The sequence below is a fragment of the Momordica charantia genome (assembly GCF_013281855.1).
Source record: "Momordica charantia cultivar OHB3-1 chromosome 5 unlocalized genomic scaffold, Mcharantia_2.0 BLBB01000005.1, whole genome shotgun sequence".
In the NCBI taxonomy this organism is placed as follows: domain Eukaryota; kingdom Viridiplantae; phylum Streptophyta; class Magnoliopsida; order Cucurbitales; family Cucurbitaceae; genus Momordica; species Momordica charantia.
This window is the reverse complement of record NW_028275163.1, coordinates 12,798,795-12,870,883: the sequence shown is the minus strand read 5'-3', so window position 1 is coordinate 12,870,883 and position 72,089 is coordinate 12,798,795. Positions and strand designations below refer to the sequence as shown.

At 38.7% G+C, this 72,089-nt stretch overlaps 3 protein-coding genes, 1 long non-coding RNA gene and 1 other non-coding gene across 20 annotated transcripts in view; 2 read left to right on the top strand and 3 right to left on the bottom strand.

The window, feature by feature from the left end:
- The first annotated feature begins 5,264 nt into the window (after positions 1-5,264).
- LOC148211349 (small nucleolar RNA R71) lies at positions 5,265-5,371 on the top strand. Its single transcript, XR_015791100.1, has one exon. It is a non-coding gene; the product is annotated as a small nucleolar RNA R71 (small nucleolar RNA).
- A 24,608-nt stretch (positions 5,372-29,979) lies between these two features.
- LOC148211348 (uncharacterized) lies at positions 29,980-31,772 on the bottom strand. Its single transcript, XR_015791051.1, has 3 exons — positions 31,339-31,772; positions 31,212-31,256; positions 29,980-30,281 (listed from the first exon to the last, which is right to left on the bottom strand). It is a non-coding gene; the product is annotated as an uncharacterized LOC148211348 (long non-coding RNA).
- A 5,309-nt stretch (positions 31,773-37,081) lies between these two features.
- LOC111022482 (uncharacterized) lies at positions 37,082-40,823 on the bottom strand. The gene is made up of 10 exons (XM_022299653.2): positions 40,727-40,823; positions 40,302-40,531; positions 39,853-40,057; positions 39,493-39,583; positions 39,240-39,385; positions 38,660-38,903; positions 38,463-38,567; positions 38,178-38,360; positions 37,889-38,093; positions 37,082-37,740 (listed from the first exon to the last, which is right to left on the bottom strand). The coding sequence occupies exons 2-10, from the start codon at positions 40,519-40,521 to the stop codon at positions 37,259-37,261; spliced, it is 1,881 nt and encodes a 626-aa protein (XP_022155345.2). The 5' UTR covers positions 40,522-40,531; positions 40,727-40,823; the 3' UTR covers positions 37,082-37,258.
- Positions 40,824-43,141: 2,318 nt separating this feature from the next.
- On the bottom strand, positions 43,142-66,777 carry LOC111022494 (uncharacterized). Of its 16 annotated transcripts, none has more exons than XR_015790789.1 (4): positions 66,369-66,776; positions 66,220-66,278; positions 47,624-49,517; positions 43,142-43,476 (listed from the first exon to the last, which is right to left on the bottom strand). XR_015790789.1 is itself a non-coding variant. In XM_088123870.1 (4 exons), the coding sequence occupies exon 4, from the start codon at positions 55,460-55,462 to the stop codon at positions 54,257-54,259; it is 1,206 nt and encodes a 401-aa protein (XP_087979996.1). In that variant the 5' UTR covers positions 55,463-58,499; positions 66,220-66,278; positions 66,369-66,473; positions 66,605-66,777; the 3' UTR covers positions 52,124-54,256. The 16 variants fall into 16 exon arrangements, 11 of the variants coding, with proteins under 11 accessions (XP_087979996.1, XP_087979995.1, XP_087979992.1 ...); XR_015790788.1 differs by having other exon boundaries at positions 66,374-66,775; XM_088123870.1 differs by lacking the exons at positions 43,142-43,476; positions 47,624-49,517 and adding an exon at positions 52,124-58,499 and having other exon boundaries at positions 66,369-66,473; positions 66,605-66,777.
- Positions 66,778-71,847: 5,070 nt separating this feature from the next.
- LOC111022483 (uncharacterized) overlaps positions 71,848-72,089 on the top strand; it is a 15,180-nt gene continuing 14,938 nt past the window's right edge. The window contains exon 1 of the mRNA XM_022299654.2: positions 71,848-72,006. The gene's annotated coding sequence lies outside the window, so the exon portion shown is untranslated. The remainder of the gene's footprint in view (positions 72,007-72,089) is intronic.

Sequence of the window (72,089 nt, the reverse complement as noted above, 5' to 3'; positions counted from 1 at the left end):
GGTTAAGGTCCTATGTCTAGGCTACTTAAGCGGAACCCTTATGTCTAAGGCGCTCCTCTCCTCGGTTTAACCACTCAACAATGCAAATAAGCAACCTTTTCAGTATTGACTTGTTAAGACTTACAGTGGCCTTCTCTAAATCCTAACTTTTTGGGAAAACATGTTGGGCAATGAATAGAAAGCAAAAACACTACTTCTTAGCAACTCTTTTTAGACATAAAAGGCTAACTATCCATAACCGGGCTAGAGACGGGAATTTAGAAAGACATATTGAAGAAAATACAGCAAGTAAAATGGTTGAATGTGGAATGCATGTGTGAAAAACAAAAGTTAACTAACGGAGAGTTTTTATCGGGATTGAGAGCTTCGCCCTTCTCTTTCAAGCAAGGGGGAGTGTCACGTGCTCTTTCCTCCAAAAACACAACTCTCTTAACTAAAAATAAAGTAAAGGCAAAGAGAAGATAAGCAAAGTGCTAGATTTTTATATATTTGAATAAGTAGAAAATAACTAAGTACAAATGGAAACAAAACAAAGCTCAATAAAGGAATGTAAAGTACTTGGGATTTAAAAACCAAAAGCAACTAATGAAAGCAACTCAAAAGTACTTAGAAAGCAACAAAGAAACACTAAAAATGATCAAGAGAAGGAAGCAAGGCTTGATGAATTTGGTGAAGAAGTTGCTGGAATTTATAGCTGTGCAGAATTGGTTAGGTAGGTCCTAAAACGATGGTGAATCACCCATTTCCAACTCTTTTGACTGACCAAATCGTGCTCAAACTGATAGTGCAACACTTCTTCTACACGTATGCATCGGTTGGAACCACCAAAACGCATTGGAAGACGCGTTTCATTAAGGGCAAAGTTGGAAGAAAACCAGTTTTTCTGCAGGCTTCCCAGGCGCCTGGCGCCTCCCATGTAGGTTTTTCCGTCTTTTTGCTTTTTTTGATTAATTTGCACTCCCAAATGGTCCTAAAATGTCATAAATACAATATAAGCCAACCACAAACCATAATATATGAATTTTGCATGAATTGGAACTCAAACGACCGAGAAAAATCCGAAACAAAGCTGAAACATAGTAAAAACAGCATCTAAAACCTTCTTTTTACGCATGTAAACAAGCGTAATCACACCCCCAAACTTAACTTTTTGCTTGTCCTCAAGCAAAACTTAGCAACTTTAATCAGCTTTCTAACACATGGACAAGGAAAAGCAAAAGCAACCGCGATGTTCAATCATAAATTGTCTCAGGGAAAAGATGTCAAAGCCTACCATTCTATTGCCTTTGTAAACTTAGTCACTATAAACCAAGTTTGAAATGATAAAAACTTTCTCTTTCAAAATTCTTTTTCCTTTCAAAAACAGAAAACGTTTTCAAGTACCCCTAAGGAATCTGCACACTCCCTCCTTACACTAAGACTTTTACATCTGAAAGACCGGCTACTAGCCCTTGAGGTTTCCATACACTAACATCGGTTTCAACCATAGCTACTCGTAGAAAGACTTTGAACTAACAGCTAGGTCATAAAACGACGACAATGAGAAACACGAAGTCACTTATCACCATCCTTACTGCTATTTTCAAAGTCAACACCCAACCTAAAACTAAATGGGTGTCTACAGTAGGACTCGGGAATCATAAATACATTTTCTTTAACTCTCATTGTTTTTACCACTCTTTTCTTTCTAACACAAGTCTTTTCCCCACTCTTATTTTCTCTCAACAATACTTTTTTTTTTTTACTCTTTTGCAACTTTTTTTTTCTTTCTTTCTTTCGTTTTTATTTTTTTAGCTAAGTGCTTTTTCAACATTTTCTTTCTTTCCAACTGACTCTTTTTCAAAAGAAAATAGCATGATTTTTTAAATATAAATAACACCTTATCTTTCTGAAACAACGACTGACACAACGACTGTCCCCCCCCAAACTTAAGAGAGACAGTGTCCTCACTGGGAAAAGACTTTTGCATCGGATGAAAAAGGCTTAACAGTAAAAAGGACAAGAACTTCCTATATAGGGGCAAAGAAAAAGCTTAAAGTCTGTAAAGATCAAAAAGACATAAAAGAAAATGAGTTTATCACATAAACAAAGGAAATAGCTCAAAGCTTAGTCAGGCATAGAACAGAAAACTCAACAATCTCTTATAATCATCATCGACATGAAATCACATGTACAGCACAGATGCTTCAAAATAGGCATGTGAAAAGCTAAACTAAGGTTAAGTGAAGGCATACTTTAAGTGATCAGAAGATAAACGATACTAATTTATTCATGCTTCAACTAAGCTCAAAACATAATCAATAAAAAAAAAGGCGTAGTAATGCTAGAATATGCAAACTACGTCATTAACCAAAAGAATAAAACACAAAAAATAGCAAAGAAAGAACCTCCCCTTCATGAAGTCGGAGGTTGTGGACTAGGATCAGTGTCGGTAGTGGAAGATGGATGACCAAGGATAGCAGCTAGCGCTGGAGGCCATGAAGGTAAAACCGCAAAATCCAATGAAGCCCTCAAGTTGTAGATATGTTGCACGACTTCTCGAACCTGAGAGTTTTCGAAATGCTGGAAAAACAGGGCAGGCGCCAGGCGCCTGCGTGATTTTTATTTTTCGCAAAGGGCAGGGGCCAGGCGCCTGCGTAAAATTTTTTCAATGTTTTTTTTTTCTTTCTTTCTTTTTGTTTTTCAACGTTTTCCCAAAACATTCTTAATAAGCAAAACTTTTTATAATTAAACAAAAAGAATGTAAGATACAAAAATTTCCTTCCTTTACTTTTGTTCTTTCCAAACGGATAAGAAGGAAAAACATTTTTCGCGAACATTTATTGACCTGAAAGTTGAATAGAGGTTTTTCCTATATCCACTGGTTCTCCAAAATACAACTTAAGTCTCTGCCTATTTACTTTAAAAATACTTCCCTTAGAGTCAACTAGATCTACTGCCCCATATGGGTAAACTTTAAAAATTTTAAAGGGACCAGACCATCTAGACTTAAGTTTCCCAGGAAAAAGTTTCAACCTAGAATTGAATAACAGAACCAGATCACCTTCTTGAAGATTGTTCGGTCGAAGACGCCTATCATGCCACTGTTTAGTTTTTTCCTTAAACAGCTTAGCATTCTCATAAGAAAATTGCCTTTGACTCTCGATAAAGTTCTTAGCATCTTCTTCCAATAAGATTTTGTGCATGCAAAAGGCCGGGCTTATCCCTCGGATTTCTGCTATCGTCCATCCAATGGCCTTTTTGTGCTTCTCCAAAATCTGCAATAAAGAATATTCATTAGTAGGTGATAAATTGGAAGTTATAATAACCGGTACAGTGTCGTTATCCCTTAGATACACATATTTCAAATGCGACGACAATGGCTTCTGCTCCAAAGTGGGTGGTTACACTATGGACGGAAGTAACGACTTGCATTCTTCTTTTTGTATTTTTTCAATAGGATTAGCCACATCTTCTGGTCCTTCTGCTATCTTATCAAGCTCTTCTTCAATCTCTGTAACTAATAAGTCATAAAACTCATCAAACATAACAGGATTCAAGCTATTTATAGTAGAGCACTCTTCAAAGTCTCCTGGTAATTTCATGGCGTCTAGAACGTTAAATTTAACTTCTTCATTATTTACCCTAATTGTAATTTCTCCCTTCCTCACATTAAAAACTGTATCCCCAGTGGCTAGAAATGGTCTTCCCAAAATAATGGGAACGTCTAAGTCCGCCTCGCAATCTAGAATGATAAAGTCTGCAGGGAAAATGAATTTGTCCACCTGGACTAAAACATCTTCTATCTTTCCCTCAGGTCTTATGATAGATCTATCTGCTAGTTGGAGGGTAACCGTAGTAGGTCTAGCTTCTCCTATGCTTAAAGATTTGAAAACTGATAATGGCATAAGATTAATGCTAGCGCCTAGATCACATAATGCCCTGCCTAAGTTTTTTCCTCCTATGGAACATGGAATGGTAAAACTGCCAGGATCGTTACACTTCATGGGTAGCGGGCTGCCTACAGCTTCACTACTACATTTTGTCATGGCTACCAGTTCATGCTCTCCTATCTTTTTCTTCCTAGAAACTATATCTTTCAAAAACTTAGCATAATTTGGCATCTGTTCTAGAGCATCCACTAATGGTATATTTATATGCAATTGTTTTAAAATATCTAAAAATTTTCTAAACTGGGAATCATTATTTTTCTTAACTAATCTTTGTGGAAACGGGGGAGTAGGGGTAAAAGAAGGCTGTACCTGTGGAGGAACATTCGGGGTGTCCTCATTACCTTTTCTAATATATTCTTTTTCTAGTGTTGTTGGATTTTCTGGTATCTTTACAGTTGGTTCAGTGGACGGAATCTGTACATCTGTTGTTGGCATTGTTGGTCCATCATATGCCAGTCCACTCCTAAGGGTGACAGCTTTGCACTGTTCTTTCCCTTCTCGTTTTGGTAATTCAATATGGCCCGGAAAAGAACCTTGTGGTCTATTCTTCAATTCATTGGCGAGCTGTCCCAATGGGGTCTCGAAATTCCTCATTGATGCCGCTTGGGATTGTATCACTGTGTCGATTCGGGCCATGTACTCCTTCATCATATTCTCAAGATTTGAGTTGTTATTTTGAACTGGTGGATTTTGTGTTCTCTGATTGTACTGCTGTTGCGGTGGCGGGATGTATTGCTGTGTAGGTGGAACATAGGGCCGCTTGTTCTGCTGGCTCTGCCCTTGATTAAAACCGCTCGAACCTCCTTGACCTCCCCATGAGAAATTAGGGTGGTGCCTCCAACCTGGGTTGTAGGTGTTCGAATATGGTTAAAGTTCCTATTGTTCCCATGTCCTACATAAAAAACAGAAGCAGGGTTATGTGGACAATTATCATAAATATGGTTTTCACTGCAAAATGAACAAATGAGATCGTTGACTTGGCAAACAGGGGCAGGAGTGCAATAATCCGACTGCACAGGTTGTATCGGTGTGGCTAATGGATTTTTTATTCCCAATGCCATCTCTTTCAGCCTCTGGTTCATTGTAACCATCTCTTTTTGCATCGAGGTCGCAATGTCCAGAGCCAAAACTCCAGCTGGATCTTGCTTCTTTGGTGCTGCCCTAGATCTTTGCGAACACCATAGTTCGTTGTGTGAAGCTAAGTCATTTAGGATGTCAACTATCTCGTTGAATGTCTTCTTTGTAAAGGCTCCATTGGCAACATTGTTTAGCATCATCTTAGTAGGATGATCTAAACCTCTAAAGAAATGTTCTATCTGGATGCATGCCGGCAAGCCATGGTTCGGACATTTCCTGATTAGTTCTTTAAATCTTTCCCACGCCTCGTGAACAGGTTCACGATCATACTGTCTAAAGGAGATGATCTCCTCTCTGATATCAGCGTGGCGAGTAGGTGGGAAGAATTTTGTTAAGAACTTCTCCACTAACGACCCCCATGTGGTGATGGATCCCGGTGGAAATGAATTGAGCCATGCTCTAGCTTGGTCCTTCAAAGAAAATGGAAAAAGTGTTAGTCTCAGAGCATCGTCTGTTATACCAGGTAATCGAAATGCATTTGCAATTTGAATGAATGATTTCAAATGATCATGTGGATCCTCATGTTCCTGCCCTCCAAAATGTCCAATTGTCTGCAACATTTGGAACATCATTGGTTTAAGCTCAAAGTTTGCGTGGGCTGGAATAGGGTTGACTATCCCTGAATCATAGTTCTGAAAAGCCGTGGCGGCATATTCTCGCATTGCCACGTCTCTGTTGTCCGCCATCTGGATATGGTTGAATTCATCATTTCTTGCATGATCCCTCATATTACCGTTAACAGCATGTGGATCAACCGGATCACTGGTGGAATATCTGCCATTGATGTGCTCGTACTCTCTACCTCACTTTCAGGACTGATTTCACCTTCTCTCTCTTTTTGCTTTTCTAGTTGTTTTCGAAGTCTTTGCTCCTTTCGAGTTTTTCGAAGGGTCCGCTCAATCTCAGGATCAAGGGGTAGAAGAAAAGATCTTGTGCTCATGCACTTTAACCTACCCTTGTGAGATAAACGACCAAAAATATAGAACAAAAACGGTGGATGGAAATTACACCCAGCAACAATTCACAAAAAAACTAAAAGAATTTGAAAATAATTTTAAAACTAAAGTCCCCGGCAACGGCGCCGAAAACTTGACTGGGCGTTTATGCTGAACGCACGCACTAAGCGTCGTAACAATTATATAGATGCAAGCGCACACCCGTCAGAGAAATATAAAATGGATGGAGTATCCAAGTATCGATCCTCAAGGACTTCTAAACAATTTCCAAACTCTAAAGTTTTAAAGAATAGTGAATGTTGGAATGAGTGATTCTTGTAAAATGGGAAGTGATCACAAATAATGGTTTTGGATTTGGGATTTAGACTTATAATGATAAAACCTAGCCCGAATTACTTCAAGTTAGCCAACAAAGAATCAAGGACATGCGAAGGACAATATGCATTTTTCTTTAGAAACCAACGACTACGCTTCTCACTTGACTTATGTCTAAGCAAGTTCAAAGTCCTAAGACATTCCCTACTATGTCTATTATGAGATATATCTTAGTTTTAGGATGGAAATAGTCGCAACCTCGGGTTAAGGTCCTATGTCTAGGCTACTTAAGCGGAACCCTTATGTCTAAGGCGCTCCTCTCCTCGGTTTAACCACTCAACAATGCAAATAAGCAACCTTTTCAGTATTGACTTGTTAAGACTTACAGTGGCCTTCTCTAAATCCTAACTTTTTGGGAAAACATGTTGAGCAATGAATAGAAAGCAAAAACACTACTTCTTAGCAACCCTGTTTAGACATAAAAGGCTAACTATCCATAACCGGGCTAAAGACGGGAATATAGAAAGACATATTGAAGAAAATACAGCAAGTAAAATGGTTGAATGTGGAATGCATGTGTGAAAAACAAAAGTTAACTAACGGAGAGTTTTTATCGGGATTGAGAGCTTCGCCCTTCTCTTTCAAGCAAGGGGGAGTGTCACGTGCTCTTTCCTCCAAAAACACAACTCTCTTAACTAAAAATAAAGTAAAGGCAAAGAGAAGATAAGCAAAGTGCTAGATTTTTATATATTTGAATAAGTAGAAAATAACTAAGTACAAATGGAAACAAAACAAAGCTCAATAAAGGAATGTAAAGTACTCGGGATTTAAAAACCAAAAGCAACTAATGAAAGCAACTCAAAAGTACTTAGAAAGCAACAAAGAAACACTAAAAATGATCAAGAGAAGGAAGCAAGGCTTGATGAATTTGGTGGAGAAGTTGCTGGAATTTATAGCTGTGCAGAATTGGTTAGGTAGGTCCTAAAACGATGGTGAATGACCCATTTCCAACTCTTTTGACTGACCAAATCGTGCTCAAACTGATAGTGGAACACTTCTTCTACACGTATGCATCGGTTGGAACCACCAAAACGCATTGGAAGACGTGTTTCATTAAGGGCAAAGTTGGAAGACAAACAGTTTTCTGCAGCCTTCCCAGGCGCCTGGCGCCTCCCATGAGGATATTTCCGACTTTTTGCTTCTTTTGATTAATTTGCACTCCCAAATGGTCCTAAAATATCATAAATACAATATAAGCCAACCACAAACCATCATATATGAATATTGCATGAATTGGAACTCAAACGACCGAGAAAAAGTCTGGAACAAAGTTAAAACATAGTAAAAACAGCATCTAAAACCTTCTTTTTACGCATGTAAACAAGCGTAATCACACCCACAAACTTAACTTTTTTGCTTGTCCTCAAGCAAAACTCAGCAACTTTAATCAGCTTTTGTAACGCCCCAGGCCCAGGATTCAGAATTCGGTTTCGGCACCTCTCTGCCCCGGCATTCCCCTGCGACCTGGCTGCGCCACCGTCAATTTCTAAGCCACTTAGAAGAGCATAGACTGCCCCTACAGACCAACACGAGTCCTTCTAGCATGCTTTGTCCTCACTCACATGCTTCCTAGTAAAGCAACTAGGAGGTCACCCAACCTAATATTGCTCCAAGCCAAGCACACTTAACTGTAGAGTTCTTACGATTGAGCCACCGAAAAGGAAGATGCACCTTGTTGGTATAGGTAGTGACTATCAATTCTTTTTAATCCTTTTATTGACCATTCTTCAATAATCTCAGGATCCCTCTCATTCGGATGTGGTATCGATTCATTCATGTACCCCTCCCTCCTCTCGGGCGTCACATGCCCACCAGCTTCTGCCTTGGTTCGTCCTCGAACCACATCTTACTAGGAGAGGTTCCTCTCTGATACCATCTGTAACGCCCGAGGCCCAGGATTCGAAATCCGGTTTCGGCACCTCTCTGCCCCGACATTCCCCTGCGACCTAGCTGCGCCACCTTCAAGTTCTAAACAACTTAGAAGAGCATAGACTGCCTCTACAGACCAACACGAGTCCTTCCAGCATGCTTTGTCCTCACTCACATGCTTCCTAGTAAATCAACTAGGAGGTCACCCAACCTAATATTGCTCCAAGCCAAGCACACTTAACTGCAGAGTTCTTACGATTGAGCCACCGAAAAGAAAGATGCACCTTGTTGGTATAGGTAGTGACTATCAATTCTTTTTAACCCTTTTATTGACCATTCTTCAATAATCTCAGGATCCCTCTCATTCGGATTTGGTATCGGTTCATTCATGTACTCCTCCTCTCGGGCGTCACAAACTCACCACTAAAACTGTAACAATACACACCAGTCGAGATGTCACACTTAAATTAAATAAGATCACTGATGAATCAATTAAAAAAATAACAATGAAATAAATCAATGAAACAATAAATAAAAATCCATTTTGTTATAAAATTTTCCGGAACTCGGGGCAAGCTAACCTGAGTAACGCGGGGCGTTACAGACTAATCGTACCCAACTACCCTTCCCCCTATCCTCACTAACTAAGCTAGTGATCCTTCCTCGGTCAAGCCCTCTTCACATCATCACCGCGGTCGACCTCGTTCACACCTGAAACATATAAAGGTACAAAAAGAAAAAGGGGGTGAGTACATAAGGTACTCCGTAAGTAGCACTTCCTAACTAGCACAAAATAAATTATGCTCACAGTCCCAACATAAAGAACAAAACAATAGCGGGGCAATCAAATAAGCAGCGAGAGATAGCGAGCAATTAATTTGACATTTAGAACAAAACAAGAGCAAGGCAAACAAATAAGCAGAGAGAGATAGCGAACTAATAGTTTGACATTTATTCCCAAGTCACTGTACCTCCTGCTTCTCCGGTACTTGATGTCCGACCTTGCCATTTATTCCCAAGGCCAAACACCACTACTTCGCAAGCTCCACTCTTCTTTAATCCCTCAAGCCTAACTCCTCGAGTCGTATTGACCCTTGACATTTATCCCTAAGGCCTCAATACTCCTCTCCAGAAACTTGACGTTCGGCCTTGCCATTTATTCCCAAGGCCTGAACTGTGCACCGGTCCTTGCCGTTTATCCCCAAGGTACCGATGACTTCCCAGCGTATTGGTCCTTGACATTTATCCCCAAGTCCCCAATACACGTTTACAGAAAATTTAACGTCTGGCCTTGTCATTTATCCCCAAGGCCACTACTCAAGGCTTGAACCTCCAAGCGATTTATATGCATTTTCCAGGTCAGAATACTCAGGGTTAACGGTCCATCACCCCGTCCCTTTACCCTTCACCCTCCACCACTTCACTAACCCTTCCGTGACCACCTACAAATAAACCCTCATTCCAAGTCACAACAAAATTTTCCAGCATACATTTAATCGTACCAAACAAAACACTACCCAACAGCTCCCAACTAAACGACATAAAACTAAGTAACATACGATCAGTATATGCATTTCATCTCAACATGTTTTCAAACGTCAAAGATCAACCTCTTCCAACCACAATAATCAGAATTGCCCAGCCACATTCAACGACGAGAAACCATGCATGCTCATAATGTCCAAGAATAGAATTAACAACATGTAACTCAACAGCGATCACTAGGCGTTCACAAAACCGCGACTAACGATTACTATATGCACGAAATGAATTATTCTAACTAAAAATCAGCACAAAACCAATCAGAACTGCCCAGCCACAATCAACGACGAGAAACCATGCATGCCCATAATGTCTAACAATAGAATTAACAACATGTAACTCAACAGAAATCACTAGGCATTCACGAAACCAAGACTAACAATTACTATATGCACGAAACGAATTATTCTAAGTAAAAATCAGCACAAAAACCATTCCAGTAACAATTTGCAACTCACGCACTCGCCTCCTGGTGCTACTTACACACAACCGCACTCTTATGTTTGGCGTCGATCTCACACCTAGGCACTAAAACAGAAAAACGGCAAGTTACATATAATATTCAGCCTTCAAACTCAATTCTAAGAGGGTTCAAACGACTCATTACCCCAAAATCGACTTCGTATAGGTGTGGGTAACCTAGATCGGGCTTCGAACGGGTGTGGGTAAGCCCGAATGCCACTGTAACGCTGCTGTCCACGAGTTGCAGCAGGGGCAACGCACCAAATCAGCAACTACCGAAGAACGTCGCTGCTGTAGGCCACCGGAGTGAGGTGGGGATGCTGCTGCTGTTTCTCGAGACACCACACCGCCATGAAATCGTGGATCTGGGCTGGCCGTAGCTGCTGTGGAACACCCGAGGATGGAGACGTGCCGCTGCTGCTATGGAACTGCCGGAACCGCCGTGAAATCGCGTCGGAGCCTCCGCTAGAGTTCAAAGGAACGCCGCTGTTCGTGGGTCTCCGCCGGAAGGCGCCGCGCCGCCGTTCGCTGCTGCGCCGACGTCCGTGGGTCCCCGCCAGAAATCGCCGCACCGCCGTGAAGCTACTGTAGGTATGGTCGAGGGAGGCGCGGCTGCTCGGTGTCTCGCCGGAGAACAAGAAGGAGGAAGGTGGAGGTGGCTGAACCGAAAAAGAAGAAGAAATTGAGGGAGGGGGCTGTCGGCTTCACAAGAGAGGAAAAAGGGAAAAGGAGAACAAGTGGCTAGGGTTCCCTTTTCTTGTTTCAAAATTTTAACTCCTTTGGGCTTGGGTTGTTTTCCCTATGTTTAAGGCCCACTTACCCAACCCTTCCTTGTTAAAACAAACCAATAATAGAGTTTCGTAATTGGCCCAATGATCCATAACATGTGTCGCATAATGGAATTCCGTGCTATATGTAACTTGATAAATAACTACACGCTACTAACTCACCACTAAAACTGTAACAATACACACCAGTCGAGATGTCACACTTAAATTAAATAAGATCACTGATGAATCAATTAAAAAAAATAACAATGAAACAATAAATAAAAATCCATTTTGTTATAAAATTTTCCGGAACTCGGGGCAAGCTAACCTGAGTAACGCGGGGCGTTACAGCTTTCTAACACATGGACAAGGTAAAGCAAAAGCAACCGAGATGTTCAATCATAAATTGTCTCAGGGAAAAGATGTCAAAGCCTACCATTCTATTGCCTTTGTAAGCTTAGTCACTATAAACCAAGTTTGAAATGATAAAAACTCTCTTTCAAAATCTTTTTTCCTTTCAAAAACAGAAAACGTTTTCAAATACCGCTAAGGAATCTGCACACTCCCTTTTTACATTGAGACTTTTACATCTGAAAGACTGGCTACTAGCCCCTGAGGTTTCTACACACTAACATCGGTTTCAACAACAGCTACTTGTAGAAAGACTTTGAAACTAACAGCTAGGTCATAAGACGACGACAATGAAAAACACGAAGTCACTTATCACCGTCCTTACTGCTATTTTCAAAGTCAACACCCAACCTAGAACTAAATGGGTGTCTACAGTAGGACTCGAAAATCATAAATACATTTTCTTTAACTCTCATTGTTTTTACCACTCTTTTCTTTCTAACACAAGTATTTTCCCCACTCTTATTTTCTCTCAACAAGACTCTTTTTACTCTTTTGCAACTTTTTTCTTTTTTTTTCTTTTTTTTCTTTTTAAGCTAAGTGCTTTTCAACACTTTCTTTCTTTCCAACTGACTCTTTTTCAAAAGAAAATAGCATGATTTTTCAAATATAAATAACACTTTATCTTTCTGAAACAATGACTTACACAACGACTGTCCCCCCCAAACTTAAGAGAGACAGTGTCCTCACTGGGAAAAGACTTTTGCATCTGATGCAAAAGGCTTAACAGTAAAAAGGACAAGGACGTCCTATATAGGGGCAAAGAAAAAGCTTAAAGTCTATAAAGATCAAAAAGGCATAAAAGAAAATGAGTTTATCACATAAACGAAGGAAATAGCTCAAAGCTTAGTCAGGCATAGAACAGAAAACTCAACAATCTCTTAGAATCATCATTGACATGAAATCTCATGCACAACACAGATGCTTCAAAGTAGGCATGTGAAAAGCTAAACTAAGGTTAAGTGAAGGAATACTTTAAGTGATCAGAAGATAAACAATACTAATTTATGCATGCTTCAACTGAGCTCGAAACATAATCAATACAAAAAACATGCGTAGTAAGGCTAGAATATGCAAACGACGTCATTAACCAAAAGAATAAAACACAAAAAATAGCAAAGAAGGAACCTCCCCTTCATGAAGTTGGAGGTTGTGGACTAGGATCAGTGTCGGTACTGGAAGATGGATGACCAAGGATAGCAGCTAGGGCTGGAGGCGATGAAGGTAAAACCGCAAAATCCAATGAAGCCCTCAAGTTGTAGATATGTTGCACGACTTCTCGAACCTGATCTCGCAGCTGTTGGTTCTCCTCTCAGAGACGACGGATCTCCGATGTAGGAGACGTCTCAGTACCTGCCCTTCTATGTAGCGCATGGGCGATAATTCTCCGAATATTCTTCTCTTCCACAACTGAGGCATCTCTCTTAATTTGATCCGCAGGGAGCTGCACACCTTGTCGCAAGCATAAAGAAGTGACCAAGCATGGGTGATAAAGCTTACCACGTATCCGGTGGGCAGTTAGTGAAACATCCTCGGGTTTTAGTCGTACCTTGCCATGAGTAGTCAAATCCCAAGTGGCAGAAGGCTTCCCAACACATTCTAGAGCCTCACCGAGCTGTTCTAGAGTCAGAGTCACTAACATCTTATTTCCCACAGCATCTCTGATATTCTCAATGTTAGGGGTGTAGTTGATCTGAGTGGCATCAAACCTTATTTCCTTCCCACGCACTATGGCTATATGGAACCGGGTTAAACATAAACGGTTGGTACATAGCCGGATTGATCATTGGAGGAAGTTGTTGAGGATTTGCAGCCCTAAACTCACTGTTTTGAGGTATATTAAGGGTGGGTAGCTACTGAAAATTTACATAACCATGTGGGCCCATCATAGGAGGTTGTGTATGAGTTTGGGAAGGAGAAGTAGGGAGTGAAGTGTGTTGAGAAGAAAAAACCATAGAAATAAACAAAGGCTGGAAATGTCTTTTTCTTCTAGGTTGTGGCTGAAAATCGACAACAAAGGTGGTGAGGGAGTATTTTTTTCGAAAAACAAAGGGGAGGAAGAGAGTTGTGTGGGTTTTTGTTGAGGTGTAAGGCTTAGGCAATGGGTCTATTTAAAGCTTTCCCCAAACTAAATCCTAAATGGAAAGAGATTGAGTTTTAATTTCAAACTAGGTTTCCTAAACCTAAAAGGAAAAAATAAGTTTGAATTCCAAATAGGATTAGGGAAACAAAATTAGAAGTATTTTTGAGTTTAAGGAGAGATGTGAAACTTAAATCACAAAGGATTAATGTTTGACCCAAAATAAAACCCATAAAATTCGAAAATGAAACCCAAACCACGAAGGAAAAAGATTTTTCGAAATTCTGGAAAAAAACAAGGCAGGCGCCAGCGCCTGCGCAATTTTCTTTTTTTCTTTTTTTTTTCAATGTTTTCAAGAACATTCTCTTAATAAGCAGAACTTTTTATGATTAAACAAAAAGAATGTAAGATACAAAAACTTCCTTCTTTTACTTTTGTTCTTTCAAAACGGATAAGAAGGAAACACATTTTTCGCAAAAATTTATTGGTTTTTCCTCTATCCACTGGTTCTCCAAAATGTGGTTTAAGTCTCTGCCCATTTACTTTACAAATACTTCCCTTAGAGTCAACTAGATCCACTGCCCCACATAGGTAGACTTTAAAAATTTTAAAGGGACCAGACCATCTAGACTTAAGTTTCCCAGGAAAAAGTTTCAACCTAGAATTGAATAACAGAACTAGATCACCTTCTTGAAGATTTTTTTTTTTGAAACGTGCCCTCTTTGAGTTGTTTGAAATTTGGGGGCGTTACAATATTTCTACCGTACTTTCTACCATGTCAGAAAAAAATAGCAGTCATGCTTATCTGTAAGGTGGCAGGAGCATAACAAGGACTGAACGGCGTCCTCCGAAATGAAAATGTCCCGTAGGGACACATGAAAGTGATCATTTCTTAGTCCTCTAGAGCTATTGTAATCTGGTTGTAACCAGAATACTCGTCAAGGAAACAATAGCACTCCTTCCCTACAAGGCGATTAAACATTTGGTCAATAAAGGGAAGTAGAAAATGGTATTTTATAGTGACCTTGTTTAGGCGACGGTAGTTCATGCACACTCTCCCACCAGTTACCGTCCTCGTCGAGATCAACTTGTTGTTATCGTTGGTAATCACCGTCATACCGCCCTTCTTAGGAACACATTGGACCGGGCTAACCCAATTGCCATATATCACTCTAGCGTCTAACCATTTTATTATCTCCCTTTTTACCACCTCTTTCATTTTGGGGTTGAGTCTCGTTTGGCTCTCGATAGAATTGGTGCTCCTTTTAGAATGATTTTGTGCATGCGAAAAGTAGGGCTAATTCCTCTTATGTCTGCTATGGTTCATCCAATAGCTTTCTTATACATAGATAACACTTGTAGAAGTAAATATTCATGTTCATTGGTCAAATACGAAGAAATGATAACCGGCAAAGTATCGTTTAAACCCAAATATGCGTATTTTAAATGAGAGGGTAGGTGTTTCTTCTCCAGTTCTAGAGGTTCACTGATGGAAGGTTGCAAGGCTTTCAAATCAGCTACTGTTGGCTGCAGAAACTAAAAATGCTCGAAATGTGTCAAAATTGCGCCAGGCGTAATTTTCGCCTCTTCTTCTGCGGCCTCCAAATCTACTTCTAAGTCTTCCACAATCATTTACTAGAGTTCCTCAATGGTTGCCCTACTGCAGAGCACTCCTCGACTTCATATGGGAGCCGCATCACATCAAGGACGTTGAAGGTAACTTACTTATCATTGAACTTCATAGTGATCTCTCCTTTCCGGACGTTAAATACCGTGTCTCCAATTACTAAAAACGGCCTCCTAAGAATGATCGACACCTCGAGATCTGCTTCACAATCCAAAATTATGAAATCAACGGGAAAGATAAATTTATCATCCTTAACAAGCACATATTATATTTTTCCTTCCGGTTTCTCTATGGACCTATCAGCTAGTTGCAAAGTCACAATAGTGGGACGAGATTCTCCTATATTTAACTATTTAAAGACTGAAAGAGGCATAAGATTAATGCTTGCCCCTAAGTCACACAATACTCTTCCTAAGTTCTTACCTGCTATTGAGCAAGGGATAGTAAAACTACCTGGGTCTTTACACTTAACAGGCAATGGATTCCCTAGAGCATCACTGCTGTACTTTGTTCGGGCTATCGTTTCATGCTCTCATAACTTCTTACGTCTATAAATAATATCTTTCAGAAACATGGCGTAGTTAGGCATTTGCTCTAACGCATCTATGAGACGTATATTTATATGCAACTATTTTAGGATCTCAAAGAACTTAAAATGACTATCGTCATTCTTCTTAACTAATCATTGGGGGAAAGGTGGAGGGAACTTAACGTTACCAACATGCGGAGTAGTGCAAGGCACTACTTGCTTATCTTTGTCGGCCTTTTTACCTTTCTCTTCTTAACTTATGGGTTCTGCTTTCTCTTCTTAATGTGGATTAGAGGCTGATGTGGCAACAAGTGTAGCCACATCAGTTCATCCATTTGGAAGTGCGTGTCCTTCGTAACTCAATCTGTTTCTTGTGATGACCGCGTTATACTGCTCCTTACCTTCACGATCTCGCTTCGGATTCTCTATGTGTCCTGGCAATGTAAATTGTGGTCTAGATTTTAGGTCATTCATTAACTGCCCCATTTTAATTTCCCGGTTCATCATCACAACGTCATTCCTTGTCATGTATTCTTTCATCATGGCCTCCAAACTTGCATTGTTACAACTTTACTGAGTGTTATTTTGATCTCTTTGTTGATTGTATTATTGTGCCAGCAACACAGGTTGAGTGGGGAAACGGGGAGGAGTGTAGTTTTGCTTGTATTGTTGAGCGGGTACTTGCGCACTGCTACTTGCTCCTGCTTGGTTACTACAAGAGAAGTTTGGATGGTGCCTCCATCCAGGGTTGTAGGTATTTGAATATGGATTGAAGTTCCACTGGACACCTTGACCTACATAGAAAATATACGCTGGATTAGCCGGATAGTTTTCATACAAGTGGTTATCACCACAATAAACATAAGATATGTCAGAAATTTGTAAAATAGAAGATGGTTTAAGAATCGCCGCTAAAGTGACGGTTTTGGTTTCCTTCTCCATTGTCAGTTGTTTCAGCATCTGGTTCATAGCCACCGTTTGGGATTGCATTTAGGCTACTGTGTCTAACTCAAAGATTACGGTTGATGCTTGCTTCTTTGGTAATTACCTTCCCACTTATCCGTGGTCGTTAATGTCTGTCATCGTGTTCAAAATATCAACGATCTCATTAACTGGCTTTTTTAACAATGTGCCACTAGCAGCAATGTTTAACATCATTCTCGATGAACGATCCAATCCCTTATAAAACTGCTCAATTTGCACACATGCGATCAATTCGTGACTCGGACATCTTCTTAGTAACTCCTTGAAATGCTCTCAATCTTCTTGAACTGATTCGTTCTCCTTTTATCGAAAAGACACAATGTTTTCTCAAAGGCCTGCGTTCCTGGTCAAAGTATGGTACTTTGCAAAAAATTTATCCGTCAGTTCTACCCACATGGTGATAGAATTTGATTCTAGCACGTTTAGCCAAGTTCTTGCACTGTCTCTGAGAGAAGAAGTAAACATTTTTAGTCTTAGTGCATCTTCAAAGACACCAGGAAGTTGAAATGCATTAGCTATTTCAGTAAAAGATTTGAGATGGGAATAAGGATCTCCATTAGTTAATCCTCCAAACTGGCTATCGTCTGCTAAATCTGGAACATGACTGGCTTAAGCTCGAACTGCGCGGCTTCGGGTAAAGGATTAGTTATCCCTTAATTTAAGTTGTGGGGCACATGAGTGACATAGTTATGCATGGCTACATCTCAATTATCAGCTAATAGGACCGGACCAGGCATTTCTCCGGCCCGGTTTGGTGCTCCTTCACCTGCTCTATCTCCGTTCACAAGTGGATTTTGTGAAGGTGGAGGATCTTGTGGATTTTGATTCATCTCGATGGTCTATTCTTCAACTTCAGCTTTTTCAACTTCTTTCTCTTATTGATTTTCTCTTTCTTTCCTCAACATCTGCTCACGCCTTATCATTTTAAGAGTTCTTTCAATCTCTGAAGGAAAACCTACCTCCACCATCTACTTCTTCATCTCCTTAAATCGATTCCAACCGCCTAGCCCCCGTGCAAATCATCACCATAAAATGCCCTATTCCTGAGTGTTTCTCTCCGGTGACACCACCCAGGGCGGTGGAACCCGTGAAGCAGTGACGACTTCGTGTCTGCACGGACCCGACATCTTCCAGCAACATCGACTGCTACGGGACCTTTTTCTGCTAGTGTTCACAGCAAATCTGACGGGACAAGGTGGAGTAGCTTATTTTCGTCGTCAATTGTTAGCAGGAGTGGCGGTGGTTGGTGCGCGACAACTTCGACAGTTCGTGGCGATTTTCGACAGCTCGGTGCGACAGTAACGACCTTCTCGTGGCGAGTTTTACGTCAAACACCAGATCTTGCGCGGTCTTAAAGCACCGATGACTTCGTGTTTATGCTATCAGATTTCGTGGTCCTTAGATAGCTACATCGATTTAGATTCGTGGCAGCCGACTGGATCCCAACACCTTGCACCCAAACGTAATAGAGACGGCAACCAGCAACCTTTTTGTGGCGTTTTCTATATTTTGGTGACATTCGATGTTTACCGACTTGTGTTCGGAGCTAGATTAGTGTTACCTACCCCGTTCTGATGTCGGACCAGCAAGCCCGAGGCCATAAGACATCAATTCCATGATACCCACACCTTATCGATGTCAGATCTAGAAGCCTCAACACTTGCACCATCGTTTCAGCAAGGTTCAGTGGGTTTCGAACCAATGCAATGGTTATAAGCTTTTAGGGGTGTGTAAGTACTTTTTTACTTGAGGGATTGTTTGTTGTGTGTTGCTATGAACGGATTGTTTGCTTGTGTGCCTATGAGTGTTGTTGCATGATTGCTTGCGGTTGGTACTACTTTATACATATTACGGGTTGGTTTTGTTCTGACTATTATGAAAATTTTGTTGAAGTATTGGTTGTGTTTCTTGATTATTGTTAATTTATATTGTTATATTGTTGTCTTCGCAAAAACATACTGAGTTTTTGTGAGAATGGCTATACTGTAAAAGCATGTTGACATATTGTTTTTCGTTTTTAGCATGTTGCGTATGTTATTTGATCATGCTGGCTCTTTTGAGTTGATTGGTATTTAAGTATGTTTTATGTATATCGCATACTAGATTGTTATGAGATGACTGGTGCATGGGTCATGACTTAGTAGCATGTAGGACTCTAGTGAGAGCGTAAGTTTTGTTATGAAGTGAATGGGTGAGCGGTCAAGGGGCTTGTAACGCCCCAAGATGTTATATACCATCCTAGGCAACGGTAAATAATTCACCTGGCTAGCCTTAACTCTAAACACGAGATAAGCAACTCCCTGGGAAATAATTTAAATGAAATAAAGCTTCGACTTCTATACGTTCTACCAGAAATATCAATTTTATAAACTGTCCAAAACTTCGCTCTCCGTGGGCAATTTAGAAACAAAGACAACTCATATCCGCCTCAGTGGCTAAAATTCTTAAATAAATAAGACAACCGTACACCTAAACTTCACCGACAACAGTGACGCGTTTACCAGCAACATCCATAACAAATAAAGTAGTTCTAAAGAATACAAAATTTCTCCTCGGTCCACACCTAGCAATAACATAAATCCCAACGCTACTCGTACCAAACGACCCTTCCTTCTATCCTCACTAACTAGACTAGTGATCTCTCCTCGGTCAAGCCCTTTCCACGTCATCACCGCGGTCGACCCTGTTCACACCTGAAAACAAATAAGGATAAAAAGGGGGGTGAGTACGTAAGGTACTCCGTAAGTAGCACTTCCTAACTAACACAAAAATCATGCTCAGAGTCACGGCATATAAAATAAAACGATAGCAAGGCAATTAAATAAACAACGAGAGATGGCGAACAATAACTTGACATTTACATACAACAACCATGCGTCAGAACTACCAAGACTACAACTAATGATTCACTAGCCCTTGTCCCATAGTACTAAACCTTCCTCTACACCCCCCCCTGTGTTACTCCCCGCTTAACTTCTCGAGGCATGACGGCTCTTGACATTTATTCCCAAGATACCGCCCCCCCTCCTTTTACAGTACTTGATGTTCGACCTTGCCATTTATTCCCATGGCCTAGCACCACTACTTTGCAAGCATCACCCTACTTTAATCCCTCAAGCCTAACTCCTCGAGTCGCATTGACCCTTGACATTTATCCCCAAGGCCTCAATACTCCTCTACAGAAACTTAACGTTCGGCCTTGCCTTTTATTCCCAAGGCCTGAGCTGTGCACCGGTCCTTGCCGTTTATCCTCAAGGTACAGATAACTTCCCAGCGTATTGGTCCTTGACATTTATCCACAAGACCCCAATACTCATTTACAGAAATTTGACGTTCGGCCTTGTCATTTATTCCCCAGGCCACTACTCAAGGCTTTGAACCTCCAAGCGATTTATATGCATTTTCAGGTCAGAACACCCATAGTTAACGGACTACCAACCCGTCCCTTCACCCTTCACTCTTCACGACCTCACTAACCCTCCCATGACCACCTACAGGTAAATTTCCCACATTCTAATTCACTGCACAGTTTACAAGCATGCTTTTCCTCGTAATAAACAAGATACACCCAACAGCTCACAACTAAAACAATATAAACTAAATTATCAGTTTAACAACGCGAGCATTTCATTTACAACATATTTGAAAAACATCATGAGCGAGTTACTTCTAACTACAACAATTCAGAATCTACTAATCACCTACATCAATAAGAACAGGAAGCATGTTTCCTCATAAGTGTTCAATAATAGAAAGACGGCCAAAATCACTAGAAGTTCACAAATCAAAACTAACAATCCCTACATGCTCAATTAAATTATTTTAGCAAGAAAAACAGCATCAAAATCATTTTGTTAACGCTAAATAACGCACGCACTCGCCCCCTGGTGCTACTTACTCAACCACGTCCTTAAGTTTGCGTCGAACTCACACCTACGCACAAAAACAGAAAAAAAAACAGCAACATAAATATACTGTTCAGCCTTCGAAAACAACTCTAAGAGGGTTCAACGAGTCTCATTACCGCAAAACGACTTCGTGTAGGTGTGGGTAAATTAGATCTAGCTTGCAAAGGGGTGGGTAGCGTAAATCGGGCTTCGAACGGATGAAGTTAATCACCGGATACCACCCAAAACACTGCTGTCCACGTTTTTACAGCAGCGAGAAACGCCCAAAATGACCTCCAATGTCTTCGATTTGATGTCCGTTACTACAAAACAACTTCGCTTAGGTGTGGGTATTCCAAATCGATTTCGTTTAGGTGTGGGTAATCCAAATCTAACTTCGAACAAGGGTGGGTCAAAGAAAATTATCGGGCTTCCCGAATCTAAGCTATTCGAGTCGTTGGAGGTTGTCGGATCGAGGGAAAACACCGTGCACAGCCACCACGCGCCGCCCCGTCGCACCTGCTGCTGCCCGAGACCATGCGCCACCGCCTGCTGCTGCCCGACGCCCGCGCCAGCTGCTGCCCGACGCCGCCTGCTGCTGCCCGAGCCCGACGCTGCACCTGCTGCTCCGATGTCGCCGCTGTTCGTCGCGTCGCCTGAGCGGAGTTGCTCGCCGGAGAAGAAGAACCCGAGTGGGGGGGTGGCCAGCGGCTCCAACAAGAGAGGGAAAGGGAGGAAGAAGAAGAGGAAAGAATAAGGCTAGGGTTTTTCTTTGTTTTAAAACTTTAACTCCCTTGGGCTTGGGTTCTTTTCCTTTTGTTTAAGGCCCACTTACCCAACCCCTCCTTGTTAAAACAAGCCAATAATATAATTTCGTAAATGGCCCAATGGTCCAAAACAAGTGTCACATAGCGGAAACCGTACTAAACCATAACTTGATAAATAACTACACGCTACTAACTCACCACTAAATCTGTAACAATACACACTAGCCGAGATGCCACACTTAAATTAAATAAAGATAACTGATGAATCAAATGAAATAAATAAATAAATAAATAAATAAAATCTATTTTGTTATAAAATTTCCCGGAACTCGAGGCAAGCTAACCTGAGTAACGCGGGGCGTTACAGGGCTGATACGTCACTAGTTGGGTATTGAGGCTCATGTTACAAATGTCGGGGATTGATACGCCAATTTTGTATAAAGATGAGTGTCGATGCCTTAGCTTTGCATGGTGTTGGGACTTTGTCTACCTTTAAATAGATTAGAGACTCATGCAAGTGCACACGGTCACAAGTAATACTCTAAAGTAATCCAAGGTCGAATCTTGAAGGTCTTGTTGCTTTTCAAAATCAAATAATGTCATGAACTGGTTCGAATATGCAATTGTGATTTAGGAAGAAAAATGTGATGAAATGTTGTTGTTTGGGGTTTTAACTATCAAGAAATTTAATAAAACTCAACCTCTTTGTTTCCTACTTTAGTTTTGATGCAAAACATGGAAAACACACTTTGTTGGGAAAATGCCCCAGGCGCAATTCTAGCTCTTATTGGGAAACTGAGTTCTACTCTTTCACTACCGCTTTTGGTTGTTGCAGAGGCTAGAGTAACCTACAATCATATGTCTATGTATGATTACAATCCTAGAAAATAATTATCAACTCATATGCATTATGGGTAAGAGGGCCTATATCTAGGACAATATTTTATGCGTTTATGTCTATGTCACATCCCATATTGGTTTCCTAATATTTTACCCAACTCACCCTTTTCAGGGTTGGGCTTTACTATACAAATCAAGTTCTCATTGGCCAAATGGAAAAACGACGTAAAGAGAAGTTTTTAAAAACCAACCCAAAAAAGTGCTAGGCGCAATCCTGGGCAAATTCCAAGCATGTTGAAAATCAAATCATTTTGATTAAGTTATTCCACAAATAGGTTCATAACTAACTTAGAACATTTTTTAAGGAAAGAAAATGCACGAAAACATAAAGGAAGTATTTTTCATTGAATTAAAACGAATAAACGATCCGTACAAGGAGTTCTAGCTTGACCCTCTTCTCTCTCGAGTGTGAGGGGAGTGTAAACTCACAAATGAACTTAAGAAGAACAAAATAAATGTAGATAAAAGGTAGAACTTGAATTAAAAGCATGCACGTTTTGATTAATGAAGGGCAAGGAGAACATTTCTCACATGTTCAAAACCGTGAGTCCAAGTTCAAGTCCAAGTGAGGTTGCTAGGTGAATCTCAACCCTTTTCCACCTAAAATGGAGGGGAGTTTCAACTAACCTATGGTGCTATAAAAGGAAGTCATCCATCCCTCAACAAATCATCCCTGCCAAGCTTCATTTCATCTTCTTTTATATGCTCTCTAGTTGTAGAACACGTTTTTAGGGTTTATGTTCATGTTCTAGTTGTTCATTCCTTTGTTTTTCACGCTTTTACCTTTTGTATTGCTTTTAATTCGAATTCTTACTTTCGTTCTTTGTTCATTCTGTTATTTTAAAGTTCTTTAGCGAGTTTCAACTCTGAGAGAGAAGAGGGTCAAGCTAGAACTCTTTGTACGGCTTATTTTTTCATTTAAATTCAATGAAAAATACTTTCTTTATGTTTTCGTGAATTTACTTTCATTTAATTATATTCTAAATTAGTTATCAACCTCCTTGTGGAATGCCTTAGTCAAATGATTTGATTTTCAACACGCTAAGAATTTTGGCCAGATTTCACCTGGCACTTTTTTGGGTTGGTTTTTAAAAACTTCTCTTTACGTCTTTTTTCCATTTGGCGAGTGGGAACTTGATTTATACACTAAACATCTACCTTGGGAAAAGTGAGTTAGGTAAAATAATAGGAAACTAATATGGGATGTGACTTAGGAATAAGCACATAAAACATGGTCCTAGGCATAGGCCCTCTGACCCATAATGCAAATGAGTTGGTAGATATTCTCTAGGATTGTAATCACACATAGGAATATGATTGTAAGTTACCCTAGCCTCTGAAGCCATAAAAAATGCTAGTGAAAGAGTAGAACTCAAATCCCAAGAAAAGCCAGGAATTGCGCTTGGTGCATTTCCCCAACATAGTGTGTTTTCCATGTTTTACATCAAAACTAAGGTATGAGACAAGGAGGTTGAGTTTATTAAATTGCTTGTTAGTTAAAACCTCAAACAACAACATTTCACCACTATTTTCTTCCTAAATCACAATTGCATATTTGAACCGTTCACTTATTAAAAATTGTTTTGAAAGCAACAAGTCCCTGAGGATTCGACCTTGGATTACTTCCGAGTATTACTTATGACCATGTACGCTTGCACTAGTCTCTGATCTTTTTAATGGTAGAGAAAGTCCCAACATGCGCCTGAAGAAAAATGAGGAAAAATTGCTTAAGGCCAAAGAGGGGCATGCACTGGTGGTGGTCGATTTGTCTTTTAGCAAAGAGGCTGAGGAGACTGCTCGGGATTTCTTGCATCAAGAATCTGCCAATGTTGCTAGTCTATATGTGGCTCTAGCTGAAGCTGAGGCCATTCTGGATGACCCTGAGCTCATGGAGTCCCATTTTTGTGGTACGGATTGTTTCTGTGCTTATGAGCAGGAACTTCAGCGCACAGGATTCGACTTTGCTTGAGTTCACCTATAAGGTCGGAGCTCTGAAGAATGTGGACGTGTTCTTGATGCCTTCAAGCGCTTCTGGTTGATGCCTAGTAGCGCGAGCTTGATGAGCATATTCAGCACCTTCTCTCTTAAGGGTACAACTACCCCGATGCTTTAGACGCGACGACTCTCCAATTTGCGGCTCCTACTTCTACTCCACCCTCTTAGGATTTCCCATTTTCCTTGTGCTGATTTCATTTTCCTTTTGTGTATAGGGCCTTTGTTGGGTGTGTTAACCTGAACTCGTAGTTTGTATTTTGTGTAAAAACAAATGTATATCCAATAAAGTTTTATTCAATAAATTTGTTGTTGAATTCATAGCATTGCATTATCCAAAATCCAATAAACTAAACATCTGAGGTTATTTTAGTGTAACCGGGACAGTATATGTACTGGGTATATATTTGATATATCCCTAATATACGAGGTATATATTTGATATACCCTGATATACAAGTTGATAATATCCCGTGAATAACCTAAAGGGTCTATAGTATATGCATAAGGCTGGGTACCTTATCCTGGCAACACTATGGATACGACCCACTCTATAAAGGTTACAGACGACTCGATCCAGGTCATTCATGTGGAGACATGCGAGTGGGGGTATTCTATACAATGAGTTTGTCTAAGACCGGACCACGAAATAGCCAATCTTTAGATGTAACACCGTTAACTAATAGATTGTTGTTTCTTAGGATAACCAGACAACTCATTCTCAATCCTTAGTGAGTTATGGACTCTTGCCCGTGAGGGCTCGTCTTTTGATCTATATGGATGAGAGTGGCCCGAGTTGCCGACTCAATATTCCTACCATTTTGGGGACGAGACCGAGTGGGGAACGTGGAACATAACTTCACAAGATGGAATTCACTCATCTCCGACTTTAGGGGAGTAGATGAGTGTTCCTTAAATGGTGAGTTCGGGACTTGAACAAGGGGCCCACCCTCTCATTGGCCCGAGAGGGACTTCCGGTTATTGGTCGGACCATAACCGAGTTGCTCATTAGAGGAGCAGTGGTATTTAAGGAGTTAGATGAAACTCAGGGGTAAAACGGTAATTTGACCCAACTTGAGTTACGAGCACTCGTGAAGGATTGACTCGTCATTAGTGGTCGTATATCCATGGACACGAAAACATTCTACAGTGAGAAGAGTGCAACTGCGGGTCTGTAGTGGAGTGACCCGTAGTTAACGAATGTTGATTAACTCGGTCAATAAGTTTGACCGATTAATCTCGTATCGTTGGAGCTTCGGATCTGTAGGTTCATTAGGTCCCCTTGCTAGCTCATAACGGGTAAAACAAGGATCAAGTTTTTGGAAGAATTTGAACTGTTCGAATTTCTTAAGGGATTATATGTATATTGATACATTATAATATATAGTTAATTCTAAATTAAAACTATATATTATGAGAGAAATTATTTGAATGAGATTCAAATAAAATTAATATGAATATGATTCATATTAAAACTATAGGTTAAAAATTAATGCACATAAGATGTACATTAAATCTATAGGTTATACAAGAGAGAATATGGTTTAATTAAATATGAGATATTTAATTAATTATTAATATTAATTATTTATTAATTTGATTAATAATTATTTATTATTACATTTAATTAATTAATTATTAATTTGATTAATAATTATTTAATATATTCATTATATTAATATTAATTATTAACTCCCCTGCATTTTTGCAAGGGAGTGGAGAGTTAAGTGACGTGGGATAACTCCCCACATCACTGTTTTTTCTGGGAAATTTTTGCAGAAACGTTCTGAACTCCCATTTTTTAATTTTCTCAATCAAGCTCTCTCCCTCAACTCTCCCAAACATTCCAAATCGGTGCTCCCACAAGCACGCTCTCGAGATCCAAGAGGATAGCGAGGAAGACACGGTGGTGGTGTTCGGGTGGAAACCGTTGAAGAAAAGTTCTTTAAAGGTATGGTTTTCCCCTGTATTTTCATCTTTAACGATTTTGATTTTGTTTCCCGAATGTCACGAACAACGGTCCGCTTCCCTTCCGGGATTCACATCCCTTCAATTGGTATCAGAGCCAAGTTGTTGTTCTGATTTTTTGGGAGCAAAATCGGTGTTTTTGGTGGGTGTTTTCATATTTTCGAAATATGGGTTTGCGGGTTGGAAAATTTCCAGTTTTTGGCATGTAGATTGCAATTTAAGTCTTGATTTGATCATTTAAGGGCCCGGTGATTTGGGCATTGCGTTTCTATATTATTTCTGTAAGTCCGGGTCGCTCGAAAGTCGTTCGTGTCGTCAGATTTGGCGAAAATTGCAGAAAACAGCGAAGAAGACGAAGCAGAACTGCGCAGACAACGCCGTGGCGCTGCAAGGACAGCACACAGCGCCACAACACTGCACTGTAGCGTTGCAGCGCTGTGCAGCTCCATGGCGCCATGTCTGGGTTTCGCAGCGCTGCTGTAGCGGCGCCGTGGTGCCACCCTTAGTCGCCGAGGCGCTGTCCCGGGTGTTTTTCGGCGCGTTTTCGTTGTTCCGGTTTGCGGTCCGAGAGCGGTTGCAGTCGTTTTCTCTTTTTTGTATTATTTTGCTTTCTTAAGGTGCCAAAAACCGTTCCAACTTTGCTATTTAATTAGTTTATGCATTATGAATGTATATTTTAATTAAAATCATATTGCATATTGTACGCCATATAGTTTTAAAATCCCACCATATGTTACATGAATAATATGTATGTTTTGATATATAGTATGTATGTATGGTCATGCATCATATAGTTATAAATGTTATAATGTATGAATGCATGTTTTATTTTCATAATTAATATAAGTGTTGTATTAATTAGATGAAAATAAAGTTGTATTGAGCATGACATAACTTTGGTTAATATAAATGTTATATTAATGTATGCTTACAATGCATGATTATAGTTTTAATTTCTTAAATTTTATAAGAGTTATAAAATGTGGTAGAAAGAAATTAAAATTTATAATAAAGAATTGCATGCAAACATAGGGTCTAAGCTTATTAATTTTAAAGGGGTTTAAAATTAATTAGATCTTAGGTTATATCTTCTAATATGATTAGGGGGTAGTCTTTTATTTTATTTTAACTAGGTTTAAAATGAAATGATAAAAGACTAAATATAAAATATTGCTATAAGGGAACCCTGTCTAAGGAAGGTTCTGTCTAGGTTGAGGTATTTAAGCTGACCGTAAGGGAACACCTCTACCTTGGAACCAACTTGGGGGTTGAATTAGTCGATATTTTATATACATGCAATAATGTCGTTGATTTATTAAAGAGTTTAATGAACTAAAACATTATTGTACAACTACCAATATAATAGTTATATTGGGCCGACTAAAAAAATCACTTAGTTATTTTCACTTAGCCGGGATTTATCTAAGTAATATACCCTAGTCTTAGAATACTAAGTGGGAGCTAAAGAGAATATGTAATATACAATGTATATATTTGATATACAAAGTATATATAACATACTTTTCTCTCTGATCACATTCTCCTTTATATTCATACTGTGAGTTCCATGCTCGGCCTTGTGTCGCCTGGGCGCGGCCTCCCTACGAAAGGTGTTTGCATGGTTCAATATTGAGGTGAATGGAGATAGTATTCATAGTAAGTGGGAGAAGGACGTGTAACAACACATCCTGCTGTCTCCGCCATTGGTTTGCACCGTGAGGTTTCATACATGACCTGCGTGTCGTCCTGGAGCGACTATCCCTACGGAGGGTTCATTGTATGGAATCAAAACCAAGGCAAACTCCAAAAATGGATAAGGGTCTCTTAGGTTTTGCTCCAATATTTTCCTTCCCTATGGGCGGGATTATTGGGGTGGATCTCTGAGGTCCGAAAATGACGGGTCACACTTATGGGGAGTTATTAAGTTAGTTAGCAATTTCCTGACCAAATAAACGATGACTACAGTTTATAGGAATAAGAGTTATTCTGGTGTAAAATTTAGTTGAGAAAGTCTCAATTTAGTGAAGGAGTACCTGTCTGCCCTACGGTAGCTGTTGCTCTAAATCAGTGAAGCGTCGTTGCAAAACAATTTTGGGCCTTGTTTACCGGATTCCGTGTGGTGGGCCTTGTTTTAAGATGGGATGGATTTCTTTTCTCTTAGGCTTGGACTTGTTGGGCCTTTATTGGGTTAAGTTGGTTTTAAAAGAAAGGAAAACAGGAAAAAGAAAACAAAAAAGGACTTCATCTTCTTCTTCTCTTTCTCCCTTGTTGCCCTAGCCGTCACCCACCCCTCTTCTTCTTCTTGTTCACCGGCGACCACACCTCACGGCGGCGACGGAAGCGGCGGCGCCTCCTCGAAACAGCAGCAGTGGCGGCCGGCGACCACATCCGTAGCAGCAGCGACGGCGGACGGCGACCCATCCAGCGGCGGCGCGACTTCGACCCGACGTCCCGGCGATCTACAGCAGCGGCAGCGCGATTTCCTCCGGCGACGTGTTCTCCGGTGAACGGCCCAGCGTTCTCCACGAACCTCGGCGGTCTACAACGAGCCAGCACCGCTTCCTACAGCGTTCCTCGCGGCGGCGCACGGCGAACGGGTCAGATCCGCGGCGAACCTCAACGACCTGCTGCTACGATCCGACAAACAGCAACTCCAGCGGCGGGATTCGTGCGTTACAACAGCGTTTAGGACGTTTGGCGGTGACCACATCCGTTCGAAGCTCAATTTAGGCTACCCACACCTATACGAAGTCGGTTTTGGTGGTAATGAGTCATTTGAACCCTTTTAGAATTGATTTCGAAGGCTGAATAGTGTACGTAACTTGCTGTATTTTTCTGTTTTAGTGCTTAGGTGTGAGATCGAAAAAAACTTAAGGGCGCGGTTGTGGGTAAGTAGACAAGAGGCGTGTGCGTGCGTTAATGTGTGTTAAATGGTCTCTAATGTGCTGGTTTTGTGGCGTTTAATATTAATTTTACTACGTCACTGTGCTAAATAACTCTCGTTGTGTTAATCGGTATACTTGGAGTAGCGTTGGATATTTGTCGGTGAAAATGGTGAGATTTCTGCCTTGCTAAACTGCTGAGTATTGCCGTGGAAATGTTTGTTGTCTGAACATGCATGAATTGTTCGGTGTTTTTTGTGAGTTATTATACTTAGTAATGCTTATTGAATATTGATGTTGGATATTAAGCGTTTTGGGTGAACTGTGTTGGGCTCTAATCGTTTAAGAATTTGCTTGGTTATGCTTTGTTGTGACAAACTAATTGTGGAGCTGTTGTTAAGAAATGTTATATCGTGGAAGCATGATTGGGTTATTATTTCATTATTAGAATGTTGTTTATGTTGTGGAAGCATGCTGAATTGGTTGTGAGCTGAAGGATGTATGGGTCATGGCTTAAGAAAGTATATAGTAAGACTCTGGGAGAGTTGGATTCTTGGAGAAAGTGAATGGGTGAGTGTCAGGGCCTCGGGTATAAATGGTCGGGGGCTGATACGTCACTAATTGAGTATCGAGGCCTCGGGTAAAAATGGTCGAGGGTCGATGCGAGGAGTCTTTTGGAAGGAAAGCTATTGGGACCTTGGGTAGAAATGGTCAAGGGCCAATAGATGGTGAATTCATCGGGGCCTTGGGTAAAAATGGTCGAAGGCCGATGTAACAACCCAGAATTTCCCCCACACTTCTAGGTCACGTTAACTACCCAACTGATTAAACTTAACCCCAAACACGTCATGCCATCTCCCTATGCAACAATTATATAACATCAAGTTCCACTTCTCATCAATTCAACAATAAATCAAATGCATAGAATATCAATTAACAACATTCGTGGACAACCTCACGAGGCAAATTGTATTATTCAAACAAGGCAAAACTCAATGAATAGAAGAAAACTAAAATGGACACCTATCCCGAAATAACTTTAACAACAAGTGGGGACCTCCCAATTATTCAAATACGAACAAATAGTTTATTGACCATAACATAAGGTCTTAACTAATAACTTAAACTAAGCCAGAGGGACTAGCAGTCTATGGTCGTCGCTCGTCATGTCTCCTCCGTCTCATCACCACGGTCGCCAGCGAGTCCTTCACCTGAAACAATAAGTATAGAGGGGGGGTGAGTATATAAAATATACTCCGTAAGTAGCCCTCACCAACGCACACATACATCATGCTCAACTATATCAAGAAACATTCGTAGTCATGCCTTTCAACACATTATACTTTCAATCATAAACACATTCCATAAAATTTAGTGACAACCACAACCAGGACATACGTTAACAAGCAACCTCTAGTCTCCCTAACATCACAAGTAACTCTACGCTTATCACCGCTATCCTAACCTTCCATATTTATCTTCTTCGGGTAGAGTCGGCCCCTGACCATTTATACCCAGAGCCCCGACATTGCTGCACCGGCCCTCGACCATTTATACCCGAGGCCCCAATGACTTCACCATCTATTGGCCCTTGACCATTAATACCCAAGGCCCCAATAGTCTTCCTTCCAAAGGACTCCTCGTATCGACCCTCGACCATTTATACCCAAGGCCCTGACACTCACACATTCATTTCCTCCAGGAATCCAACTCTCACCAGAGTCTTACTGTATACTTTCTTAAGCCACTACCCCTGCATCTTTGAATTCACAAATACAGTTCAGCATGCTTCCACAACATAGACAACTCTCTAATAGTGAGATAATAACTCAATCATGCTTAATATCCAACACCATTATTTAACAAGCATTACTAAGTGTAATAACTCACAAAACACGCCAAACAATTCATGCATATCCAGGCAACCAGCATTACCACAGCAATACTCAACAGTTTAGCAATGCAGAAATCTCACCATTTTCATCAACAAACATCCAACACTACTCCAAGTATATCGACTAACACAACGAGAACTATTTAGCACAATGACGTAACAAAATTAGCATTGAACGCCACAAAATCAGCATGTTAGAGACAATTTAGCATACATTAACGCACACACACGCCCCTTGTCTACTTACTCACAATCGCGCCCTTAAGTTTTGCGTCGACCTCACACCTAAGCACTAAAACAGAAAAATACAGCACGTTACGTACACTATTTAACCTTCGAAATCAATCCAAAAAAAGGTTCAAATGGCTCATTACCGCCAAAACCGACTTCGTATAGATGTGGGTCACCTAGATCTAGCTCGCCAAGGTGTGGGTAGCCTAAATCGAGCTTCAAACGGATGTGGGTCACCGCCAAACGTCCTAAACACTGCTGTAACGTACAAATCCCGCCGCTGGAGTTGTTGTTCGTCGGATCGTAGCATCATGTCACCGCCGTTTCGCCGCTGTACCACCCGTTCGCCGTGCGCCGCCGCGGATCTGACCCGTCGCCGTGTGCCGCCGCGAGGAAGAGGTCGCGCCGCCGCTGGATCGGGACGTCGCTACTGTTGTTCGAAGAAGCGCCGCAGCGCCGCTGCTCGATCCGAAGGGGCGCCACCGCCGCTGATGTTTGATCCAAAGAAGCGCCGCCGGAACGCCGCTGCACCTCGCCGGAAAACGCCCTTGTGGCTGCCGAAGGTTTTTCAACAAGAAGGAAGGGGTGGCTAGGGTAAGAAGAAAGAAGAAGAAGAAAGAAGAGAACTTGGGCTAGGGTTTCCGTTTGTTTTGTTTTCTTTTTCTTTCCCTTTGTTTTAAAATCAAATTAACCCAATGGAGGCCCAACAAGTCCAAGCCCAAAGATAAGAAATCCATCCCCTCTTAAGCAAGACCCACCACACGGCGTCCGGTAAATATTAATTTAATTGGAGTTTAGAGCCCGATAAATATAGATAAATTTAATTAACAATCAATTTAAAATTAAATGAAAAATCTCCTGATTCGAGACTAACTAACCTGAAGGGCTCGGGGCGTTACAGCCAATGCGGTAGTGTCGGGGCTCTGGGTAAAAATGGTCAGGGGCCAACTCTACTCGAAGGAGTTAACTGTGGAAGGCTAGGATATCTGTGATAAGCGTAGAGGTACTTGAGATGTTAGGGAGACTAGAGGTTGGTAGTTAATGTGTTCCTGGTTGTGGTTGTCACCGAATTTTATAGAATGTGTCTATGTTTCAATGCATAATGTGATGAAAAGCATGACTATGAATGTTTCATGATTTAGTTGAGCATGATGTGTGTGTGTTGTTGGTGAGGGCTACTTACGGAGTATATTTTATATACTCACCCCCCCCCTCTACAATTATTGTTTCAGGTGAAAGACTCGTTGGCGACCATGGTGATGAGACGGAGGAGACATGACGAGCGAGGACCATAGGCTGCTTAGTGACTCTTGCTTAGCTTAAGTTATTAGTTAAGACCTTATGTTATGGTCAATAAACTATTTGTTCGTATTTGAATAATTGGGAGGTTCCCACTTGTTATTAATTTTATTTCGGGATAGGTGTCTATTTTAATTTTCTTCCATTCATTGAGTTTTGCCTAGTTTGAATAATAAAATTGCCTCGTGAGGTTGTCCACGGATGTTGTTGATTGATATTCTATGAAATTGATTTATTGTTGAATTGATGAAAGGTGGAACTTGATTTTATATAATTGTTGCATAGGGAGTTGGCATCACGTGTTTGGGGTTAAGTTTAATCAGTTGGGTAGTTAACGTAACCTAGAAGTGTGTGGGAAATTCTGGGTCGTTACAGCAATTGCCCAAAGTACTTGCAAGGGAGTGGGGAGTTAAGTGACGTGGGGTAACTCCCCATGTCACTGTTTTTTCTGAGAAATTTTTGCAGAAACGTTCTGCAAAACAGAACTCCCATTTTTGAATTCTCTCAATCAAGCTCTCTCCCTCAACTCTCCCTCATATTCCAAATCGGTGCTCCCACAAGCACGCTCTCGAGACCCAAGAGGATAGCCAAGAAGGCACGGTGGTGGTGTTCGGGTGGAAACCGTTGAAGAAAAGTTCTTCAAATGTATGATTTTCCCCTGTATTTTCATCTTTAAAGGTTTTGATTTTGTTTCCCGAATGTCACGAACAACGGTTCACTTCCGCTCCGGGATTCACATCCCTTCAGCCTTTATGTTTGTTGCCCTTTTTTTTTTGTAGCCTTCATTTTTTTGTAGCCTTCGCTTAATTTTAATGAAATACAAAACCCTTTCATATTACTATTATAAATGTCTTCAACGGTCCTCTCCCACCAATGATTTTCCTATCACCTGTGAGAAGGAAGTCACTGTTCCAGCTTGGAGACGTACTTTGAACATCCGTTAGATTTCAACGAATATGTGAGAGTGGGGGTCCTATTCGGCTGCTCCACTTAGGGAAATGTCTTAGAACATTGGTTCTCCAGAGGCCTGCTCACAGCCGAGTGGTGCCACGTGGGTTATCTGAACTCGGGGTAGTCTTGGAACTTAGAGTGTTCATGAAAAAGCAGGAATGCGTCCGAGTGGGAGCCCTGTTTGGCTGCTCCACTCGGGGAAATGCCTTAGAAAATCATTTCTCTATAGCCTTACTCGCTGCCAAGTGGTGCCACGTGGGCTATCCGGACTCGGGGGCAACCTTAAAACTTAGTGTTCCTGAAAAGGCAAGAATGCGTCCGAGTGGGAACCCTGTTCGGCTGCTTCATTCAGGAAATGCCTTAGAATATTAGTTCTCTAGAGGCTTCCTCGCGGCCTAGTGGTGCCAGGTGGGCTATCCGAACTTGCGGGCAGCTTTGGAACTTAGAGTGTGCTTAAAGAGGCAAGAATGCGTCCTAGTGGGACCCCTGTTTAGCTGCTCCACTCGGGGAAATGCCCTGGAACATAAGTTCTCCAGAGGCTTGCTCGCAGTCGAGTGGTGCCACATGGCTATTCGGACTTAGGGGCAGCCTTGGACTTTAGAGTGCTCTGTCAGGCATGCGATGGTATGGTGCTCCACTTTGATTTCATACGTACTGCGTACTTAATACCATATCTGGGGTGCGAGGGATCGTCCCTGGGCTTTGCAACCACAACCATCACCGACTTTGAATGTCTTTTGTCATTATGCCTCGTGCGTTTTGAGGCGTCCCCGGTGGACCCATCTGGCGCTTTGCTTCACTTGCTCCAAAGTACGAAGCGACACATGGTCGTTTGATCCAGAGGTTAGGGGAAGTTCTCCTTTTCCTATAAATTAGAGGAACACTTCCACTTCGGCTGTCACTACCACTTCTCCTTTCGCTCTTGCCGAGTCTCCTTTCGAACGAACGGAGATGTCAGGTTCTTCTAACAGCAACCCCATCGGGAGGATGCCCCTCCAAAAAAGCGGGGCTATTCCTAGAAGGAGTGTCTGCATCAATGGGATTGCTATTAGAAGATCCGAGCATTTTTTGTCTATTCGTAAAGGAACTTGAGGAGAATGAAAGGAGAAATAGCAATGACGATTGGAGTGGGGGCACATCTCCAATTTAAAGGGGAAGAGGGCGATCCCTAGCCATTGGATCAAATGACTACGTGTCGCTTTGGCGAGGACGCATCGGTCTGTACTCAAAGACGAGTGAAGCGACGTACCGGGTGACACCACAAAGGATGCCTCAAAGCGCACGCGACATAATGACAAAAGAAATCGAAGGACGGTGACGGTTGGGGGAACGCGACCCAAGGACGATCTCTCGCGTCCCCATATATGGTAATAAGTACGCTGACACGTACGAAATCAAAGTGGATCGTCGTGCCACCGCCAGCCTGGCAGAACACTCTAAGTTCCAAGGCTGCCCTCAAGTCCGGATAGCCCACGTGGCACCACTCGGTTGCGAGCAAGCCTCTGGATAAATGATGTTTCATGGCATTTTCTCAAGCGAAAGATCCGAATAAGGCTTCCACTCGGACGTATCCCTGACTTTTTAGGAACACTCTAAGTTCCAAGGCTACCCCCAAGTCCGGGTAGCCCACGTGGCACGGCTCGGCCACGAGCAAGCTTCTGGATAAATGATGTTCCAGGGCATTTTCCTGAGTGGAAGATCTAAATAAGGCTTCCACTCAGACGTATTGTTGCTTTTTTAGGAACACTCTAAGTTCTAATGTTGCTACCGAATCTGGATAGCCCACGTGGTACTGCTCGGCCGCGAGCAATCCTCTGGATAATTATTCCATGTTCCTGAAGAAGCTATTATAAGAAGCAAGGCAAAAAAAGTTCCAGAGGTTTCACGTTACATCTTTCAAGATTGGCTAATGCACAAGAATCGACAAATTTTTTAACCCAAATTTAATTATAATGTTACTGCAATAAGTCGAGAAGAGAATAGTGGGAAGATGATTTAGGAAAAGTCATATAGTTCGAAAGGTGGTATAGGTGGCAAAAAAAAGTGTGTAGAATTATGAATAGGTGCTCGTCCGGATTGCCCCTCTTGGGAGTTTGTGATGTAAAATCTTGTAAAATGCTATCATTATGCTACGCAGGTCATACGGTAGATACATTTAAGACAATTTGGAGCATTGCTACGTTTTTCGATCCGCACTTAGACTTCTCATTATTATTGTGCAATTGAGTTTTCCTTTCTTATATCTTATTTTCTTCGATTTGCATTTAATAGTTTTTTTCTTACTTTTGGGCTTTTGTATTTTGAACGTCCTAGCCTTTTTAAAGGCTTGTAATGATTTTTATGGGCACAATATGATAATTAAAAACTTTGTTTTCTTAAACCCCCTTTTGTGTTGTTTTATTTTCAAATCTTGCTTTAGGTTTGAAAATTTAGTTGATTTGTTGAATTAGTCTAGATCAACCTAATTCTAGAGTGAGTTGCCTATCATAGATTTTAAGTTTGATCTAAGAGTTATTCATCCTTCGAACAAAACTCTTCGTTGGAATCATTCGTTAAGTTAGCCATTCATGTTTGTTAATGTTGCAAGGATCCTTAGAAGGATTCTTGCTTTGTAAGTTGAGCATCTTTGACACTTATAATTTGGTGTCAGAGAATTTGGTCAACATCCTTTGGCCGACTCTAAAGGTGAAATATATATTTACATTGTGTTAATTTTTTTTGTCATATTTATCGAAAGCAAATTAATTACCAAGCGTAATATAAGGAATACTACAACTTTCCTTGATATTCTTGAATTTTTGCACTGTAGTCATTAATAAAAGAAAAATAATCAGTTGCAAAAAAAAATATCAAAGAAAAAGGAAAAAAATATCAAAGATTCGAGGAACAAAAAAAGTTCTTGTCATTAAATTGTGTTGTGTTCAAATTGTCAAGTTGTTGATCCTAAGGTTGAGTTACTCTAGTCTTAATTTGTGAGAGATGATCGTTTGAATTTGTTATATCAAGCTTTAAGTAAGATTGCACCAAAATTTAAAACAAGCTTTACATCTATAAACTAGAGAGTGACCCACGAGTGACCAAGTAATGGGGTGGAGTGATGATATATTATTCTTGTTTTACTAAACCCATCTCTTGGGTAGAATGGAAGCACAAAGATGATTGAAGCTTACCAAAGAAGCCACCACTGGTTTTCAAGGAGAAAGAGTAAGTCTACAATCTACGTATTCATTGCTTACTAAAAGATCCCTTGGAGGAAGAAAGAGATAATGTTTTCTACACAATATGCATTATAAATTCCACACCTTGTAGTGTTATTGTTATTGATAGTTGTAGTTGCACTAATGTAATTATTATCTATATATTGGATAGATTGAAATTAACGGCCACACAACATCTACATTCCTATAGTGTTAAATGATAGTGGTGAATTAAGGTTCAAAGTCAAGTTTGAGTCTCGTTTGCAATAGGGAGGTATAAAGATGAAATTGCTTGTGATTTAACCTTTTGCTTGGAAGCTCGTTTGAATATGATGGTTTGTTTAATAGACTTTTTTTTAATAATGAGAGGAAAACTTCATAGTCGTCCCACTATGTATATAGGATTACAATAGCACAGGTTACAAGATCTATATAGTTTAAAAGTGTGTAACTCGAGTGAATAATGGAATCTTAACAAGACATATTAACGAGGATACGTAACTCAAAAAAGTTATGGGCATCAAATTCAAATACGATTTATAATAATAATAATAATAATAAATTAAAGAACATTATTTTTCCTATAGGTAGAAAGTAGTTAAGCTAAAACAAGAATCTAATGGACAGGTTGAGTAGTAAGGCCAAATCCAAACGGGAACAAAGGATCATAATTTGGATCCCCGAAATTCATTGGCAGTTGATCCACAGTCTTGAACCATGTTCGTGCAAGCTTTCCAGTGAATCCATAATCACCAAATAACACATCAGTAATGCCTTTGCCTTCCGTTCCTGGAAGCCAAGCAGCTACAAGTGCTTCTATTGAATCAAGATAAGGCTGGATTACTACGGGCCTTCCTGAAATTAGTACAACCACACATTTTACTGTTCCACAAACATTTGTAATGATGCTTGGACCAGGGTCAGGAATTGTCAAATTCAAGCTGTCACCCGCGGTTTCTGCATATGGAGGTTCTCCCACTACGACAATGGCATACGAAAATTCCTGTGATTGGACAAACTCCTTCTTTGGATTCTCCTCAAATACAACTTGTGTTCCAGAATCGACTGTTTCTTTTATGGCAGAAAGCACAGTTGTACCTACAAAGGAAGGTTATACTCAATTGCGATACCTAAAACATAAAACTCATAATCTGTTTTTAACTGTTTGTCAGTAAAACTAGAAAAACAAAAAACAAAATGATTATCAAAATGAGGTCTAATAAATTATTGGGTTATAACTTTATACCAGTCGTAAGGTCGTTGCCCGAGGTGCCTTGCCACTCGATAGTCCAACCACCACACTGGTAGCCAAGGTTGTCTGCATGGGTACCAGCAACAAGTATTTTTGGTGCTTTCTTTGGAAGTGGTAGCAATGGTTTGTCCGCCGAAGCTCCATTCTTCAACAACACTAGTGATTTTCTTACTGCTTCCCTCGCTAATTCTCTATGCTCCTATATAAAGCGAAGCAAAGAAAAATTAATCTCTATAAAAAAAAATTGTTTTTTTTCCTTTTATATTACATATAGATTGAGTACCTTTTTGCCTAGTTCGTTAACAAAGCTTTGATCAGCTAACGGGTTCTCAAATAAACCCATAACAAATTTGACTCGCAAAATTCTAGTCACTGCATCATCAATTCGACTCATAGGAATTGCATTGCTTTTAACCAACGAGATAAGGCCATTGATGAACTCTGGATAGTTGTATGGTACCATTATCTGTAGCAAAACACAAAGAAATAAATAAACAAAGAAATCTAATTAATCAAATGAAATTGTTATTTGTTGAGCTATCGTACAAATGTTGAAACCAATACTAACCATGTCAAGGCCAGCAGTAACGCTTGCTAGGATGGAATATGAATAATTTGAATGAGGTGGAGTGGTAATTCTGTCAATACCCTCCCAGTCTGAGATGACAAAACCCTAAAAACACGAACAAATTGTCGAAGTTACTATTTTATTCCTATTTTCCATAAATCAATTGACAATGAGAGGAGTAACGTAAGATACGTTACCTTGAACTTAAGAGTGTTCTTAAGAAAGTCGGTAATAAGATATTTGTTAGCATGCATCTTCTCTCCATTCCAACTTGAATAAGAAGCCATAACAGTTGCAACTCCCTTGCTGACTGAGGGATAGTAACCTGGCATGTGAATTTTAAACAATCCATCTTTACTTATCTCTGTGTTGTTCTCATTGATGCCTTTAGTGGTTCCTCCATCACCCACAAAGTGCTTTGCACAACCTGCCACCTTGTCTCTGTATACATATAATATGAAACAAAGAGTGATTCAATTAATATTGACTTACATTCTATAATTATTTTGGGTACAAATACAATTTAAATATGTTCTTGACAAAGGTAGAATATACCAAAGAAATTATGACTAAATAAACAAAATAGATAAAATTAAAAACGAAATAGTTATCAAACATTACTATCGTTGATGCATTGATATAAAATGAAAAGTCACTGGTAAAACATGAAGGTTTATATATTTAATCTCTATTTTGGTGTTTGAATATGGCTGTCCTCCGACTTAACATCATTTTCCAAATGTAGACTAAAATAATGAGTTTTTGCGGACGACTTACTTTCCAGAGAGATAAGGAGTATTCTGACGATGTTTAGGTGGGATTTCTCCTTGTAAACCTGATATGATCTCAGTCATTTCTTTAACTATATCAGAATCTTCACTGAAGCTTTCATAACATCGACCCCATCTTGGATCTCTACAAACCTAATTGAGACAAAAGGAGAAAAAACACATTTCATATATAATAAACAACGAATTATACAATAAATTATCACAAAATCAACATTTAGAATGGAAAGTTAGTTAATTACCGCTATACAAGGCGAAAAAGCATAAGGAATGCCAGTAGCTCTAACTTCAAGCGCAGTAGCAGCCCCAATCTTCTTCATTAGTTGGGGATCCCTATTCAATTTAACCAAATTTCAATTCCGTTACCTCTTTGAGTTACAGGAAGGCATGTTTGGGAATCATTGTAGAACGAGTAATTTTAAAAAAAGAGATTTAATTATCATTGGTATTTGAGATTTAATCAACTAATAATTCAAAAATCACTTTAAACCATCATCATTTTATAGGGAAGTGGTTTTGATGGAGACAAAATCACTTCCAAACATATCGTAAAAGCTTAAAATTAAAGATTATGGTTTTGAGGAAAATATTATTTATCTTGCCTTGTAACTCCAAGCCCAACATTGTGAGGGAAAATGGTTGCACCAAAGACATTGTTGTGACCATGTACAGCATCAATCCCATATATCATTGGAATTCCAAGCCTTGTTGACAAAGCTCCTTTTTGCATTTCATTAACCATGTTGATCCAATCCTCAGGAGAAGCTTTCTTTTTTGGAGGACTGCCTCCAGCACTCAATACACTCCCTATTAAACAATTAATATTACATTATTTTGCATTCATAATAAACTAAACCACTTAATATCTTTTTTTTCCTCGTTCTTAAGGAAAATAAAGAGAGGTCGGAGATTAAGCCAACGAGCATATCCCAGCGGTTTAAGGTATTTTGCTCTTTCCTTAGACGTCGAAGGTTCAATTCTCCATTCCAGGTCACATTTATTATATTAAAAAAAGAAGTAAATGGATGATAAAAATGAGATATATATTTACCAATGAAAGAATTTTTCATAACCTCTGCTGTAGCATTAACCCTTTCAATTTGGGTCATTTGGCCAACTTTTTCTTCGAGAGTCATCCGACCAACCAGATCTTTGAGTCGAACACTTAATGGTTGTTTTGGATCTTTGTATAGCCAGTCTTCATGAGCTTTTACCAATGTTTCAGAGAAACTAAGGAGCAAAAGCCCCATCAAGATGATGAGTTTGGCCATCTTTGCGTCCCTTGAAGAAATAGTAAAATGTAAGAGTTTAATTACATAATCACTCAATTTAAATTGTGCTTGCTTCTCACAATTCAGTGCACTAAAGATGAGAAATAGAAGTAAATAGAAGTAAGAATAACGTAAGATATAAGTTGAAAGCAAAAAATGAGAAAGTTTAGAAGGAGAGGAGAAAGCAGAGAAATTCAAAACCAACCACTGTCTATTCTTTGTGTTTGAAGTGTAGAGATCTAAATTATTGGATATTGAATGCAGGTGAAAACTGTGTAGTATTTATACATGAAAGGTTTGTTAGAGTGTTACTATTTTTAAATTTCTGTTATTAAGTGAAACATTCTTGCACTTTACTTGTTTTTCGGTAGTTCCTCATCTTGTTTCAAATTTTATGATAATTATCGCAACTTATTGTAATGCTTATTTTGGTAATATTATATCTATTATTCCCTTTTTTCTTCTCCAAACTAACCTCTTTTTTTAAATGGTCAATGATCTTTTCGATAAACACCACCATTTATTTTTTAAGTAAATGCAAATAAAACAAAAATAAGTCTTCCACGTGGCACCCTAAAAACCACATATTGCAAGAACTCCTCCGTTGCCATTATGAGATCTCTTCCCACCTCCTTTGAGTATGCTGCATGAACTTGGTTTCAAATATTATAATTATATACGGTAGATCAAAAGGTTCATATTGGGGCTGTATAAAAAATCATTTAAACAATATTTAATTTATCTATTTTAGTATTAAATTGGGTTAAGCGTAACGGGATTTTTCCTTAAATTTTAATATTGCATTTAACGAGTCTCTAAACTTAAAAAAAGAATAAAAATTATAGTGAAATTTTAAACTTTTAATAATGCATTAAATAAGTCCATAACCTTAAAAATGTATATATATCACTAGGTTTAACAAATAGATTGTTAGATTCCTAGACATAGTAGTCCAAGACTATAACAGATCTTGTTGAAGTTGTTTGAATTCAATAAATTCTTCCACTTTAAAAAAAATCTAACAAATTTAAGATCTATCAGATATAAAATTAAAAGTTTGAGAGTCTATTAGATACAAAATTGAAAGTTAGGAAATGAATTGGATATTTTTAAGAGTTAGGAGGCAAATAAAAACCCATCAAACCGATCAAAATCGACCGAAACGATGTGATCATCGATCGATTTGATAATTAGATCGATCAGAATTGATTTTTCAAAAAGAAAAAACCGACTCGATGTCGGTCGAATTAATCCAATATGTTTATGCAAGGATATGCACAACAGTGTATTTTAGATTGCAGCTCGAACTCGGCCTTCGGATCGATCTGAATACTTGGGCGGACCTGCACAAAAAGGTGAGCACTCCGACGATCAAGTCAGTATAGGTCGGATTCCCAGTTTAGTTCGAGGTCATAAATCATCGTACCTGATCGCGGAGTGAGGTCCTCTACTTATGGGTGGTAGTCCCGCTAATCTCGCAATGGTTACACCCGGTAATCTCGGGACCGACGCTTACACCCGATAATCACGCTGCTGACAGTAGCTCACATCGGCCCCCACCGAGCTTTCCGGTAGGTCGGACCTCGGCCAGGTTCACCTCGGCCCTCATATTTAGCATCTGTCAACGCTAGTGGTGGTGATCTCGGCGGCCCGAGCTGGACATGACTCATGAGTCATCTTGGAGTACCAATAGGGGTCCTCCACGTGTCCAGGGTATTCTCTTCCCCAAACACAATATGTTACATCCGATTGAAACTGACCGATAATATTAAACACTATATATATTGAAAATTATGAAAGAAATTGAAAACATTAAACGCACCGTGGTAGACTGCAGTGGTGCCTTGGAAGCCCGGTCAACTGGTTTTCCCACGCATTATTACTTTTTTCTTTAATTATACAAAAAAAGTTTTTAAAACATTAAATGCGCCGCTGCAGACTGGACCACGCCTTGTGCCATGCGTTATTACTCTTTTTTTTTTTATTATTTAAAAAGTTTAAAAATTCTCTTCCGGTTTTTTTTTTTAGAAGTAATTCTCTTCCGGTTAACCAGCCCTGTGACTATTTTTAAATAGGCAATTTCGAAAATTGACGAAAGAACTCTTATCGAAGAATTACCAATTAAAAAATAATAAGATATCTCCTCGCTTGTTAAAGTACCAAATTATCTCCACTTAGCTACGTATTATTTTATCCTTCTTTCTTTTTAGGAGTAGAATCTCAACTATATTTTTCTCGCCCTGTATAATATTTTTACAACCTATTTTTTTTAAAGAGATTTATACTTCAAAAGACATAGGCAAACAATATTCATTAATTTAAAATCTAAAATAAAATTTAAACAATAAAATAATTTTGGAAATCTAGCAAAAATTTTAAAGAATATATAATACAGAATATAATTATAAATAGAAATAATAATAATCTTGAACAATACGATGAACAAATACGACGTATTTTTGTGTTGATACAAAATAAACAAATACGATATGTTTTTGTATGTACCTCTGAATTATCAATCAAAGGAAGAAATTCAAAACATATACCTGTTAAGCGTGACACTACAACATATATTTCTTTGGCATTATTCTTTGTATTTGTGTTTGAAATTTATTTTGAGAGGAAAAAGTAGAAGCAAATATTTATTTTAAAAAGATGAAATTTGTTTGGAGAGAAAAAACATACAAGATAGAATACTAAATTTTTAAACCAAATTAATAATACATTAAAAAAATAGGTAAATTGAACTCGTTTTACTTGCATCAGTCTCCCTCCTTCTCCTATATTCATGTCTCCTCCTATATTTGTCTTCAGAATGTCGACATCCCTTCGCCAATTTCACTCACCGCTCACCGACAGTCCCTTCGTGGCATCTCCCTCCGCCACTAGCTGCCACCTTGATTTTAGTCTCCTCTCCTCATTTCGACTTTGATCGTGTCTCCCTTGCTGTGAGTTCTGTTTATAGTGTACATATATTTTCAAATATATATTTAAAGGTGATATGGTTACTAAATATATGAGAGAAGTTGTAGCAACAAAATATGGGAGATAATGTAGCAAAAAAGCAATTTTTTTTTAATTTAGGAGAACGAGTAATATTTTATTTTAAATATAATAACGAAATAGTAAGAGTAAAACGATCAAAATCAACCTGTGAAATAGTCGAAAAAATACAAATGAACATTTTTAATAACAAAAAATTATTTGACCATTTTAAAAAACGGGGTGACAAATATGGACACCTACTATAAATTCTCAATTTCCCCTCTAGGTTCTTTGGCTCCCTTTTTTCTTTCTTTATCTCTATCTTCTTTCATTCTCTAGTTTTCTTTCCTCTTTCTTCCTCCTTTTTATTAAGGTTAGTCTTCCTCTTCATCTTCTTCTTCATTATTCTATTTTTTTCTTCCTTATTTCTCTTCTTCTAGCTCGATTCTTCCTTTGGTTTTTCATCTCCACTTCTTCATCTTTAAATCAGTCAGTCGATCCGAGTTATAGGATCTTCAAACATCGACGAGCTCCAACCGATGAAAATCAATTTGTCAATGGTCGGTGTCGGTTGGAGTTCGAAGCCGACTCCGACCGATGATCACCCCTAGTTAGGAGTGATTGAAAAAATCCTCTTTTAACGCCTAAAGTATTTCAATTGGGATTACTAAAACCCAAGCTCATGAGCTCCTTTATAGTAGTAGTTGGAACACATCTCCTCCTTGCTTTTTCGATGTGGGACAACTTTTAGTACTTGGAGACCATCCTTGTATTCTTTCAATGTGGGATAACTTTCATTCCAATATTTTGCCAAAACCCAACAAATTCCACCTTGGCAAAATATTGAAAAGTTCACAGCTTCTACTGCACTCATTGTCTTCATCGATAATCATAATTTTAAATTCAGAGAATTATAGTCTACTCCACAATAAAAGTAGATCACCTGGAATTTCACTTTCCAAGATTTTTCTTCCTCGTCACATGTCGATAAATCCTGCTTAGATTTATGATACCGGTGCAACTTCTACTTACTTGGCTAACCTGAAAGTTCTTCAACCATCGACGTAACTTCTACCACACACACCTTGCATAACCACCAAGCCAATGCCCATGTGTAAACTTGTGGAACCGCTAACATTACATCCTCTATCATGGTAAAGCGAACATACCATGAGGATGAATTCTCTCTCTTTAAAGGAACTGATCATCGTCTCCCTTGATGAGAGAAACATTGTCAGCATCCGGCCTAGAGCCCTTTGACGAACCAGTTCTGTTGGGACAATCCTTCTTCATGTGCCCAGACTGTCCGCATCCCCAGCAACAAGCTTTCTTTTATACTGAATCTTCATGTGAATTACTCCCTTCACTTTTCAACCTTCTTTTTTTCTGACAACAGTTTACTAGCAGTCTCGGCAAAATTCAAAGTATCCTTCTCATACATCAAGATCGGCTTCATGTGTTCAAAAGAAGGTAGAAGTGATAAGATGAGTCTTAGTGCCTTATGTTCGTCATCTATCTTTACTTCGATCGCCTCCAGTTCAAAGATGATGCTATTAAGATTACTCAGATGATCCGAAATTTTCATACCTTCGTTTATTCACAGCATGTGAAACTACTCCTTCTAGTACAGCCGATTTGAGATACCCTTTGCCTGATACAATGCTTCAAGCTTTTTCCAAAGTTCTTTTGTTGTCGAAATTCCATGCACATTCGTCAGAATATTCTTCGCTAAACATATTTATATCGCGCTTGCAACCCTCAAATCAATTTCCTCTCAATCTTCATCACTCATGTTAGACTTCTTAGAACCTCTATTAGAACCAACGGTGGACTCCATTGAACCACCATCATCGCTTAACTTTTCACAAGCACCTTCACTCGGTCTTCCCTTCAACGCCTTGTGTAATCCAGATTGTATCAGCACATCCTTGACTTGCACTTGCCACAAGTCGAAGTTGATCATTCGTCAAATTTCTCCACGTCAATCTTCACTGGACTCATAAATAATGAATATCTGCTTCACACTCCTAACGAATCTGGAAATAATGAACAACTCACACTATTCACATAACCGTAGCTCGTTTCAAGAAATATTTTATAGTAACCACACACAAATCCTTTAACCGAGTCATATGCTGTACCAATTTCCGCTTGACCTGAAATATCGATTCAATACCAAATTATCTCACTTAATTCCAACATAAACTAATTTCAAACTTTAATCACAATATATTCAAACAAAACCAATTATCCAAATTCACAACCTCATTAAAATCATTATTTCTTCTCTCTCTTCTATCTTACAAGTGGGACCCACATCCCACGATTAATTTCTCTTTCAACACCCATATGTCACATGAATAGCTCAATTTTCCAACCTTTTCTTTTTCTTCTTTTTTTATTTATTTTAAAACACTAATTTCTTTCTCATCCACTATTCATCATCTTCTTCAATTTTAACCCATCCAACCAAACCCTCTTTCCTTCCCTTCCAAAACTCAACCCACGACTTTTCTTTGTTTCTATACCCTCTCTTCTGTTTTTCTTTGCTCAATCAAGATGCCCTTTTTACTATATTCCTATTTACAGCTCATTTGCTTCTTGAAACATACCTACAAAAACAAAACTCAACCAAAAGATTTTGGTACCCATTTCTTGGGCCCTTCATTGTTAGGAAGCATAGATTTTGGAACCCATTTCAAATTAGTTCCAACATTATTTGTATTTAATTTTGGCAAATAACATGTATGAAATTTATGACCAATTTTACTACAAGAATAACAAACAACATTAGGCAAGAATTTCTTTTTAACAAAATGATTTGACACAATAGTTTTCTTATAGAAATTCTTCCTTGGAGTATTTTTCAATTTAAAGCAATTAGGCCTAGTATGACCTTTAACTCCACAAAAATGACATGTAGGCACAAATTTGTCATTATGCATATAATTTGATTTTCCATGAACATGCTTAGACACAAGTTTAGCACTATGTATATAATTAGTTCTAACATAAGCATGTTTAGGTACAAATTTTGATTTTACATGCATATTTGTCTTTCCATGCTTAGGCATAAATTTAGAACTTGCATTTACATTTGAAGCTTTAGATTTAGGCAAGTGACAAGAATAAGCTTTATGTCCATACTTGCTACATGAGGAACAAACAACATTATACAATGATTTATTTCTTTCAACAAATTTGTGCACTCTACTTTTCTTTGGGAAATTTTCTTTTAGAGCATTGTGAGACTTTGCTATTTGAGAAAATTTTCTTCTAGAAGAAGTAGTTCGTGCATATTTCAATTTACAACACTTGGGTCTAATATGCCCTTCAATACCACAATGATGACATATAGGCACAAAACTAGATTTAGCATTTTTAGAAACAACATTAGGCATATTAAGCTTAGGCACAATAGGTGATGCTTTAACAAAGATAGTTTTAGAACTTGAAGGAGTAGAACATTCATCTATATAGCCTAAACCTCTCTTATCACCAAAAGATTTGCCTACTTCAATTATTTTACCTAATCTTTGACTACCTATTGTCAACTTCTTAATAGATTCTTTTGCAATTTCAAGTTCTTTAATTGCAAGCATTTCTTTTTCCTTAAGCACATGCAAAAGATCATTTTTCTCATGACTATCACATTCAAGAAATTTAATTTTATCAATAAAATAAATTTTCTCTTTTTCTAAAGATATATTGCTAGTTTCTAAAATAACAATTTCACTTTCCAAACTAGTAATTTTATCTTTTAACTCCAAAGAAAAGATTCAATTTTCTGATTTTTGTTTCTCAAATCATTTAAATCCAATTTTAATTCACATGCTAAAGATTTGAGATCCTCATTTTCCTTTTCACGAAATTTAATCCTATCATTCAAGATATTTTTCCCATCATAATAACCATCAATATTTTCATGCAACAACATATCATTAGTAGCTCTATTTTTCAAACAAGAATTTTCATCTATCAAAGATTTATTCTCTATGGATAATGGCTTATACTTCTTTGATAGTTTAACATATTTATAACTAACTTTTTCTAAATCACATTGCATGCTTTCAAATGCATCAAACAATTCATCATATGAAGGAGATTTATGAATTACCTCATTGTCATCACTTTCAAGATCGCTCCTATTGTCTGAATGAGCCATCAAACACAAGGAGGATCGATCATATTTTTCTTTTTCCACTTCATGGAATTTTTCTTGATTTTGAGAATTATAATTCTCCTTCACATCAAATAAATCATTAGTAATATAAGGAGAATTTTCAACACTATACATATTATCAAGAAAATTCCAAATATCATATGCATATGTAAAATGTAAAATTTTATCACATATTTTTCTATCTAAAGCACAACATATGATATTTATGGTTTTGACATTAAAAGAAAGCATTTGATCACTTAATTTTAATTTAGATACATCATTTTCACAAACATACAAAATATCAAAATCAATAGACAACAAGAATGTTTTCATACGATGTCTCCAAATATCATATTTTTTACCATCAAACAATGGAGGTTTATCAATACAATAACTTTCAAGGAAATCTAAAGTTGTTATAGCCCTAGCAATTAAGCTTTTCAAAATTAAGAAGATACTTAGTATCAAGATAAAATTTGAAAAATAATTTTTGTAGAAGAGCAAAACCGTGCTCTGATACCAATTGTTGGATCGGTATGACAATCCTAGAGGGGGGGTGAATAGGGTTTAATTAAACTTTATAAACTTTTTACTACGGTGGGCCCAAATTTAAACAAATAAGTAAACTTTTTAGGAACAATTAATTTTATCACAATTTAAACAATAAATTAGAAATACAAACACCCTAACTAATGTCACCACCCACATAATTCAAATATAAACATTGAGCATAAATATGAATAACAAATTCGAACAATTAATTTTATGCAATTTGTAATAAAGAAAATTAATTGCAAAAATTAAATAGAGTAGGGTTAGAAAAAATGACACCGGAAATTTTATAGTGGTTCGGCAACAACCGGCCTGCTCCACTCCCCAAGCGCCTCTTGGGTATTCGATTAAGAAACTTTGACTCTTTCCACGGTAGGAGTCAAACCGGTATAAAACCTTCTTTTTCCGGGAGCAAGAAGAAACTCAATCCTTTCCACGGTTCAGGATCAAACCGTTACAAATGCTCTTTTTAGGGCTTAAGAGCAACCCTTACAAAGGATATAAAATTTGAGAACGAACTTACAAACTCTCTCAAAGAGTTGGTATACAAATATTTCCTCACAAATTTGTAAGAAAAAATTCTTACAAATAAAAGCCCTCAAATTGGCTAAAACAAATAAAATTGGAAGCTCAAATATCTCTCAAATAAAAAATCTCTCTCAAGAATATAGAATAAAAATTGAAGCTTTGAAGAGAGATTAACAATGTAGAAATTAGAGAGAAAATTGGGAGAGAATTAGTTATATAAAATGTTAAGGAAGTGGGGTTTAAATAAGTGAGGAAAAGTTGAAAATAAATTTGAAATCGAAATTGAATTTGGGCCATTAGATCTTTAATGATTGAAAATCAAAGGTTGAGATTAAATTGAATAAAATAATAATTAATTTTGAAAATATAATATAATAAAATAATAATAATAAATATTTTTTTTTCCTTTCTCTCTAACGGCTCTTCAGCGCCTTTTTTTTTTTCTTTCTTTTTTTTCTTTCTTTCTTTCTTTTTTTTAAGTTATCGTTGTAACTTAATTTTTTTTATTCTTTTCTTCTCCTTTTTTTTTTCTTTCTTTCTATGAACTAAAAAAAATTTCTTCTTTTCTTCTTTTCATTTGTAAACTAAGATTTTTGACTCGCCACATGTCCTCCTCTATTCGTCCATGTAGGATTTAATTGTCACGTCATTCACTTCGGGAATTTATCCTTTCAACTTGATTCGGCAATAACTTCTTCGTTTGAGCTCCGATTTGGGTAATTCAAAAACTGTTGGAATCCTTATTTCGAGCTCTACACTGTGGACACTTTAAAACACTAAAATTATCAATAAACAAAATATGTATTATCAGTAAATCATGTAATATTATTGAAGCTCATAATAAATTTATGTTTTATAACAATAATTCTTACACACAAAAAACAATTAATACTAACTGTGTTTGTTATCATAAAAACATTAATTAATTAAATTAATTAACCGAGATTAAGGGCCAAAAAGCCAACAAAAAATATCATGTTCATAAGATCCAATAATGCTGCTAGTGCATTTGTCAACCCAAATCGCATAACGCCCATAACGTGTTCTACATAGTTTTCTGCACATCTACTTTTCTTACCTTAAGTTGATATCAAATTTTTTTTAGAGTACTGAAGCGCCCTTAAGCTATTTCAACAAATCACCCATACAAGACAATAAATATATATTCTGTATCGTTACTTTATTAAATGTTTTGGATAATATTATTGGAATTTGTGAGTGGTTTATTTTAGCATTTCTGTTAAAGAAAATGTGTGTGAGAAAGAATTATTTTTGAAATGTTTATTAGAATTGAAAAATGCTTTATGATTTAGAGAAATGTTTGAAAAAAGTTACGAAATGTTATTTAGAAAGAGATTTCAGAAAATGATTTTAGAATTTAATGGAATGTGTTTAGGAAGAAATATTTCAGAAATAATTTGAGCAAGTTAGAAAAGTTCTTAGGAAGGAGAAGAAAAGAATTTTAGAATAGTTTACGAGAATGGTTTTCAAACCATCATGTTATTGTATCCAGATGATTACCTGTATGCTATGTGAATGGGTTTCTATAGTATACCTAGAAATAGAAGGTCTTTGGGACCATTTTTACTCCGCGCGTTGAGAGAATTATCCTGCTGTGTATATTGAGATTACTCTATGTCACAGAAAATTACTGAGTTTTCAGTTGCTCAAGTAATACGAGATTTAATGAGAATATTTATTACTTTAGTTTTATAAAGTTTGTTTTGCAGCACTTTGAAACTTCAGTTGTTTATGGAAAGAAGTGTTACAATATTATTTTTGTATTAACTTATCACTCACTGAGCTTTCCAGCTCACTCTTTTATCCTTTGTTTTTATCCAGGTTGTATCTGAGTTTCAAAGAGATAATAAACCAGCATCTGCCACCGAAAGTCGCTAAAAGATTACACATCATTTGTAGGTACATCCTGAATAGTTCGACTATGGACTCTGCACCTAGTGGGGTCCATGGTCGGCACGGTCTGTTCTTAAGCTGGTAGGTGTTTTGGGACGGATCGTGTATTTATGATGTGGAAGCTTAGACAATGCTACAACCACAGAGCATACTTATAAATTCTAGAAACTACAAACCTAAATCTCTGATACCACTTGATCGGAAAAAATCTCCTACTTCTACTGCAAGGAACTGAAAAATTTAAAGAAAGCAATAAAATAAAGTAACAAAAGAATTAACGTGGAAAAACTCCAAATCGGAGAAAAAACCACGACCCACAAGGGAAAATCCACTATGTGAAAAATTATTACAATCGCACAGATTTATCTCTCCAACCCCAATTACACAAAACACTTTTTCAAAGCAAATACCGCTCAGTTAACTAGAGTTAATATACTAGGCTTAAAGTATTTCAATTGGGATGATTAAAACCCAAGCTCATGAGCTCCTTTTATAGTAGTTGGAACACACCCTCTTCTTGTACTTTTCCAATAATTTGGGACAACTTCTAGCACTTGGAGACCATTCTTGTATTTTTCCAATGTGGGATAAATTTCATTCCAATATTTTGCCAAAATCCAACACGGAGAGCATATTGAAAACAACTCTAATATACCAACGTGAACATAGTTTACCGATAATTTACATATACTTATTTTTTTAGTTCCGAGATTCAAACCCACATGTCCCCAAGTTTTTGTACTAAAAAAACACCCTTCTCAATATTTATGAATCAAACTAATAATTTATCTAATTAAGCTTTGTTTTAGTATATATATTAAAGAAAACTTTGTTTTAGTATAAACAAGTTCAATGGGACATAGAACAAAAGTTTCTATGTTGATATAATAAAAAAAAATTCTCCATTTACAAGAAATATAATTTTTTATACCATCAATAACTTTCAAAATAATTTACTGGAATTAAAAATATTTATTATAATTCATTTCTGTCTATACTTAACACAAAAACAAATTAAAAAGTGAAACTAAAACTTTTATTTACAAACCACTGCAATTTTTGAAAAGAAAATAAAAAATAACAATTATAATTCAACAGACGTTTGAAGGCAGTTTCTAAGTTAAAATGTTGAGGAGGACTAGGGCAACATAGAAAGGCATCACCACTGTCCATTAACCAATTTCATTATATATTCAACAGTGTATATAATTTATCCGATGTTGTCTAAAGTTGACGGGACTCTCAGGCCAACGTACCTCCACCCCTTCCTTAGCTAGAAAGAGTATGATACATGTGGATGAATTTCTCCTTTAGTTAGAATGTTCTGAAATGTTGGAGGTTAGAACTAGTTCATTCCGAATCTACTCTACTGTACAAACATGACAAATCACCGACATGAAACTACAATAATTTTTTTTATGTTTTTTTGCCCAGCGCAAGAAAAGGCGTCGGGCAAACATGTTTTTCTCTATGGAAAACAAATCATGGGGAGAGACCTGTTTTTATAAAGCTTTGTTTATGCAAGGATATGCACGACAGTGTATTTCAGATTGCAGCTCGAACTCGGCCTCCGGACCGATCTGAATACTTGGGCGGACCTGCACAAAAAAGGTGAGCACTCCGACGATCAAGTCAGTATAGGTCGGATTCCCAGTTTAGTTCGAGGTCAGAAATCATCATACCTGATCGTGGAGTGAGGTTCTCTACTTATGGGTGGTAGTCCCGCTAATCTCGCGACGGTTACACCCAGTAATCTCGGGACCGTCGGTTACACTCGGTAATATCGGGACCGACGGTTACACCCGATAATCACGCCGCTGACAGTAGCTCACCTCGGCCCCCACCGAGCTTCCCGGTAGATCGGACCTCGGCCCTCATACTTAGCATCTGTCAACGCTAGCGGTGGTGATCTCGGTGGCCCGAGCTGGACATGACTCATGAGTCATCTTGGAGCACCAATAGGGGTCCTCCACGTGTCCAGGGTATTCTCTTCCCCAAACATTGGCCCCCTCTCTGTCTGGTCTGATCTCGACCTGGCAGAGAAGTTCATTCGACTTGCTTTGGACGCGTGGCAACTTCCTATTCGTGGGGAAATATAACTGCTGCGGTGAATTTATCGTCGGAATATTCAAATATTCCGACGCTTCGGATCTTCGGGAGGATCCTAGCCGCTCGTTGATTACACGTGTACGGTGGGGAAATTTTTCCGACGAGCTATAAATACCCTCAATCCTTCAGGTCATACCTTACGTTTCCTGAATTCTTGGAGTTCGACCTGAGGGCAGTTCGAACCCTTGGTAGGTCGGTCTCTTCCCTCACTTTCTCTTTCGAACGTAGTTGCCATGTCGCCCTCTTTTAGCAGCAACTTAGTTGAAACAAACCGGTTCAAGGCTGCAATCTTGCCATTGAGGCACTGAAGCTGTTTCAGCGTTTTGGGTGCCTCCATCTCGAGCACGGCTTTAATCTTTTCGAGGTTGGCCTCGATCCCCCGGTGGTTCACCATGAAGCCAAGGAATTTCCCCGAAGAGACTCTAAAGGCACATTTAGCTGGGTTGAGCTTCATTTGATATGTCCTTAGAACCTCGAAGGCTTCGGTCAGATCGGAAAGATGCGACTTAAACCGCTTGCTCTTGACGAGCATGTCGTCCACATACACTTCCATATTCCGACCGATCTGCTTGGCGAACATTTTGTTTACCATTCTCTGGTAGGTCGCTCCTGCGTTATTTAAACCGAAGGGCATGACCTTGTAACAGTACAGACCTTGGTCTGTTATGAATGCGGTATGATCTTGATCTGGGACATGCATCTTGATTTGGTTGTACCCAGAGTAGGCGTCCATGAAGGTGAGCAGTTCGTGCCCGGCTGTGGCGTCCACGAGCTGATCAATCCTCGGCAGTGGGAAGCAATCTTTCGGGCATGCCTTATTTAAGTTCGTAAAATCTACGCACATTCTCCACTTTCCGTTAGATTTTTTAACTAATACAACATTGGAGAGCCACTCGGGATACGAAATTTCTCTTATGTATTTAGCTTTCAAAAGTTTGCTAACTTCCTCAACAATTACGTCACTCCTCTCCTTGTTTATAGATCTTCTTTTTTGTTTTACAGGTCGGAATGACGGATCTATGCTGAGGCGATGCGTCATAATTTTCGGGTCAATGTCAGGCATGTCCTCATGGGACCACGCAAAGACGTCCGAGTTGGATCTGAGGAAGTGGATTAGCTCCTCTCTGTCGGTGGCCCCCAGCTTGGTTCCTATGCTTACTTGCTTCTCGGGACTAAGTAGAGGAACAAGCTCGAGCTGCTCAGTGGGTGCGGCAAACTCCCTTCTCGGCAGGTCGGCCTTGAACTCGAGCGTCCCATCCCTACTGGCGAGAGTTTCAAGGGCGCAGACCGATGAGCCTTTGAGTGCGGAGGCATAGCACTCCCTTGAAGCGGTTTGTTCTCCTCGGATCGTGCCCACGCCATTGGGGGTGGAATACTTCAGAACTTGATGAAGTGTCGAGGGAATGGCCCGAAATGAGTGATGGGTCTCCCAAAGATGGCGTTATAGGCCGATCTACCGTCAATCACCACGAACTCGGCCATTTAAGTGACCCGAGTTTGGTCCTGCCCAAGCGTGACCGGTAAGTCGATGCAACCCTCTGGGATGACCGATTCTCCAGAGAACCCAACCAGCGGTGTCGGGCTTTTCTTCAATTGCGTACTCGTCCATCCCAGGGCGAGGTAGGTCGGTAAGGACAGGATGTTAGCAGATGCGCCTCCGTCTACTAGCACCCTCCTGACCACCACATGATCAATCAAGGGAGTGATCACAAGTGCATCATTGTGGGGCAGGTGGACCTCCTTCAAGTCTGCACCGTCGAAGGTGATTGAGCAGGTCGGCCTCTGCTCCCTGATGATGCACATCTCGCGCCTGGCTGCACGAGCTAACTCCTTTCTTTTATGTCCGGACTGAGCCCCGCTTGGCCCTCCGAAAATGGTATTGATGACCGCAGGTCGGTCAGTGCGCCGGGGCGGCGTCCTCGAACGCTTCCGCTCTTCCTTTTTCTCTGCCGAGCTGGTCCTGGGCTTTCCCACAAATTTCTTGAAGTAGCCATCTTGAATTAGATCCTCAATTTGGCGCTTCAACTCCCAGCAGTCCGACGTGTTATTGCCGTGCTCCCGATGGAAGCGGCAATACTTGTCCTTGCTGCGCCTCTCCGGGGCTCCCCGAAGCTTCTCAGGACGTTTGAGTAGTTTTTCCATTCCAGACTCCTCGATGTTCGTTAGGATCTCGGAAATTGGAATCATGGTCGAGGTGAAGCGTTCGTAAGGTCGGCTCCTGGTAGGTCCGTTCTCCGCCCTCCGATACTCAGCTCGGCCGCTGGAAAATGATCCCTTGTCCTTGGACTTGGGATCTGCCTTTTCTATATCTTTTCCAGTTCTGCCCCGGCCGATCTTTCGTTCTGGTCGGCCGGTTTTGGTTCGGAGGAGCTCCTGTCCATCGATGACTTTCTTCGCCTTCTGAAGCACTTCGGCGAAGGTGGCCGGGGCCTCCTCTCCAAGCTTCACCGTGAGGGCTTCGTCGGCTAGACCGGTGAGAAAATAGCACATGGCCGAGTCATCGGAGCAGTGTGCGACCTTCAATTGCTCCTCCTGGAACCTGGTGACATATTCTCGCAGCGTCTCACCCTCCTTCTGTCTGATGGTGGCGAGATGGGTCGCTGTCTTTGATTGCGTCTGATGCCGCTTGAAAATCCATGAGGCCCTCAAAGACCTCAACATAATCCTTAGGGTCCTTTGACCCATCATAAGGTTTCACGGTAGGAGCCTTGAACTTCGGAGGGATCGGTGCTTCCAAAACGTCCTAGGTGAATGGCGATTCTCCCAGGTCGCCATCGTTCAGTGGACCTTCTTTCTGCTCACATTTGGCCTTTAAGGCCTCAACCTGAGCATCGAGCTTGCCCCTCAGCTGGTCGAACTCCTCCCTTGTGATCATCCCTGCGGGAGTTGCTGGGTTGTGAGAAGATTCAGCCTGCTGGTTGGAGCTCCGATGTGAGCGGGATGGTGACTGTCCTTTTCAGAAGGATGAGCCTCTCTTTCTGTTGAGATGCTCACGGAGGTCTCCCCTCTGGCGAGTGTGTCCCTCGCTCTCGTTGTCTTCGGGATGTTCCTCCTCGACTGGGCCGAGGTGGGAACTCCTTTGCTCGCGTATGTCAATGCGCGTCACTCGATTTTTAGATCGGGACCCTGCGCCTGCAGCTAGTATCATTTCGTTATACATTTCCTCTATGGACCGCATTTGTGTGCGCATTGCCTCCATTTCTCTTTGGAGTGCGTCAAAGTTCTTACTTGTTGGAGCCGGGACTGGACCCCAGGCGCCCTTCTTAGAGCTTCCACCTCGGCCACGGGTGGCCTTGGATGTCCTTGCGGGGTGCGCAGGTGGTAGAACAGGTGCGGTGATTCGTGCCGACCTGCAGAGGGGTTCTATTGCTAGGTTGTCGTGACCTTGCCCCTCTACCACTGCTGTTCCAACCTCCCTCTGGTGGGCATCGCTGGCAGCTAGGGTCCTTCGATCTGCCGTATTGGTCGAGTTTGCGCGTTGAACCATTTTCGCTTGCGTGTTGGTTTAAAAGAATTGGGATGACTTAGATTGTCCTCCCCACAGACGGCGCCAAATGTTTATGCAAGGATATGCACGACAGTGTATTTCAGATTGCAGCTCGAACTCGACCTCCGGACCGATCTGAATACTTGGGCGGACCTGCACAAAAAAGGTGAGCACTCCGACAATCAAGTCAGTATAGGTCGGATTCCCAGTTTAGTTCGAGGTCAGAAATCATCATACCTGATCGTGGAGTGAGGTCCTCTACTTATGGGTGGTAGTCCCGCTAATCTCGCGACGGTTACACCCGGTAATCTCGGGACCGTCGGTTACACCCGGTAATCTCGGGACCGACGGTTACACCCGATAATCACGCCGCTGACAGTAGCTCACCTCGGCCCCCACCGAGCTTCCCGGTAGATCGGACCTCGGCCAGGTTCACCTCGGCCCTCATACTTAGCATCTGTCAACGCTAGCGGTGGTGATCTCGGCGGCCCGAGCTGGACATGACTCATGAGTCATCTTGGAGCACCAATAGGGGTCCTCCACGTGTCCAGGGTATTCTCTTCCCCAAACAAGCTTCTCACGCTTCCTTTTTACGTCGAGAAAAAGTGAGTCTCGTGCACCAAATTGCCAAACTTCTCTCGATGTTTTTAAAAAGTGTCTGGAGAAGTAGACATATCCAGACGCTTTTTTTGTGCGTCGGGAGATATCTTAAAGAAAAAAAAAATCATAGCATCGCTGCTGTTTGTTGCAAGGTGTCGCCCGTTGCCGTTGCCCGCGAGACCCCCCTTCAAGCAATTCTATTCTCCTCTCTCTTTGCGGTTGCTGTCGCTCATCTCTCGCTGGCACTGTTTATCCCCTTGATGGTTGCCGCTATTCGTTGCTCACTGCTGCCATCTTTGTTGCCTCCTGGTCTGCTGGTGAGGTAATTTTTCCTCTTTCTGTGCATACTTTAGTAGATTTTATGCCCTTGAACTTCAAATGCCCTCATACTTATTGATACAAGAATATTTAAAGATTGGCCTACAATAGATTGAGTTGATTGGAACATGTGAGATCAGTTTACTGTACTTTTTTTCTTGACAGAATATGACTACTGATGGTAGAATTTAGAGAAGAATGAAAAAGCCTTCAAATTTTACCTCACCCATTTATGGAAGAAATGAGTGGCGTTGTTCCATTCCAAGTTCCAATTTGATTCTCAATTATTATTGAAGTGTTCATGCCCAGTTTACTTAATTAATTGAGATGAAAATGTGTGGGCATTGAATGAAAAAATTGGGATAAGGATTAACATAGTTGCTCTTGGTATTATTAATAAATTTTACCTCGAGAATTTGTTTAGTACTGTACTGGAGGTGGGAAATCTAACCCTTAGACTCTTGTTTAGAGATATATATACTGTTGAGCTCTGTTCACTTTGACAATTTTACGAGATTCAAACTTTGATTATAAGAAATTTACATGGAGGAAAAAGAGGAAGTAAGTCAATTCATTATTTCTTTTCTTTTATTCCCAAAATGCACAAGCACAACAAAATCAATTCTTTCAAAAGACTATTTTGATATGTTTTCTTAAAACCACCCAATAAGATCATCAAACTTACTTACAGTAGAAGACCATCTGAAAAAATTAACATGGACATTATCCCAACAAATCTGTTTGGGGAAGAGAATACTCTGGACACGTGGAGGACCCCTATTGGTGCTCCAAGATGACTCATGAGTCATGCCCAGCTCGGACGGCCGAGATCACCACCACTAGCGTTGACAGGTGCTAAGTATGAGGGCCGAGGGAAACCTGGCCGAGGTCCGACCTACCGGGAAGCTCGGTGGGGGCCGATGTGAGCTACTGTCAGCGGCGTGATTATCGGGTATAACCGTCGGTCCCGAGATTACCGGGTGTAACTGACGATCCCGAGATTACCGGGTGTAACCGTCGCGAGATTAACGGGACTACCACCCATAGTAGAGGACTTCACTCCACGATCAGGTACGATGATTTCTGACCTCGAACTAAACTGGGAATCGACCTATATTGACTTGATCGTCGGAGTGCTCACCTTTTTGTGCAGGTCCGCCTAAGTATTCAGATCGGTCCGGAGGCCGAGTTCGAGCTGCAATCTGAAATACACTGTTGTGCATATCCTTGCATAAACAAAATCCTTGATCCCTCCACTCTCAAATTTCATGTAACACTATTTTGAAGTTTTGACAAAACTGCGTTGGATCGGTATGACAGCTATAAAAAGGATGAATAAGGTTAAGTTAAACTTTAATAAATTTTATACCAAGGTGGACCCAATTGATTAATCAAATTAATATACTTTTTACAGACAATTAATTGTATCTCAAATTAAGAAATAAAATATAAATAAATTGTAACAACCCGACTTTTGCAGAAATAGAAATAATGTTGATGCGGTCCCCATGGCGCACTCAACAAACAACCCGTCACTCGCCTCATATGTTCTTGTCGTTACCTAAAAACTTTTGAAAAAATGAGGGACAAAGTTTTAAAATAATCTAGTTTTAAAAATAAATTACAAAAATAATGTTAGTTTAAAAAAAACTACAAAATAAATGTAATTTAAATAAATAAAGTCAAAGGTAAGTTATGTTTTGAATGACAAAAATAGGTTAGGTTAAAATAAAAGTCAAAACTCGCGTACAATGCCTGCGATTTTCGTGCAAACGTGGCAGGTGATTAGGTGGAAGTCGCGTACATTGTACGTGACTTTCACCTTTTTCTTTTTTTGGAAGTCCCGTCCTTTTTATTTTTTGTTTAGAAGTCGCGTACATTGTATGCGACTTCCACATTTTTATTTATTTTTTGTTTTATTTTATTTATATATTGTTATTTTATTAATATTGCGAAATTTAATTAAGATGTGATTAAATTTTTTATTTTTTATTTTTTTATTTTTAAATTTGATTAAAATGTCATTTAAAGTTTAAAAGTTTAAACTTATATTAAAACCAATTCGATGATTAAAATGTCATTTAGCTTCTTGTATTTCATCTTCGTATGTTCTATAAAATAACATTTAAATTTAATATAAACTAAATCGATAAAAAATTATTAAATTAATAAAACCATAAAAGTAAAGGTATAAATTACATGAAACTCCCATGTTTTGTCATTTGCATCGCGAAATACATGGCTTTAAAACAAAAACCAAAATTTGGGATATGTATAATTAGGGTTTTGTTTGTTTTACAATTATTTTGTTTTAAATTATTACATTATAGGAATATTACATCATGTGGTAGGTAATTAAGAACTACTTTCCAAATATGGAGAAAATTAAGATAATTAAGATGATAGTATTTTTCTTAAATTATGGTCTTTTAAAATAAAATTAAGAAAAACAAAGGGATATTGGTGGGAAGTTGCAGGACTATAATTTTTAAATTCAAAAGATAAAATAAAAATAAAAAATAAAAAATAAAAAAATAAAAGAGGAAGTGGAGAAGAGCTGCCCCTCCCAAATTTAACCAAAAAAAACAAAGGGAAGTCGCGACTTCCAAATTCAAAATAAAAAAATAATTAAAAAAATAAATGGTCCGTCAGCAAAGACGTGGCTCCATTTGCGCCACGTTAGGCAGAAGTCGCAGGCGATGGCTGCGACTTTAGTGAAATCGCGGTCAATTACCGCGATTTCGACATAAATCGCAGCCATCGCCTGCGATTTTGGGCAAATCGCAGCCTATCCTGCGATTTATCTACCCTAATTTTGTAATTAAATTAGTTTGAAACCTACCTTAGATTTGTCATTTGTTTTTAAAAAATAATTATTTAAAAAAAATCCAAAAATGAGTGAGTATTAAAAACACTTAGTAAGTAAACCAGGTAAGGGGTTAGACATGTATATACACACATAAATTACTATGTGAGACCTAAATCTTTATCCGTCAATATCATTTCCCTTTTCCTTTTCATTTTTTGGTCAATATGAACAATTAACCCATCCATGCATACACAATACCAACTTGACTATGGTATACAGATGAGTTGGTAGTTGGCACTTGGTCAGTAGAGTCAAGTCTCACATCTATGTCCTCAATTTCCGTCTTAGTCTCTGCACATATATTTTAAAAAAATACAAAAGGGTGTTTCACATGAAAAGAAAAATAACATTTACACGTTCATCATCATGCATGAGGTACCATAATTAAACATTTTGTAATGCAGCACAACAATTTCACATAACATTTCATTCCCAAATAGCATCCATCATATGGCTATTCAAACCATCAAATAAAATTTTCTAACCTAGCCCTAAGGCATTCTAAAAATATAGTCACTTACCTTAATGGCAAACCAAAATTAATTATTTGGCTCAATCTACCCAAGTTCAACCTAAAACAATTTCCAAAACAAAACAAATAAATTTTCTAAATCTTGAACCTTAACTGAGGGAGGACCAATAATTAAGGAGAATATCAAACCAGAAACCTTGTTGTGGCTTACTAAAAGAGGATCAATTTAATTGATAGTGGTAGGGGAGAAAGAAAATACTAAAATATGTTGGTTGTCGAGCAAAAGAGATAGCCAGAGAAGAGGAGGGAAATAAAATTTCTCCATTTTTTTTATTTATTGAAACGATTCAGCAGCAGACATGGAAAAGGGAAAAGTCTGAGGGTTGAATGAGGTTGAAAATTGAAATCCACTTTGATTTGATTTCCATTCAAAACGATATTTTTTTTTCCTTAAAACAGAGCTGGTGTGCACTGAATTTGAATTTAAAACAAACTTTTCTCGTGGTGTGCGACGGAAGATCTTTTACGTGAAAAGAAAAGAACGTTGAGGAATTTTTCTCTCGTTTTCTGAGAGTAGCCTGCTTGTCGTCGTGCAAGTTCCTGAGAGGTGATCTTCTTGCCATGGTGCAAGCTGTTGTTGCATCTTGTATCTTTTCAAGGTATTAGATTTGTGTAAGTAAGCAGAATGGAAGAGAACTTTGCAATGGGAAAACATGAAATTGACTTCGGTAGAGGATGAAGTCGCCGACTTCAGCCATGTTAAGGATGAAAAAGCTAAAGACATATAAGCTTTATGTGTAGTTGGAAAGCTTTGCCTCAGTAAGAATATGGTGAACATTGAAGTGTTCCGATCGGGGATGAAGAATATCTGGAAAGTTCATAAGAGTACGATGATTGACTGTATTGGATAAAATCTCATTATGATTCAATTTAGGAGTATGGTGGAGAAGAAGAGAATTCTGAATAGTGGTCCATGGTTCTTTAATAAGACCATCCTACTGTTAGAGTGTCCTAATAGAGTGTGTCAACCAAAAGATTTGAATTTCAAGTATGTCACCTTTTGGGTCCATTTGTGCAACCTGCCGCTGATATATATGAATAAACAATTTATAGCGGAGATAGGGAAGAGAGTTGGGGAAGTAGTTGAAGTTGACCAAAATGCTAGCGGTGAATATTGGGGAAAATTTGCTAGAGTTCGAATCAAGATTGATATAACAGTCCCTTAACGTCGCAGAGTGAGGGCTAAGATTGATGGAAGGTTTATCATATATGGATACCAATACAATATGAAAGACTACCAGATTTTTACTACTGTTGTGGCAAAATAGGGCATAGTAAGAAAGAATGTGAAGACAGTGTGTGGAGGATGAATAATTTCTTTCTTATGGCCCTTGGCTTCGGGTAGGAGGAGGACAACACCGAGAACGGGCCGGGAAAAATGAGTATGATTTAAATGAGGAACGAGAGAGGGGTGATTGGAATCGGAGAGGCATGGGAGGACTTCATCCTTCTGGATTAGGAAGAAAGTATCCAAATTACAGAAAATTTGATGATGCAGACGACGACACATTCGACAAGTAGGCCCTCAACGAAATCGGAGGAGAACCAATTCCCGGCCAAACGGCCGTTACAGTGAACGGACAAAAAACCGTTCCGGAGAAGGAAAGTGGGACGAATTTGGTAGATCCCACAATTGAATTCAATCAGCACATATATGGAAGGAGGAAATCAAGGGAGTGGGGGTAATAAGGGGGAGCAGATTGATATGGAGTGCACATTTATGGTGGAGAATACGGAATGTGTTAGCAATCCAAGTGGGGAAGGAAAAGATAAGCAACTAATTAATGAGAATCGACAACCTAACCAGAAAGAGAAAGTAGGGGATCTCACATAGAAAAAATACTGGAAAAGGAAAGAACAAATAACAGAATTTTATTCTGACACTGTGGATAGACTAAAACTAGGTAAGCACAGTTTTGAACTACTTAGTCCTTCGGGAGAGGAGGATGACGATGATCTGAAGAAGAAGCTTAGGCTATCTTTGGAAACGACAAATGATGAATTTTCAACGGCGACTTCTGACTCTCAGGGGTGTCGAGCATTATGAAAATCTTAAGTTGGAATGTTCGTAGCTGGGCAACCCACGAGTATTCCAAGCCTTGCACGACCTAGTGCAAGACATTAAGCCTCAGGTGATTTTTTCTTATGGAAACTAAACTATCAGATTTTAAGTGTAGAGAGCGGCAATTGAGTATTGGTTTTGAAAATGGTTTCGCTGTTAGTGCTCAGGGAAAAAGTGGAGGTTTGTGCCTCTTATGGAAGGAAGGGATAGATCTTTCCATTCTGTCATATAATTCCTTTCATATTGATGCTCTGGTAAAGGAGGATAGGATCCAGTAGAGATTATCCAGTCTTTATGGGGAACCAGATTCGACAAGACGGAAGAATACGTGGGAGTTAGTAAGAGATTGAATGATAGGGCCAGACTTCATTGGTTGGTTTGTGGGGATTTTAATGAGATTTTGTATAATACGAAGAAGTTGGGAGGCCTTTAAAAGCCAAACAAATTGTTACACAATTTTCAAGAGGTTTTGAATGAGTGAAATCTGCTTTGATATGGGTTATATGGAGAAACCTTACACTTGGATCAATAAAAGAGAGGAGATGAATGTTGTCAAAGAGCGGCTGGATAGGAGTGTTTGCACCCCAGATTTCTACAACCTCTTCCCCCTATCCAGTGTCAAGCATCTAGACTTTACTACCTCATACCATAGTCCTCTTAAGATTAATGTTAGAAAGAATGGAAGTCTCAGGAGGAGGCAGAGGGAAAGAAGGTTTAAATTTGAAGTGTGGCTTCAATATGATGAGTTTGCTGATATTGTTAAAGAGGGGTGGAGACCGAATATGAACACAAGGGAGAACTTGCTGGAAGATTTTCAACATTGTGTTGTTAATTGCTTGAAGAGAATGGAAAATTGGGGCCGGGCGAAAAAAGGCAATTATGAAGAGAAAATCCGTAGAGCCAAAACTGAGTATCAAAGGGCAATTGACACTAATAAAGGTATTGTTGCAGCAAGTATAAAGCTGGAAAAGGTTATGATTGAAGAAGAAATTTACTGGAAACAAAGAGCAAGGGTTGACTGGATGAAATGGGGGGACAAAAATACAGCTTGGTTTCATCGGAAAGCCACTCAACGGAGGAAGAAAAATAGCATAGAGGGCTTGTTCGATAAAAATGGAGTTTGAAGAGATTAGGATGAGGATATTGCACAAGTAATCCAGGATTATTTCCAAAACCTGTTTTCTTCTAATGGGCAGAATGAGAATGAGGACACAAAAGCTTTCTTCTGCAATATCAAAGCCCGAGTAACTGCTAAAATGAATCAGAAGCTTAGCACTCCTTTCTCTGAGGAAGAGCTTTTTCAAGCTCTAAATCAGATGAACCCAACTAAAGCGCCAAGAGTAGATGGTTTACCAGCCATTTTCTTTCAAAAATATTGGGAGATTGTGAAAAATGAGGTCACAAAGGTTTGTTTGAATATTCTAAACAATGGAGTGAGGTGGGAAGGCTGAATCACACTGGGATTGTCCTAATCCTAAAGAAGAAGGGTCCTAAAGAGGTTGCTGAGTATCGTCCTATTAGTCTATGCATCGTCATCTACAAGATCATATCCAAAACGATAGCGAACCGTCTGAAATTGATATTATTTCACCATATCATAGTGCATTTGTTCTAGGTCGGAGTATCACTGATAATGTTATTTTGGGGTTTGAGTGCGTGCATAGCCTGAAAGCAAGACAAACGGAGAAAACATGATGGATGGCTCTAAAGCTAGACATGAGTAAAGCCTATGACCACGTGGCATGGAGCTTTATTTAGAGATTTATGCAAGCTCTGGGTTTTGATCTATCTTTCATTAACCTTGTTATGAAATGTATCTCATCTCTTTCTTACTCTTTTGTTATTAATGGAGAGTGTAAAGGGTTCTTGCTCCCTAAAATTGGCTAAGACAAGGAGACCCTATCTCCCCTTATCTTTTACTTCTTTGTGCAGAAGGTCTTTCTATGATCCTGTCAGGCTTAGATGAGAAGAAAATGATAATGGGAATTAACATTGTACAGGCGAGCCCCTCCATCTCTCATCTGTTTTTTGCTGACGATAGCCTCCTTTTTATGAAGGCAAATAAAGAGGAGATGAAGGCTATTTCTAAGGCATTATGGCTTTATTCTAAGCTTTCTGGTCAAGAGATTAATTCAGCAATAAGCAGCTTGTTTTAGCTCTAACACCATAAGATCTATTAAAAGATACATCACAAGGGTTTTGAAGATAAAAGAAGTTTCATGTCAAGAAAGGTATCTAGGCCTTCCTTCTTCTCTCTCCCACAAAAAGATTTCCTCGTTCAATTATATAAAGGATAGAATCTTGAAGCATTTGCAGAACTAGAAGGGGAAATTCTTTTCGGTAGGAGGCAAGGAGGTCCTCCTTAAAGCAGTAATTCAAGCTATTCCATCGTATTCGATGCTTTGTTTTAGGATTTCGAAATGGGTCATAGTGGAGTGTAACAGGTTGATGGCTAGGTTTTGGTGGGGAGGTGATGATGAGAGACGAAAGATTCATTGGGCCAAGTGGGAAAGCGTTTGCATTCCAAAGTATCAAGGGGGGCTAGGCTTTAGGGATCTGGAGAGTTTTAACTAATCCTTGTTAGCAAAGCAAGGGTGGAGGATTGTTACAAAGCCCAATTCTCTTGTTTCTCAAGTGTTGAAAGGAAAGTACTTCCGGAATTCCTCTTTTTTTGAATCTGAATTTAAAATGAATGCATCTTTTTTATGGCGGAGTCTGATGTGGGGGGAAGGAGCTGTTAGTTCAAAGGACGGGTTGGTGAGTTGGAAATGGTGAAAGTATAAATGTGGCTAGAGATCGGTGGATTCCAAATAGTTCGGGCTTACGTTATCAGCCTAGGAGATAGGAAAATAGGCCGAGGATTGTGGCTAATCTAATCGAGCCTGGAGGACAATGGAATGAGCCTCTGATTTGTGAAAATTTTGAGGAAGAGGAAGTTTACAAAATCCTTAGGATCCCCCTCCCTCGAAATGGCTATCGGGATTAGATTATGTGAATTCATTCTAAAGATTGTGTCTTCTCGGTCAAGAGTGGTTATCATGTTGCAAATTCTAGGAAGCCTAGGCCGGGGCAGTCTGAGACTAAAAACACGTAGCAATGGTGGAAGTGGTTGTGGAATTCGAAGGTCCCAAACAAGATTAAAGTTTTTGGGTGGATGTTGTATAAGAATTTTCTCCCAACTGGAGAAAATTTGTGTAAACGTGGATTACAAACTGACAGCAGGTGTAGAAGATGTGGTGCAAGCAGATAAGATGTTTTTCATGCTTTGTGGAACTGCAAACACAGTAGAGTTTTTGGTTAAGTGCCCCCTATTACTACACTGATTGGTCAAAAAAGGTGGCCAATATTTCGGATTTTCTATGGTGGTTTAAAGACATGAGGCAAGAGATGATTTTGATCGGTTGATGACTATGATGTGGGCGGTATGGCGGGAACGAAATAAGGAAGTGATGATTGCAAACATCAATATAGTCGTCCAGCAGGAGGGGAGCAACTATGGGAGTGAGTTCAGCGATACACATTAAGCAATTTGTTGTTTGTAATACAGAAACTATAGAGAATAGGCAAAGGTACACACCTGATAGAACTATGAGCTTCAGCAATAATCGATGGAACCCCCGGCCAGTCGAGTCCAATCTAAAATTGAATGTGGATGCGTCATTTAGAGCGGAGGAGAAACGTTTTGGAATGGGAGCAGTAATCAGAGACAAAAAAGGTGAAGTTTACCTTACCTTTCTTCAGAGTAGGCGAGACATATTATCTGTTGCAGAGGCTGAGGCAATGGCGATCAGAGACAGTTTGTGGACGGCGATTGAGATGGGATTCACCCAGCTAATTATTGAAACTGATTCTCTAAGTGTTTTCTCAATGATTCATTCAAATAAAGAAGATCGTTCTCAGTTAGGATTAATTGTGGATGAAATCAAAACTCTTTCGCGGTTGTTAAGGGACACGAAATTTACCCATCGTCGCCACAGTTGCAATCAGGTGGCGCATGCAGCGGCGAAGCTTGCCGTCGAGGAGAACATCGATGGCGTCTGGTTAGAGAAAACGCCGGCAAAAATGGAGCGAATTGTGCCTGAAGATGTCACACATTTACCTTTTGAGGAGAGTTGATTTTAATTTCCCCTGTTTTGTTGTTTTTGTTAGTTTTTCTCTAAAAAAAAAAAACAAAATTTTCCCTTTTGTTTTTTTCTTTTTTTTGTTAAGAAACGCTGACTACACCACATTTTTTAATTTAATGCACTATTTTAACCAAAATTATTTAACAAATCAATATTTTTAATTCAAAAATGAATAAATAAATATCTAATCATACCATTTGAATTACTAAGTATGGGGTGTTAAATTCTCCCCACCTTAAAAAAAACTTCGTCCTCGAACGTTTCTGATTTTGAAAAAGTTCATGATATCTGGCCTTCATTTCATCTTCTTGTTCCCATGTTGCTTCTTCAAGCTTATGATTTTGCCAAAAAATTTTAACTAGAACTATCTCTATTTCTATTACGAAGAGTATTAAATTATCTAGCAAGAATTCGTCTTGGCTTCTCTTCATAACTCAAGTTCTCACTCAAACACAATGGCTTGTAGTCGATGACATGAGATGGATCCGCCATGTACTTCCATAACAAGGATACATGATAGACATTGTGGACTACTGAAAGGGAAGGCGGTAAAACCAATCGATAAGGTACGAAGCCAATATGCTCCAACACTTCAAATGGCCCAATAAAGCGTGGAATAAGCTTCCCTTTCCTTCGGTTTCGGTTCATATTTTATATAAACCGACCGGACCCGAACCAATTCGGTTCGGTTTGGTTTTTCGGGTCGGTTCGATTTCTTTCACCCCTAGTGAATAGAGCCATTAAAAATTGACAATTATTATTAGGGATTAGTATGTTGATAGACCATTTGGAAATGATAATTACACAAAGGGATTCAACAAAATTTATACTTTTGCCTTAAAATACACCCCTTAAGATGAAACTCATCTGCATTTTACCAATATACCATTTTTATACACATATAATTATTATTAAGATATGAAAATTCAAAATTGAAAAATTGTTGATTTGGGGTTTACATTTTAAATTCTTAGATTTATGCACCTTTTCAGTTTCCTAAAAAAAAAACTTCCCAAATTTTTACTTATCTCTTCCTCTTCTTCATTATCTTCTTTTTCTCTTGCTTTCACCATTGTTTCCAGCAGGCCATCTCCTCGTCTTCTTAGTGTTCTCAGTTTTTTGTCGTTACCGTCTTCGGCAGCCCGTTTGCAATTGATTATGTAAGTTAAATATTCTAGGTTTGTTTTTTATTTCGGATTTTGGGTGTTCGATTTTGGGGTATTGAAAAAATATTCGATGATGACGTCGTATGTATTTGATTATGTAGGCTATTTGTTTTATTTGTTAATTATAGAGGGATATAGTCGTATATACTTTATAGTAAGTTATAGTTTATAGCCAAGTATAGTTTATATCTTCATATAAGTTTATGGTATAATGGCTATAGTTTATAGTCGAATATAGTTTATAACTGCATATAAATGAAAATTTAGGCGATAAACAAAAAAGAAGATATATATATATATATATATAAATAAAGGATGAAGTCGCATTACTCCATTGTCGTCTTACCTCATCATGCCGGCAAGTTTACTCTCCTAAAATGTAGTGCTCTTCGACAAATTTTAGTGAGATTGAGCCAAATATTGCATTTGAAATATATTGAAATTGAGCGAAAAAAAAAATTGGAATGAAATCATAAAATATTTTGTAATAAATTTCCTTCTTTAGTAAAATATATTAAAGAGTAAATTAGGAGATTACAAGAATAACTGATTTGGGTCCCACAATAATTTAACGTTTATAAAATCAAATTTGAAACATTAAATCTTTTACATTTAAATAAAAAAACTAATTATAATAAATATAAATGCGGACAAATTTGGCAATAGTGAAAATTTATAAATCCAAAAATCTAAAACTATAAAATTTGTAAACATTAGAGATATGTGGAAATAAGTTTTCAAAACAACTCGTCCAATACATTATTAATAGATACCCCTAAGAAATAGCAAAATATCTTAACCGTTCAGTCATGGATGTTGGTCATCATTGATTGCTATGTTCAAAATTTAAGGCTGTTGAAAGTAATTAAACAAAAACAAAAAGCTAATCTAAAAAGTATTTGGGTGATTTTTTTTTCCTTAAGAGTATTTGGGTGAAATTATTCATAAAATTTTAAGGTCGTGTCTAATAGACTAAAGTTAAATATTAGAGATTGGCAAATACTTTTCTAAACAATACTCGGTAGATGGAAAATACTTTTCTAAACAATACTCGATAGATAACTTTAAAAAATTGTCTAATAGATATTTGAACTTTCAATTTTATATTTAAAATGATCTTGAATAATAAATTCTCTTGTTCTTTTATACCTATTAAAATTTAAAACCCATTAAACATAATGTTAAAAGTTTTTAGGACCTATTGAATTCTTTTTAAAACTTAAGAACATAAGACATAAAATTAAAAGTTTAAAGATCCTACTAGCAGGGGCTGTTTTATTAAGGACCCAGGGCCATTAAACTTCGTAAAGTATATAATTAATGTATACGGATTGATTTCTAAACAACAAAATATGTATTCACACAGTGGTCCATGCGTGCTCAAGCCCCCTGGTGGCTCCGACGTCCTTGGGACCCTAGCTTCATCCACTTTCTTTTCTTTCTTTTTTTTTTTAAATTATTTGTTACCAGATTTTGGCAACAATTATATATTTATTACCAAATTTATCCGAGGTTAAAAAAAGGAAAATATTTTTTGAAAATTAAATAATTAAGTTAATTTTTGAAAAACTAAAAGAAATTGGAAACATATCATTTCCTAAACAAATACGACAATTTTTAAAAAAATGAAAAAATATCTATAAATGAGTGGAATATTTAAAATATATATATATATATATATATATATATATATATATATATATATATTACTAGAATACATCATTGTCGTCTCTTTGATCTAATTGTTGCTGGCAATTTCAAGGTCAACCTTTTTTTCTTTCAATTTATACTTTGTCGTTACACATAGGTAATATGTTTTCTATTAATTATTGTATCGATCTATCTTTTTTCCTCTTCGAATCATCAGTTTCGAGATTCCTTTGTTTTTATTTATATTTGTTGGGGGAAAGAAATCGAGTAGGATGTGTGTCTGCTTCTGGAACGCAAGACCACATACGGTTGCCCTCCCCCACAAACTAGCATTGCCGAACAGGACACATGTCCTCTCACGAAGAGATAAGGGAATGTGGACAATTGGACGTTGTACGTAATCGTAGTGGGTGGCGGATACCATCAATACGACATGCATACCTCATAGCTGCAGGCAACAGGCTCTGAGCAGTAGGACGAGGTGTCGGCCCGCAACTATTAGAGGCATGCTCCTCGATGCTTCCCGTACAGCGTGGCGCGTCTCTGCCATCCCTAACCGTCGTTCTTCCTGGTCGATTGCCCGAGGCTATAAAAAGAAGGACCCTCATCCTCCCCAAGGAGGTGAAAAATCTACCACTCACATATTTGGTGTATTTTTCCTATTTCTATTCTGATTATTAACTTGATCGTCGGAGTGTCTTAGGCGGGACACCGCATGAGCGTCGAGTTCTTTTTGTTTCATGTTCTCTTGTTCTTCGGCCGGATTACTCATCCGAGGGACACGTGGCTTACGACCAGAATTCGCAGTCAACAATATTATTTTTTAATTTTCATTTTGTAGTCTGCAAAATTAAAGGAAGCCGACTATTTGGAGATTAATTGTCTAAGACACATTTTCTTATCATGTCTATGGTAATGATCTTGCACTAAACATGGTGATGATAGCTAAAGATAAAGCCTATCCATTAGTTTATCGGTTGCCAGTTTCAACAACTGCCATGGAGAGAAAATTTTCTACTATGTGTATTGTAAAGACTCAGTTGCGTAATCAGATGAGAGACTAGTAGATGAATCATAGTCTTATCACATACATTGGGAAAGAATTAATTGATAAAATAGAGAATGAAATTATTATGCAGCGATTTCATCATATGAAAACTGGTAGAGAAGAATTGTGGTCATTTCATTTATAATTTTTTAGAATTACTTACTTTTTACTTTAAAAAAATTACTTGTTAAATTAGTATAAAGCACTCCGAACAAAATTTCTTGATCTGCAACTGTCTATTAGGCTTTTGAAAATACATTCATCAAATTTATAATAAATCTTTATTAAATTATACTAAAGACATTCTTGCTCATCTTTTTAAAGTTGCGTTCACTTTCCTTTTCCTCTTATTAAAACAAGACATTTCAAAGGAGTACTATTTTTCTAACGTTTCTATGTCCAAACACTTTTTTTTTTTGAGCCACAGGCAAGCTGGCTTTGAAAAGTCAACATTTTGTCTTCTATAGACAATAAACAATAACATAGCCTACAATTTTTTAATTTTAAATACAGAATATCAGTACTACGAAAAAAGAAACTTATCAAAATAAGATTTTAATTTTTTTTCTAAAAAAGATTTTAATCTTTTTCTAAAAAGGATTTTAGAAAACAATAATTATAAATTATTATTTCGTCGGGGGTGAAGACAGTCAGCATCATCAAATATATTGGGATAAGCTTCGGAAGTATAAAAGGAAATTGTTTGGTGACGTGGAAGTTTAAATTGGAAAAGTACGAAAATGTTAATAAATGAAAAATGCAGTTCCCATAATTTAATAATCAAAATAGCAATAAATTGGAAAAGAAAATTAGGTATGTTTAGTTGTCTATGTTTCTTGTTTTAGATTTAATTTGTATTTAACAGATTTATTTCTAAAAATTATTTTCCGGCCTTGCGATTTAAATCGTACTTTTAGATGTAAAGTTATATTAAAAAAATAAAATTTTTGATAAATATACTATTTTATATTATAAATTTATTATTTTTTTTAAAATTAAAATAAGTAAAATATAATATAATATAAATTATACAATATTTATATATAAAAGATGTAAACAAATAAATTAATATTATAGATTGTCAGTAATTACAGTTTACAAATATATTAACACGTTGAACAATATTTTAAATTAAGATTGAATTTTTAAATTTACTACCAAAAATAAATTTGAATTCGTTAATTTCAGATTTATATTTTCAAGTCACCAATTAAACAAGAGTGAGTATCTTGTACAAGTACTGCGCATACTGCAGAGTTGAGACTGTAAATTGTTGAGAAATTCAGATCTCTCTCTCTCTCTCCCCAAGCCTCCGAGATTCTGATTGAAGCTGGAGAGTGGTTCGTGAGTCTCTGACCTCGATTTCTTCTTCCTCTGTAAGTTAATTCTTCTATTAGCTTTTGCTGTGTTCTAATTTCCTGCTTCGATCCCCGCAAATCGTGTTTAATTGCTCTGTTTT

Coding starts and splice junctions, on each gene's coding strand:
- LOC111022482 (XM_022299653.2), bottom strand. CDS start 40,521: ATGGCCAAACTCATCATCTTGATGGGGCTTTTGCTCCTTAGTTTCTCT. Junction 39,584..39,852: donor GTTGGGCTTGGAGTTACAAG/GCAAGATAAATA, acceptor TAAATTGAATAG/GGATCCCCAACTAATGAAGA. Junction 37,741..37,888: donor GGGCAACGACCTTACGACTG/GTATAAAGTTAT, acceptor CTTCCTTTGTAG/GTACAACTGTGCTTTCTGCC.
- LOC111022494 (XM_088123870.1), bottom strand. CDS start 55,462: ATGATGGGTCAAAGGACCCTAAGGATTATGTTGAGGTCTTTGAGGGCC.